The sequence below is a fragment of the Triturus cristatus genome, chromosome 4_1, assembly GCF_964204655.1.
Source record: "Triturus cristatus chromosome 4_1, aTriCri1.1, whole genome shotgun sequence".
Lineage (NCBI taxonomy): Eukaryota > Metazoa > Chordata > Amphibia > Caudata > Salamandridae > Triturus > Triturus cristatus.
The window spans coordinates 185,544,069-185,616,157 of NC_140585.1; positions in this window are offsets into that span (position 1 = coordinate 185,544,069).

Genomic DNA, 72,089 nt, shown 5'->3' on the forward strand with positions numbered 1-72,089 from the left:
AGTAGGTTGTAAATTTCGACTATCTGTGATTAGATGCCATCACAGGGATATTGGCTTAATGGGATCAGCAAAACACAATCTCTTTGGTCGTATTTTTAATACTGTTAAAAGATTTTTTGAATGCACCCTAACAAGAAACAGGGCTGCACTTAAAAACAGAAGTTTGTTTGCTCGCTTGAGAGTATGCGGTGGGCAGACGGATCACTGTCTACTCCCCAATATTTTATTTTAACAATCACAAAGGAGTATGGACTCCAAGGGTACTCTCTCACATTTGTGAATGGGTTAACACCTTCCTTTTAGGTGTCAGTAAAATATCAATGTTTTGCAACTGGTTTTCACTCACAAAACATTGATACATACCTTAATAAATCACAGTCTGGAAGGAACATTCTAAACAAGCCACTAAAAAGCAGTGAATCAATTTGGGTTTCTTCTAAACCGATTTTGCAAATCAGTAATGTGTTACAGAATCGGAAAATGGGTTTAGTGCATGAAAAGGTCTTTTAGATTTGTCCTACTTTTTAGCTTTCAATTGTTTGTCAATTTATTTTTGAATAGTTTCACAACTGAGGTCACATTAATATTTCCTTTATTACAAAGCTGTGTAGGGTTTAGTGTTAAAGACACACAGATTTACAAACAAAATGGAATACCAAATTCAGATAAATGGGGACATATAAAATAACAAAGATCATACTGTTAAGATGGGTGACCAATCATGAAGTAAGATAATGGTACACAATGTAACCTCAGAAAAGTGATAAGCTGAGTTGTCATAAGGTATTCAAACATCTGCAGGCCGTAGTAGATGCCACAAATAAATTTGTATATAACTGAGCCAGTACACCAGCTTGGACATCTCTAATATGTTTTTTCTACTTTAAGTGGCCCAGCAGCATAGATATTGTACCCACACACCAGCGGTAAAAAATTATTTATGATGTCTTGGTCAGTCATGAAGTGGTTTTGGAAGGAAGCACAGAATGTTTATAACATGTATTGTACCCATCATAACCTTTGACACACCACATTACTTCTCTTATAGTAGCTTTGGTGTGAGGATTCGGACCTGCCTCCCTTTGATCTCCTGACTTGTGTATGTTTAGCTACTCTTCAGTGCTCCACAGTCCATCAGGGCTATTCACACTCTATGCCTGCACTCCAAATTCATCGAATCCTTCAATGCATTGCACAGTGGGTGTGTGCAGAGTCCAGAGGGCCCCTCCTTCCTTGCACTTCATCAGTCTACTATCCAGTAGGGCTGGATGAAAGTAAGGAGACTGGTCCAAGCTAGCACGATTTTGAACCAGTGTTAGTTCTCAATGCCAATATTGGGGGTGGGTAAAGATTGCTGTCATTGCTGAGATAAAAGATAAATCTAAAAATGCCATATCATTCTTTTACCTACATATGTCAATTTAAAATAAAGAAAATTCACAAATAACAGTCACATTAACTGTGTTGCTTAAGATTTAGCTTACTAACTGCTCTACTGCAGTGGTGCATTTTGGGAAAAATACAAAATTGCAATTTCATCTACAATGAAAGTAAGTCACTTAGGCCTGTCCTTTTTCCTCAAAACTTCTTTGGACACTATTGATGGGCAGCGGATATCACCCCTTTACCTCTTGTTAAGATTCAGTGGTTCCTGTACCCTAATTAACAGGCAACTTGTTGTAAAGGCTTTGGAAGTTCCACCCTCCCTCTTTTCCACCAGGAGTAATAGGCCTGTGGTTTATTGGATCATGTGATCTGCAATGTGATGGGGTAAAACTTTAACGCCACTCAGGGAGGTGCCTTAAAGAGTGAATTTCATTAATGCTGCCTCAGAGAAATATGATCTTAAACAGAGAAATGAAAGATTTTTTCCAGAGTATATATGACCTTACATATGAATTTTGGGCCCAGCAAAATATGATCGAAAAAAAATATTGTGTGGACACAACAACAGGGCGATAATATCGAGGACCAACATATTGTCAAGGTAAGTTTATATGTGTAAGCAAAGATTTAGTATACTTAACTTCACATATAGGTACCTTGATGATATATGTATCTATCTTCGAGGGAACCCATTTTGAGTTAAGAATAGTAAATCTATACTTACCAATTTGCACTTACCAACTTGATATTTTGGTCCTTGATATTTTTGACAAGAGATTTTGTCCAAACAATATTAATGTTACCAATATTTTGTCAATGATGCCACCTAATGTATGCAAACAAAAACATTACAAAACCATTAAACAGGAGAGGAGTTGGCCTAACGGCCTGGGCGCTCAACCTCGTATCTTGGGGAACTGGGTACGAGCCTCTGTAATGACCCTAAAAATCCGGTGATTCTGGGCAAATCACTTAATCTCCCTGTGCCCAACAACAAATGAATGTGTTTCCTCATGTAACGTAACTGGTGCTATGTAAAGCGCTCTGATACCTGATTGGATTCGGGTCAAGTTCTCGCTATATAAAACTCTGCAAAAAAAAAAAAGTGTATACTTTACCCAGTAGGAATGGGCCTGTTCCTTTTTAAGGCCAATTTGTATTAAACCAATAGAGACAGTACTATTTTTATAGCTCATACGAGCAGAGGTGTAACCTTGATCTCTGTATACGACTACCTTTTTGTGTTAGGAGAGGTTAGTGGACTGCAACACTGGAGCCTGAATTACATCCTCCTGTGATTGCTGAAGAGCAAGGTAATCTTCATGCAACTGCTCTCTCACTCTGGTACTTTGATGGGTTTACAGGCTTTCCTGACTCAGTCTTCAGGCAGACACTTTCCAGAATTCAGACCAGCAGCAGCTTCCCAGCAGTCACAAACAATCACAGATTACTAGATTTAAGGTACAAAGGTTCACTCATGCCAACAACATGTGATTTTAGGAACTTAGGTTTACCCATTCCATGTCTCTTTCACACTGTTATGCTACACTGGGAGTAAACCAAGTAGTATGAGTCCAGCTTATATTGCCCAGGGCCTACTACTGTTTGATTCCAATAAAACAAATCTTACAGCAACATGCACATTTGCAAACTCACCAATACTAATTCATGATGATGTAATTGAGGTCCTTTCCTGATAAAAAGAGCTTGAACTATACACAAATCATTTCACTCTAATTCACAGTTTTGTTGTCTTATCAATCAAATTTCTAAAACACTGCCTTTAAGAAATCATACTCCTTAGACTAAAAGGCTTCTTGGGTGGTTCTATGCATTAAACTCTACCACAAAATAATAGAGTGAAATTCTGCATGAATGGTATGGCAATATAATATGTATTAAATAGCTTGACATTCTATCACCCATATTCATGCAATGTTACTAATCACATGTATTATCCCTTTTTTGTACACTACAATAATCCCACACATACCATTAGGCCTGGGCGGAGTTTGCAGCTCCGTGAAGTGCAAAAAACCCTCTGCTGCGCTATGCGGAGCTCTGTATGCGGCAGAGTGATTTAGAAAAATGCAGTTCACAGTAATGTTCAGTGCCCGGTGGTTGTCCACACTATGAAATTATCACGAATGGGACCGTGCACAACACAAGCGGGTGCTGCTTCCTTTCTGCCGCTCGAGTAGATTTTCGAATCGTACAGCAGCTTTCTCAACACTAACAGACAGTTTCTCAACGCGAGCATTCGCGATCATAAGCGGCCAACAGGAGTCAGGAAATCCGATCGTCTGTGTTGAGAAATCTCTCCAGGAGGATGATCTCCCCTCACTTGCGCTCGCCAACTTCAAGTTGTTGAGCACAAATGAGGAAAAATATCATCGAGATGTGGATTTTCCTCGCTCACCAAGTTGATGTTGACGAGCGCGAGTGACAAAAACACTCCTCTCCTCTAGGCAGAGCAGAGTTTTCCAGAACTCCGCAAGCCGCATAACGCAGAGTGAGGATAACTCTGTAAACTCCGTAAGCAGAATGTATTTCACCATCCAGACTTACATACCATACCATACCATACCATACATGATAGGTAACACCATACATTACCATGCCATGCATGCAATGACAAGCCACCCCATCCCGTCTTATCCCATTCCTTCTCATTCCATCTCATTCCATCCCATCTCATCCCATCCCATCCCATATGTTACTATACCATACCATACCACGCCATTACATGCAATGCCATGGCATACCATACCATGCCATGCCGTACCATGCCATACAATGACAAGTCATGCCATCCCATCTCATCCCATACCATTCGTCCACATACAATCCCATACCATGCCATAACACACCATACTATACAATGACAAGCCATACCATACTATTCCATACCCTACCATTCAATGACAAGCCATGTCCTGCTATACCATACCATTCCAAACCATGCCATGCCACACCATACCACACCATACTATGTATTAACTAGCCCTGACATACCATACCATACCAGTGTGAACAGATGGCGAAATTAACGTAGAGTGGCCGCAACTGGAAAACAACCAAGTTCTGTTCTCTTTTTCTCAGCTACAGAGCTATATGTGCACATATGCAGGGCTGGGTAGGACAGCAGGTTCCTACAAACCTGCACACATGTGTGGACATGTATAAAATACAATCTTCCCCTCACACAAACTGTCAACATAGTGTTACATTTGTAAAACAAATAAAATAAACGCAGATGCACAAAACTTTTTTTAGTAGACCAGTCGCCCACTTCCACCACTAATTTGGCATCCATCCACCTCGACCAGACCGTTAATGTATAGAGTCTCCATTTATAGAGACTAAAGCATTACTTGAGGTGTGGCTGACATCAGAGCATTCTGAATCGGTCGTAATACAATTTTGGTCACAATATAAGATATCTTCCATGCGCATATTTACATATTCTGTAATCCTGGATGATTGGCGCTCGTGGGACAAATATACACTCTCCCAGTCCCTCAAATGGCCTTGCCCACTGACAACCGTTGCCTCAAATAAGTGCTCTGTCCACAACAGATGACTTTATTTCCTGGTGAAAATATTTTTAGTGTGCGCCCTGAAGATTGATCATTCTTGTAAATCCAGACAATGTGCCAATCAGAGTCTCAGAACCTTTGGCGCTTGTTGATGGCTTGGGGCATTAGCAACTCCATTCAATTTGTCTTTGGTGTGGAAATCGTTTAGGTAGATTTCTATTTACAAGGGGACTGTAGACTTTCTATGGACAGGTTGTTGGAGCATAGTAAATCTTTAAAGATGTAACATTGTAATGGTAAATGGATCACAGGCAACAGAAAGTTGGTGAAAAAACCTAGAAACATATAGGCCCAGATTATTATCAATTGGCATCATGGTTGCATCACGTATGTAGTGCAATCCTGGCGCAAAATCTTTTTTGGCATCTACCAATTCACGCAAAACTGCTTTGCATGGTTTAATGAATACAAAGTAACGCATGGTGGGCCATAGGTTACTTAGTGTCTAGTAGGCGTTACATGGGTTGAACATGGGCATTACCGTGCATCCACCCATGCATTTTAATGACAATGCAGATATACAAAGACTTATGAACCCAGGTTTGCACTAAAATGGGTTGCCTACATGACAGGGCTTTAATGAGGAGAAATACCTTTATTTCTCCTCGTTACTTCCTTTTTCCATGTTCACTGCAAGCACATGAGGAAAGACGAATATGGTCTAAGGTTTTTTTTGTGCAGGAAGGTGGGTGACTATCTGAACAAAACAATCCTGCCCACAATGCATTGGCACTAGGCAGCATACAGAGCTTCAGGGCAAGGAAAGAGCAGAAATGTGCCATGTCTCAGTAGATATGTTGCAATTCTGCTGTCTCCCATTCATGCAACGCAGTGCAGCAATTTTGCTTGCTGCCCTGCTTTGAATCAAATGTAAGTAAATATACCCGATAGCTTATAATTCAGTTAGATAATTATGGTCAAGGGGTAGCTGTCCGACCTCTAAAAGTATCAAGAAAAAATGCAGGGGCATATTTACAAGCCCCATGCACCGCCGATGCCTCGTTTTTTGTGATGCACCGGCAGTGCAGGGTGGTGCTCCAATTTGCAAGGACACGTAAAGCAACCCTGCATGGCTTTTCGTGTCCTTGTAAATACAGGCCCTTTTGATGCAGCATGTATTCAGCCACATTCCCACATATACAACGTTTTGTAAACCTGGGAATGTGCCAGAGTCCTACACCTTCCCAGGGGAGCAGTGAGGAGGTGCAACAAGGAGAAATACTTTCATTTCTCCTTTTTTCCCCTCTTTCTATGCATGCTGCATTCCGCGGCACACATAGTAAGGGGAAAACACCTCTTGTGATTGTTTTTGTTCAGGAAGGTGTCCCTTCCAGCACAAAAACAATCATCCCCACAACGCAAGCACCCTTGGACCATAGTACAAGGGTGCCTGCGTTGGCCCATGGCCTCCAATTGTGTGCCAGTGCTGGGGGGAGCTCAGGCATATGTCATATTGTTCTAAATATGATGCATCCCTTTGATTCAGAAGTAACTCAGCACAGCAAGATGGCATGCAGCACAGCTCTGCATTACTTCCTTGTAATGTGGCCTGCAGTTTTAGAATCTCTTTTGAAATCCTGTAAAAGCACTCAAATATTCTTTTGTAGAAATTAATCATTTTATGTTATAATATGTTATGTTAGGTTAGGTTGGGTTATGTCAGGTTAAGTGAAGTTATTGTCTGAGACTTTCTAAACTGCAAAGGATTAGAAGTAGCTTCCATGGAGTGAGAGAAAACCTTCTAGAGCTTGCTTGCAATAGGTCAGAGGGTACAGCAGCCCATTTTCACTTTTATTAGGGAGTTTCGTACACAGTTTCCTCATGGGTTCAATGTACAGGCTATTACAGTATTCAAAGCTGGATATGACTAGAGCCTGAAACTCTCGTCCACGGTAAACACGTGAAAGAAACAAATCCTTTTTAGAAAAGAAAACAAGTAGAGGTGTTCTTCACTTGAGGTCTTCAGTCCAGATTTTTAACTCTAGCCCAGCGTTGGGTGGGGGGTGTAGGGGAGTGAGGTGTGATGGCCCCAGCCATCAGACCAGATAGAGTTGGATTCCCCTAGATCCATGACTTCTGTTTTGTCATTGAATAGCTTGATGGCATTATACTGCATCTATCTGACCAGTTCTAAAGTTGGCCTGGCCAATCAAGCTGGACAATGAGCTGGTAGCTGTCAGCATACATCATGATGAAGTAGCTAAAAGATCTAATCAGATGAATGGAAGCTGACACAAATATTGCAGAATGTGGTGCTAAGCAAGGAACCTTACAGGACCTGATTTTTTACTTATTTGGCTCTGACAAGACTTAACCAATTCTAACTGTTTTTGATATATTGCTTAGATTGGACGCTAGCCACGCTAGAGCTGAGCCTCTCACACCAACTTTGTATAGCCCATTTAGAAGCACCTCATGGGAGATGATGTTGAAGGGTGCAGACAGAACCAATAGGTGCGAAGATTTAATGCGGCTGTATCCAATTCAGTTTGTCAGTCCCTGCTGAAAGTGTTGACTTTGCAAAGTAGAATATTCTAAGGCCATTTTGAAAAGTAAAATTAAAATATTTGAATGTGCTATTTTGAATGTAAAAATTAGTGTAACAATAATTTCATTTAAATATAACTAAATTAACTGTAATTATTTCTATACCTGACTATTAATAAACATGAATGAATAATAAAATCCTATTACTACTACTACTTTTTCTTTAGGTGTGAGTTTGTTTTATTATAAACTTCAAAAATATATGTTTTAAATACATTTCCATTAATATATATTTCCAAGTATTTCCATTAATGAAATATTTATTTCAAAATTAAGTGAATTAGCATGTAACTGTACATTAGTATTGAATATAAAAATAATTGTTATATTTATTTTTGATTTAAGCAAACTTTACTGTTCTTTATACTTTACCTTGAAGAGATTTCCACCCAGACTGTGGAGTACCCTTAGGTATTGGTCCCAGGGGAAAAAGGCAGTACAGCCTAGGCCATGCATGTTCTGCACAAGAAAGTCCCATACATGCTTCAGCCTTTTTGGTCCACATCAGTGAGGTGTGTCTTGTGTTCAATGGCACAGTGAGCCACAGTACCCACATCTTTAGAGCGTCTCACTGAAAGTAAGAATAACACTAAACTAAAGAATATGGGCAAGACCTACCTATTCTGGCTTGACGGACCTTATTGGACAATGGTCACTTCTATTATGTCACAGAAATGTTGAAAATACTAATGTGAAATGCACCCTAATTATTTACCAGTGGCTCTGATTAATTCATACATTGCAGCCCACTTATGTTATTCTGTTCAAGAGAGTCACATTGTATGAGAGAGGCATTTTTTCTGTGAAACCATCTTCCCTGGTTCCTCTTGGGTATTCATTTATTTGATAATTGATTTACAATATTAGGGTGCTCATGATACATTTTTGGATGTATAATGTGTATATGTCTTAAACAGACCACAATGGGGATTATGGGTCATTGTACAGTAGACAATTATTATGGGAATTATGTGTACTGCTTTCTGAACCAGTTATGTTTTCTCACATTACGTTTGGGTTACTCTACATATATGTTACTCTGGACATTGGGACCAAAGTTCAACATTGTTTTCACTTCACAAATTGGTATGCTGGGAGAGGGAGGAGACAACAAACTCCAGTGTACAGGTCATTTCTGGGCCTTCAGACCATGGAAGAAATGCATGTTATCAAGAATTTTCGTTTAACTAGGCAAACAATACAGGATTTATGTCATCAGTTGGAGCCTGATCTCCTTCTACAAAACAGTAATTGCATTTTCCAGCCACAGGTTCCTTCCAGAACACTGGCTATATCAGGTGGTATGTCACAACCAATATTCAGAGGTGTACTACAAGTCGTGCTTTCAGCAATGCTGAAACACACTGACAGCTACATCCAGTTCCCTAACATGAGTATTTAGCCAATGTGAAGGCAGATTTCTAAGGATATGGTCGCATCCCACATGCTGTTGGAGCCATTGATGGCACCTATATTGCTTTGAGACCACCGCAAGCCAGGGAATATGCTTATTGGAACAGGACGCACTTCCAAGTTGTCTGATCAGCGGATTTATACATCTCAAACATCTGTGCCGGGTTCTTAGCATCATCTTAGGATTCCTTCATACTTCTGAACAGCACCATACCTCAGCTGATGTCACAACTTCTACTGGAGAGGGCCTGGCTTGTTGGTAAGTAACTTATTGTTACACCCATGTCTGTCTTACATCTACAAGACTCAGCATATCCCAACCATCCATGGTTGTTCGCACTGCTGAGGATACCAACTACAGCAAGGGAAGTCCACTTAAATGAGGTCCTTGGAAGAACACGGCGGCCAGGGGAGCTGGCTTCTGGCTTCCTGAAGGCGAGATTTAGACCTCTAGACAAGACTGCAGAAGCCCTCCTCTACTCACCTGGTATGGTGTGTCATATCACCGTGGCATGCCGTACGCTCCACAACATCGTCCTGAGACTGAACAGCCCTTATATTGCAGAGGATAAAGACCATAAAGTGCCACCAGGTGAGGAACATAACATCGAAAATGATAGTGGTGAGATGAAGGAGCTGACTAGCGTCAAGATCTTATCGTCAACTTCTTCTCATGAGTGTAAGTGTGTTGTGAGATGTCAAAACTTTGACTATTAAAGCAACTATTGTTGTGATGATGTGAGGAGTATGTCAGGGGAATTATTAGGGAGCAAAAGTTGTAGCAAAATTTGGTGAACAGAGTTTGTAGAGGTAGGTTTTCACACATTCTCACTCTGTTGGTGTTGCTTTGTTTATCTTACATTTTTGGCATTAGATTTGTACTCCGGATGTTTACTATGTGAATTATTTCATATGCATGGTTTACTATCTGATCTCTTTGTTTTAGTCTGTTTTATGTACCTTCACCATGTCATCTTCATTTGGACAATTCAAATTTGTAACTTTAGCAGGAATATGACGTTTTTTGCTCTACGAAATAGATATGGACTGTTCTTGGGAATGACTGTCACAAATGTTGGGTGTACAAATCCTGTACCAAGACCGATTGCACAGTGATAGGATGGAAGTTATGAGAAATCCATTGGGCTTGTTCCTTGTGGTGTGGTGGTTCTAATGCAATATGTGTGCATTGTGTGCTCCAACAAAATGTTGCTGTGGGGCCAAATCATACTAGTCTTCCTTCTCATTAGCCAAATCTTCTTTGTATAGAAGCTGTATATAGCTGTTGCTATGTCTCCTCATTGTAGGCCAAAGGGCTTGTGGCACATCACTGACATTTGTTTGTGAGATTCCATCAGATTATGCAGCACTGGATTGAAATTAGTCTGTGATCAGTAACTGTTGTGCTGCCATATGTCTGTTTATTGTTTTAAATGATGTGGTATTTCTCTAGTGTGTATAGGCGATATGCCTCCAACTGATGACATAGACCACTCTAATATTGCCTATTCAATAGGAAATTGTCTGGGTTATCCCCTTCTTTCATGTTGTTAAGGTCTGCACCTGCAAATGTGATCACTAAAACAGAATTTTTGAGTCCTGTATCATTTGCTATGTTTCTGATGTCATGGCAGTCTATGATTGGAACAGTGGAATAAAGATGTTATAAGACAAGGCACTTGTATGTATCAGTTGGTGTGACAAGGTGTACATGCAGCATATCCATGCTTACACAAGTAGCTTGTTTTGGTATTGTAAAGTTCAGGTGGGAGTACATATATACATTGGTACATATGAGATGTACTACAGCAGACAATGAGTTTGTGACTTGTGTAATTATTAAAGTAGTAAAAGTGAAGGGATACATTGAGTAAAATCAAACATAACAAAAACAGTGAAGTAGTCATCCATGGTGAATAAAACCGTAATTCTAGATGCCAAGTTTATTGAAGTCAAAAGTAATGCTCCCTTCAGTAAGGTAAAAGTGTCCAGAAATAGTCCTCTGAGTGAAAGTGTGACTCACACACTGGAGGAAAAGAAGGATGAGGTTTCTTCCCATGCACATCATTATTAAGTGATAATGAGTATGCCTTACTGTCCAATAGAAAGTCTGGTACTTGGTACATCCTTCTGGCATCGGTAGACTGGTGTTTGTTTGACTGAGTATAGTGCCAAAATGGTTTGGTCATTATATCTCAATGCTATTTCAGTTTTGGCCACTGCACGAATACAAAGGAGGTTTACTTGAATACTCCCATGTTAGTCTTTCACCCAGTCAGGCATATCCGGGTTCAGTGATCGGAGCAAGCAGGTGAATAGGGCCCAAATATCTTTAGGTCGTGATCTAATTGGCATTAGCTCACAGTAGCATGTCAGCTGTTCTTTGCAGCATGCAACATCTTGTAGCCAGATTTTGATGTCCGGGGCAGTCCCCCTGCCCGCCCCAGTGAATGCCAGTTGATGCTTAGCCAGCAAAAGCAACATTGTTGTGAGCCACTGGCTAGCTGTGGGAATGTCACGCACTTAGCCCAATATTGCCACCAGAGGGAATCCGTTTAGTTTGACTGGTTATGTTTTGTATACGTTTAAACCCCTCCATTTAGAACCAGGTGACCCGTTTGCAATCCCCGGCCATATGTAAAAAAGCTGCCTTAGGTGCCCCTCAGCACCATCAAGTGTCGTCTGGTTGTATACTCATGTGGTGCAGTTGCATTGAAGGGGGAATACACGGTGCAAGAATTTAAAGTGTATTAATCATAAACAATAGTTTGGGGAGAGCTGCCCATGTTGACCACAGCAGAAGGCTCACTGTGAATCTAGCATGGGGAAGATTAAGTCTGAGTCCCAGGATCTGCATGATTTTGGGATAATCATTGGAGATGAGCTTGAGTGATAGTGTAAATGCACGTGTTAGACCTGGCACCTTGGTGTGGGTCTCCCTTCCATTTTTGCTGTTGTTGTTCATGTGTTTTTGCTGGTGATAGATGCTTTGGGCACTGTGCCACTGCCATCCAGGGCCACAGTGCAAGTGTTTCCTATTGTAAATTGATGTATGGATTAGTGATTCCACGATTGGCAGATTTGGGTTACTTGTTAGACCATAGTACAGTGCACCAGGAGTGCCCAGGGCTGGTAATCCAAATGCTGCTAGTGGGTTTGCAGCACTGGTTGTGACACCCACATAAGGCTTGCCATTGCAGAGCCTGTGTGCAGTCTGGTACTGCCATGCTGACTCGGTGAGTGCGCCCACTTGACAGTCCCTAAACCTTCCCTTTTCTTCATATCAGACACCCCTATGGTAGGCCCAAGGGCAGGGTGCATTGTAAGTATAAGGTAGGACATGCCCTGATGTGTGTGGCATGTCCTAATAGTGAATTACAGCCATTTTCGTTTTTCACTATTGCAAGTTTACTTGTTTCCCATAGGCCAGAATGGGCAGTTTGATTATTACATCTTATAATACTAACTGGCTCAGGGAACTAGGTAGAAATTCGAGTTTAGTATGCCTGAACTCAGAATGATCAAATGCATCTTTTAGTAAAGTTGGTTTTAACATTCTGTGTTTGAAAATACCACTTTTAGAAAGTAGCTATTTTCTTGTATAACCATCCAAGCCTGCCTCTGCTAGGTTGTGTATTCCTTGTCTGGAGTTCAAGTGACCGGGGCTGGGGATTCCAAGAGACAGGGTGAGTCAGCACAGGGCTGAATAGAAAGGTTTGCATGTAGATGGATGGGTGGGAGGTGTTGCACCTGGAACCTGAATAGGGATGTGCCTTCCCTCCTCAATGCTGGCTCCACCTCCTGTGGTGTGTCTGATGTCTCTACCCTGCACTGTGCAAGGAAAGAAGGAGTCTTTTTAACAAAGTGCTCCAGGACTGACCAGAACTGGTTTGGACTAGGCAAAGGCCTCTCTGCCTTCAGGGAACAAAGAAAAAATGTGTATAAAAAGGGGCACCCAGACCCCAGAACTTTAGATCACTTTTGGGAAACAAGAAGAAACCTTGGCTGAGGAGAGGAACCAGAGAGACCGAGGAGCGACTATCCCTAGCTTGAGGGATTGGCCTGCAGTGGAAGTCTGACTGCCAAAGAGAGGAGAAAGGAACTTTGTGTGTACTTTATTCAACTTGTGAAGTATCTCCAAGGGCTTGAACAAGAGCTTACCTCCTGCTGAAGTCTCAGGGACAACAGACTTCAACCACCAGCTCCCCAAGAGTTCGTTAGAAGTGCCTGCAGTTGTGTTGGGCTTTCTGAGGGACTGCGTGTGGCAAGGAGCTGGAAGCGTGACTCACAAAGAAGCGTGTCACCGCCGAAGCTGCTGTTGTCGTATCACTCAACAAGGGTGTTGCCGCTGCAGCAGTTGCTTTGCAAAAGCGTCTAACATCACCGGAGAAGAGTGTCGTCGCCGCAGTCGCTGTTGTTGCATCACTGAACAAGGGTGTAGCCACTGCAGCTGTCGCATCGCCGAAGCATCTCGCATCACCGGAGAAGTGTGTCGACCGGAAACAAGCATTCTAAGGCCGGTTTCGGGGTTTCACCCCTCTTCAACCAGGATAGCTTGATTCCAGGGGGGGCATTGTGAGCAAAAGAATGATGGATGTAACCAAAATCTCTCGACTGGGGGTGAATGTTTTGATTTGTTCTGCATTCCGTCCATCAATTGTGTTTCTTTTGCTTTCTCGCCCTAAGTGCGCCAGGTATGCCCAGAAGTGGGTCCTGGGCTCACTGTGCCACTGAAATCAAGGTATTCTGGCTGAAGAGGGGTGAAACCCCAAAACCGGTCCTAGGATGCTTGTTTCCGGTCCAGGGAGGCGCTGGCTTGGCAGTTCAGGCTGGACTGTTCCCATAAGGCACAGGGTCAAGACTGATTTGAATATGGCCAGGTCTAAACTGGGGTGGCATGGTGAGCAAAAGAATGATGGATTAGACCCAGATCTCTTGACTGGGGGTGAATGTTTTGATTTGTTCTGCATTCCATCCATCAATTGCGTGTCTTATGTAAGGGATAAGGGCAGTCTCCTCCACATGCGGATTCTTTCCTCTATGAATGTCATTACTCTTTTATAATTGGCATTCCAGATCTCTTGCATGTCCCTGCTTATTGAAATGCCCAAATATTGTGTTGAGACATCTGTCCATGGTATTGGGAATTCAAAATCAAATTTGTAGGTGCCCTCGGTGAGCATGAGTAGTGTAGATTTGGACCAATTTATTTGAATTCCCGAGAGGCCCCCATATCATATCAGCTCACACAACACGGGTACCAGGTTCACCTCAGGGCTGCGAATATAAAGCTTGATATCATCAGCATACATAGACACTATTAATCCTCTGGTGGTGAATCCTATACACTTGTTGGCATGGTGTTGCTGCAAGCACTCCACCAGGGGCTCATGGCGACAGCGAAAAGCATAGGGAATAACGCATACCCTTGGCTGGTGCCCGTGAAATGCTAATTGTTTCATTTATTAGTCAATTGAACCTCACTTTGGCAGTAGGCGATGCATATAACTGTTGGATTTGATGTATAAATGTGTGACTCATCCCCTGTAGGATGGATTAAGCCACACCCTATTTACAAGACTAAGTTAGCATAACCGAGCTAATTGTTAACAAGCCAGCTTGTCGTTTCTGCTGCGCTGCACACAACACTGTTATGTGTTATTCATTTTAGAAATGCTGACTCGACTTTGCCTTACAGGATAACAAACTGTTGTTTCACATTCTTAACAGTGAAATGTGCCCTTGGTCTGTACATCATGTAAAGAACGAGTCTGGGTCACTAGAAGGTACAGAGTGTTGCGATTAGATTGATCGTACCACTTTTTAGACATATCATACATGCAGCTGCCAATATCTGAAGGACAAGCGTCTTTAATATTGCAGAACAGTTTGATTTTACATTCATTTGAACATCTTAGGACGCAAGGTTTATAAAATAAACTTTTTAAACTTTACCGTGTCTGTATTATTCTGTTGTGGACTAACAAATAGATACGAACAGGTATTTCGGATTCCCACCACTCCTGAGAAATATCTAAGTCGCTTGTTCTGGTTTGTCTATACATTGGGACTGCCTAGCTAGATCTAGGCTAACGAATGGGATACTAAGCTAGTCAGATAAGGGGTTCTAGGTTCTGAGCGGAGTTTCTGGTACACCACAATTCTCTGAGGTCCTGGTCTCCGCATAGTTCTGTGCATAAGCAGAATCCCTGCAACACCCCATCCAGGCTAGGAGCGTGAAGAGGAATTTCTGTTCTAAAGAGTGAAATGCTTTTGTGCCATCTAACAAGGCGGCTACCGCAGGGACGTGTGGGGCAAGGCGATGCACTAATACAAAGATAGTACGTAGGTTATGGGATGTGGTACGGCCTGGGACAAAATCTGACTGGTCTGGCCGTACAATTAATGGGAGTAATGGTTGCAGTCTGTTCACCAGTAGTTTAGCAAAAAATATATAATCTATATACAATAGTGACAGTGGGCAGTACGAATTACAAAATGTTGGGGCCATAGCAGGTTTTAGCAATATGATGATGGCCTCACTCATTGACAGTGGGAGTACCTCTTTTGGAGCGCTTCCTGGAACAATGCCAGGAGCCGTGGAGCCAGGAGTGTAACATATACTTTGTAGAAGGCAGAGGAGAGCCCATCTAGCCCCTGGGCTTCGTCTCCTGGTAAGCTTTGTATGACTAGCTGTATGTCCTCAGAAGTGAAAGTCTCATCTAAATAGTCTCAGTGCACACTATTTAGCCACAGCAGCTTAAGTGTGTACAGATATTCTAATAGCTGGGAGTTTTTGGGGAACGTCGGTGCAGTGTATAGTTGGGCATTGAAGCTTTTCATGGTCTCCAGTATGCCTGATGATGAGTGGACCAGAGTTGAGTTGGCAGTGTGTAATTCAGTGATGTATGTGAAAACTCTAGAGGGTCTGAGCAATTTCGCCAGTGTCTTGCAAGGGCAATCGCCTTTCCTGTTTCGCAAGCCTGCACATGTCGATGTAAGAATTTTGTCTCTCTTTTGTCTTCCTCTTGGCCGTTAGTTTCTCCCTGATCGTGATCGTGGCCAGCAACTCAGGTCTTTGAGTTTGAAAATTTTAGATTTTTGAAGCGTGAATGTTGCCCTCCAGCTTTGTAAGGGTGTTGCAAATGTCTTTAAGAACTCCGGACTGCATGGCTATACATACCCCAGGTATCACGACCTTGAAGGTCTCCCACAGGGTGCCCGCCAAATCTACAGAATTTTCATAAAATTAAAATAATTCTTTGATATTTTTCTGTATATCAGCCTTGAATACAGCGTCTAGCAGCACATTCGAGGGTAGGCGCCAGTTAAATGACAACACTGGGGACTGCAGGATTTGGAGCGTGATTAGTACCAGTGCGTGATCCAATAGCATGTGTGGTAAGTGTGAAGCCGCAGTGACAAAAGAGTGGCCATCTTTGGATGTCAGCCAGAAATCCAATGTGGGCCAGGCTCTGTGTTGTTGTCCCTGACATCTGGGTTTATTAGTCTCCAAGTATCAACTAGATGGTTGTCATCCATTAAGGGGCTGAGTGTAGCTGCAGCCTGCGGATGATGACTTTGGGATATGCGCACCCTGTCGATATGGTCTGCCAGAGTAACATTGAAGTCACCACCCCAAAGTATAGTGGAGTTCCCAAGTGATTGTATCCCCATCCAAATGTGGCTAAAAAATCCTGGATTGTCGTTGTTAGGACCATAGTTATTGGCTATAGTTATCTGCATGCCATATAACAATCCCTTCAACAGAATGTATCTTTCCATGGGAGTCCCTATGGATTAAGATTGTCACGCCTCTGGCGTCATTTGAGTAGGCAGATGCATATATAACGCCCCACCTACTGGCTTTTAACCTTGACATTGAAGTTTTTTAGGTGTGTCTCCTGCAGGAGACAGATATCCACTTTGTGTCTAGCCAGGAATGAGTGGACAAGCCATGTTTTTCTGTGGTCGTTTAGACCTCTAATATTCCAGGTAGTACAAGTTTGAGCTGCCATGTGACCTATCTGAAAGAATGCAGATTGTGCCACCTATGCGTCTGTAGTCTGCTAAGTGATGTCATATGTAATGAGCAGCTTGTGAAGATGTGTGTATCATGATAGTAAAGGCCAACGTGGGTTGTCTTTGCACTTTGTGTACTGTGGATGACATGTGTTATGTTTGCATCCATATCTAGACAGTTTGCGGTAATAGATATCAACACCTGTGCCCAATCCCTCCCTCACCCATACCAACCCTCCAATTAGGTTGTGCTAAGAACCCACCCATTTATCCACAAACTCGTTTCCCCAGGAATTATTCCGGGGGAACGAGGTTTCACTGTCGAACGACCCTGCCAGTTACGGTTTGTTTTGGTTTGTGATTACATCTTATCAATGTTATGTAAATAACACTTGAACATTAGTGTGGTGTTGTTGCATCAGGAGGCTACTGCGTTCCAGGTCTGACCCTAAAGGATAAATAACATGAAACCGATATTAGAAAAGATTCCCTGCATTAGTGGTTTAGTTTAACAATAAGAAGGGGTATAGAACAGTATATTCAATCAGTGTCACTGAGATGGGATTCTGTTGAGGCTCTGCCCCCCAAGTGATGGGGACTTTCTTGATCCTCCAACATGCTTGTCTAATTTTAATGCAGCTTTCACATCCGTAAAGAGTTTTACCTTCTAGAGTGACCCCCAGTTTCACCAGGTATAGGAGAGCGTATTTCATCCCCGACTGTTGAAGCAGTTTCATTGTTGGTATAATTTGTTTACCGGCTGCCTGAACCAGTGGGGTGAAGTCTGGATAGAAGTAGCCTGCATTTCCTTGGTATTGGATTGAGCCAAGTTTGCATACCTTCTTCAGAATTGTGTCACGGTAATTGAGAAGACGAGCAAGAATTGGATGCTCGGTGAGCCTGTTCCACTAGGAACACACTGGAGAGTTCATTGCCCAATATCTTACGCAGCAGGGTTTCCACAAATTCCTACATGTTTGTTATGTTAGTTGTTTCTGGTATTTCTGTGATCCTGATATTATTGCATCTGGATCTGGTGCCCAAATCTTCATTATTGGCTTTAATTAGTTGTAGTACTTTGTCCATTTGTAGCAGTTGCTGTTTGATTCTGTTTGGAGATTTTCTGTTCTCGAGGACATCAATCCGGGTTTCATGTTTTTCTACGCTCTGCTTGACATGGTCCAGGCAGACGGTGAGACCATCAAGCTTAGAGTCTATGGCTAGCAGGCTTGTCTTAACATCTTTCAATATTGTAAATATGTGTTCCTCCTGTGAAGGGTTTTCCTCTGTGTTCCCAGATCAGCCACAAACCCGCTGTCCATTTGCCGGGTGAGTCTTTTGTCGAATGACAGCTTAGCTTGATTTACGTCATTCTTCCCCATGCCGCCAATGTTCGGCAGCAGTATTGAAGGCCGCTTATGAACAATATTCACAATTTACAGTTCTCCAGCAGTTGCAGCGCAGTGAGCCGTGGAGCACTCTGTGATGAATTTGATTTTATGGATCTGAGAGCCGAATAACGGTGGAGCCTCTGGTTGCCCTGGGCAGGGTTTATATGACTGGAGATGAGCCCAAGCTTGTTATTTTTCGCTTTCTCAGGGTTCCGTTTGCCTCACTGCACAACGTATTGTTTCTCAGGGTTCCGTTTGCCTCACTGCACAACATAGAGGCACTGTATCAGGGTATTTGGTGTCACCACCCACATCCTCTTAATTCTGAAATTATTATGAATACCATGACATTTGTCTTTTGGCCCGCTATGTAAAAGGGGGAGCTGCGCTTTAATTTAAGTTTATATCCATCCGATTGTTAAGTTCAAGCACAGCCAGGTGCTGCTCCTTTTATTTTGGAAGTCCCCACTTCATTGTTAATAAACGTGTGTGGGTGGCAACAGCCCAGTTAGATGCTGGCAGCTCAGGGCCCGGAGCCCCCGCAAAGCCCCAGGATCTGCACACTGCTGCCGCTGGGCTTCAGGTCCCAGCTGACCCACAACCCAGTTCCACCCGGGCCTGCAACCGAAGCGTGCAAGTTCCTCATGGTGCTCCGGTGGCCCACCAATGCCTCGTCAGGTCGCAGAAATGATGCAGCCACCAGACTATGTGACACAGCAGAAGCCCTTCACCAAATCAAATGCCCGGTGGAGATAATGGAGGTTGCAAAGCAGAACTCGCAGCGCTGTGGCCTATCCAGCTGCAGCAGGGCCGCCCAGTGCCAGCAACATTAACCGGTTCTCCGGTCCTCCTGATAGTCCGGCATCTCGGGGTGCGTCCTAAGTGATCACTGTCGCCTCAGCTAATCATGTGCCGGCTCCGGCGCGGCGACAAACTGGCCCCAGCGTTTGCCATGCAGGACCGCTCAGCCCGTGGCACGCCTCCGGACCTGTACATTGTACCCCGCTGTAGACCTCACCTGGTGTGGCTCAGAAACAGCAGGTGCATTGTGTCTCGGGCCTCAGGAAGACTGACATTTGCCGTCATCTGCTAGTAGGTAGACGTGTAGCACATATGTTCATTCTGGCACAGATGAACAAGCAGTTTGAAGCAGGATTTTGGACCAGGCCCGCAGAGCCCTATTAATGAGCGGCCATCTTGCTGCTCAGCTAAGCCATGCCCCCCCGAACAGAGTTATTCCTTGAACAAAGAGCATGTTGTTTTTCTTGGAGAAGTTTGTATTGGAGTTTGACATCTGGATGCAAGAAAATGGTCTAAAACTGAATTCTGATTGAACTCTTTGGTTTAATCAAGTTCTTTTGGAATACGTCTTGGTGACCTTGCCGTGCTCACTCAAATATGTAGGGATGACCACCCGCAAAATTAAAATAAGAATAAGTGAGCACAAGAGCACAATCAGGCGTAAGAAACAGTCAACAAAAATGACTACACATTTCTTAACATCAAACCATAAACCAGAAGACATGCAATGGCTCATCCTGGAACAACCTTTCATTCCACCACATATCACAGATGTCACGAACTACCTATTCCAAAAGGAACAGAGATGGGTGTTTAGACTACATAGTGACCAGGATGGGCTCAATGATGATATTCCTTGGGCAACTATCTAGGTAGATACACACTTGTGTCCTATGGAATTGTGTGGCTCAGGTCGATATGATCCAGTTAGCATGCGCTTGTACACTACCATCTATTTCAGGCTTGTGTTTGGTTGGATTCACCCGAGCGGCTGCCTTCTTTATGTGTATACATACACATTTTTTCTGACATTCTTGTCACCTCTATGGACAAGACAGAATATTGCCTTAATATGCCATCGTTCAAATCGAGCAATGTGCACGTGTTTTGTTTCTCTAACGATCTATCTATGACGCCTTCTTATACAAACTACATTTCCCATACTTGCTTGGCGCGATGCGGGGACATGATTCCCCTGCATCTTACTCACAGGGTTGCCATGACACCATGACACCATCTATTCAGGCTTGTGTTTGGTTACATTCACCCGAGCGGCTGCCTTCTTTATGTGTATACATACACATTCTTTCTGAAACTCTCGTTACCTTAATGGACAAGGCAGAATATCGCTTTATTTTTGCTATCGGTCCAATCAAGCAATTTGTACGAGATTTGTTTCTCTAACGATCTATCTATGACGCCCTCTCATATGAACTACAATTCCCATACTCGTTTGGCGCGAAGCGGTGACGCAATTCCCCTGCGTCTCACCCACAGGGTTGCTATGACAACCAACACCGGCTTTCTTTACTTTAGCCGAGTGTTTCCACCCCGCTGGTTGCCTCCCCTACGAGCTCAGCTCCACTCCGAGGTACCGACGGAGAGGTGAGCAGTAATTCTCTTCATTTGATTTTGTAACAAAGAAGTATATCGCGTTCGGTAATATCGAGTTAGTCACCTTGGGTAGTGGAGCCTTTCACCTCAACTGTTACCATGGCGACCACTTCGCATTACCTGAAGGTACTATCCTTTTGACGCTTTGTAGCCCTCGAATGTCATCATGTGGGGTTGGTCTTTTCTGGCACATCGCGGAATGAGCGCCTGCGGTTTTTACAAAAGAGCTCACATTTCGAGCAAAAATACATTGTGAACCCTCTGATTCCCTTACAGAGCGGGGCCTCCCCTAACCTGAGCAGTAGCCAGGCGAGGTGAGGCGCACACCCACAACATTTTGGGTAAGTGCCATAACCTTTACTCACTTCATTCAATTAACATAGACTTAATATAGTCTTGATATATTTAAGAGTATTTGCATACTTGATCAATTACTGGATGCTAAAAGTTTTGACCTCATGAATTTTACTTTCTAAAAGGTTTGTGCCATGCTGTGTTTTCTCCCCCCCTTTTTCTGTTTGTATCTCTGTAGGTCAATGGAGGAAAATTACCTCCCACAGAGTTCCTTGGCCCTTCGTTTGGGTCCAGGTTGTATCATTCACTTTATCGCTCACTCGAGCACCGTTCAATTTCTGCAGTAGCTTATTTGGTCCTGAAGAATGCTTGGGTGAATTTCACCCGGTAGCAGAAACATGTAGACCTATTTGTCATCACAGTTATTTGTTTAAACTGTCATAGCACTGTTTTTAGTCATTGCTAACATGGCAGCGATTTAATAAAATGTGTTTAGTGCCTTGCTAGACAATTTTTATCGAGCACCCCCACAACATCACGTTTCACGAGCACTGCAATCCACACATCTATCCATCATCAAATAACAACTATATCATCCACTGGTCTGGGACACATAAGAGACCAAAATCTACTAATTGCTAAGTAGAATATGGTACTCTTGCCGTCCTCCATTCCCAGATGATGAAGCTAACCTCTTGAGGTTGATGATGGGAATTTTATTTCCAGTGCATACACACATATATGCATAAATGAATCCACAGCTTTACTAAACTCTAGCATTACCTTTATCCTTGTATCTAGGTCTTCTATTTTTTGAGACTCATAGTTGTTCTAGTATGTTATGACCTCCCTCTTTAACCACCCTGTCTGTCCAGTCTAAAAAGTATAAAATCTTGGGGTATAGTTTGTTGAACAGTTCTGTTTCTCAGCCCAAATAAATAAGGTTTCATCTTCCTGCTTTTCGGGATACTGAGTAAGGTCTTTCCTTTTATTCCTGTAGATAAGCGGAAGTCGTTGTATTAGTTCTTTCATGAATTGATTACAGCAATGTCGGTTATCGTTTGGTTCTTTTTAGAAATGAATACTGCAATGCCCTATATTTGGGCGTAAAGAAAAGGTTGTACAGGAATCTTTAGTCACTTCAAAATGCAGCTGCAATGTCTGCTTCTGAAGATTCCTAAGTTTGATCCAATTTCCACAGGCATTCATGGCCTTCATTTGTTGCTGGTGGCTGAAAGAGTCAGTTTTAAGGCCCTTTGTATTCTCCAAAAAGATTTGTACAGTGGAGGTCCTGTGTTTTTTTCAGAAATCTTTCTCTTAGCATGTTCTTAACCGGAATTTAAGATCTGACACGACACTAACTGGAATTCCTAACAGAAATGTAAGATCTGAAACTGTAAAAGTATGAGTTGTTCCCAAAATCAGGAAAGCGAGATTCTCTTTTCTGGCCTGAAAGCTGTGGAACTCCCTGCCTCATGTGCTAAGATCTCAATGTAATTTATTTTCCTTTAGAAAACTGTTGGAGCCAGGCCGTTTCCATTGGTTTTTCAGATTTCTTCTCTCTCCCTCTTCCTGCTTCCACACTCTCTGCCTCCTTCGTAAAACCTTTAAATGGATCCCCCTCGAACATAGAAAGGCCGTCACTCACCACTGGACATCAGACTCGACGATGGCAACGCACTCTACGCTGGAATTAACAGAAACCTCACCCGCAAGCTACAGAATAACTAGAACGCTGCCGAAAGAGTGGTCCTCAACCTGCCAAAACACTGCCACATCTCCCAGCACCTGCACACACTCCACTGGCTCCCCGTCAGGACAAGAATCACCTTCAAGATACTCACCCACACACGCAAGGTCCTTCACGGCACTGGACCAGCATACCTGAGCAGCCGACTTCAATTCCACGCACCCCAAAGGACCCTAGGATCAGCCCAGCTCTCTTACGCCATGGCCCCCCGCACCAGAAAGACCGGATCGGGAGGCCACTCCTTCTTCCTCGCGGCCAAAGCCTGGAACGCCCTTCCCCTCCACTTCAGATAGACTACATCGCTCCCCATCTTCACAAGAAACCTCAAAACCTGGCTTTCCGACAGACCCTCTCCTTGATGGAATGGATCCTGCACCCCCCCTACTCCCAGCACCTTGGGACCCTTACTGGCGAGTAGTCGCACTTAACAAACCTCTGATTGATTGATTGATTGGCAGGAATGATAGCGCTAAGACGCCTCAGCAATCGTGCGCTTTAGGAAAAACTTACTTACAAAAACATGCAGACGAGAGATTGTTGAACTCTATTTTGTAGCATTCCAAAACCTCTTGTTTTACTCACACATCTTTTATATAATTTCATTTGTAAATAAATTGTAGCTTGCTTCTCACCAGCAGATATTACATAGTAGCATCATTTTCAGGCCAGGTTTTGGATAGCAGAACTTCGATTATGGCCCCTCCCAGAATAGGTTTGTTTTGATTGTTTCAACTGATGTTGGATAGAAACATTGGAGGAGAGAAATAAGCATCAATGAAGAAAAGTGCAATGTTTTAGCATGTTTTTCTCTTCAGTTGAATTTAAAACATTTTTAAAAGTTCTAAAAAGAAAGTGAGAAATTATATATCTTTTAGAATTGCTTCCACCTTCCAAGACTTTACCAACAAATATGTTATATTGTTAAAGACGAACAATGTGGCTGACCAATGTTTAGCACCTCAATTTCATATAAGAGTCCTTAATCTGTGCAAACACGTCCGGAGCTCACCGCACTTTCACTCCACTGAGGATCAGATACCCAAATTTATGAAGAAAGAGGACGGTGCACCAGAGAATAGAATCTAAAAGAACTTCCAATTTATCCAAAGCAATCCTTTATTCTTTTAAAAATTCAACCACAGCCAACGCGTTTCGTTCCATTGGAACTTCTTCAGGGCTGAAAGAGCACAAGATATAAAAAAATATATATGAAAAACACAAAGGGGCCGATTCCGATCTCGGTCGGAAGGGCACCGAATCAGGTTCGGCCGTAGTGGATCCGATTCCCATGCTTCTTTTCCGACTGATCCATACACAGGTCCAGATGACGAAGTACGATGCGAAGATACGCAAATTCTCCGACCGACTCGTTCCCGGCTCCAACCCGATCCGTCCGACTCGGTCACATGCGCAATGGAGACGATTCTCGACCAAACGAGTACAATGCTCGAATTGGACAGCTCGACCGAGTCGGAGCGTCCGGCTACCAAAAGCTCCTGGAGTCAGAATTCGGGGGTTCGCGTCGGACCCCCCGACACCCACAGCCGTACGACTCGCACACAGGGGGAGACCCATGGGTCTACACAGAGAGGTGTAAAAAGGGGCACGGCTGCACAACCTCTCTGGAAGCACCTGGTGGGCTAGTTGGCCCCCAGGGTCCCTCAGGATTGAAAAGGAATTATTTCCCCAACTTAAAACGCGCCACAGGGCGTGTTTACACACGTCACCTCAGGCCCCGTCCCCTCCCTTCACCACTGAGTACACGCGCCCTGTGGCCGTTCTAAGTTGGGAGATTAAGTCCCCTTGAAACCTAAGGGTCCCTAGGGTCAAACCTCCAGTAAACGCCACAGAGCTGCGTTGCAGAGAGGTGTAAAAAGGGGCGTGGCCTCAGAACACCTTTCTGCAACGCAGCTCCCTGGTGCATACTGGAGATACCTGTTGGGCTAGTTGGCCCTTAGGGACCCTCAGTATTGAAGGGGAATTAATTCCCCAACTTACAACTGGCCAGGGGGCGCGTTTGCAGAGTGCTGCAAGGAGGGGGCGTGGCCTCCGGCGCAATGCCGGTCTTTTATTTATTTTATGTTTTTTAATAGGAGGGCTGTGTGGCCCCCCCTTCTTTTTCTAATTTATTGACCCTGGGGACCCCAACCCCCAGGGCCTGCCCCCTAATTTTTAAAAAAAAATGTAATTTGGAAGGGGGCCGCGTGGCCCTCCTCCTTAGGCCACTTATGGCCCTGGGGACCCCATCTCCCGGGGACGGCCTTTGTTTTTTATTTTTTAAATATATTTATAGAAACACCTAGGACATGCAGGACAAACCGTATGTACCTATCACCATGACGATTTGCGTGATATTCATTAAAAGGTGACTATGCATACAATTAATCCACGTGGAATGTATTTACACCACTAGTGAAGCTCTGACGTGTCTGACGCCCTATCGTGCCTAATCCCGGCGCCCCCGCCGGTGGGTACTCTCCAAGTAGATACCCTTGTAGTTTATTTATACAAACATGGGTAGCTATTGACGGGCACATTTCATACACACGCACACCAAGCCATTCAAAGGGGATTCAACAAAGATTCGACCAAACTATGCAAGAAACCCCCCTTACGGTTAATAAAGCACACATCCACCGCCGGATGTGTAATACTTTTTATTTTACTCTCTGGAAAGGAGACGAATCTCACTTGAAAGTCACAGCGTGCTCCTGGCTGAGCCCAATGCTGTGTTACACCCACAAGTGCCCGCCGAGTGCCACACACTTCTGTGTTGTATTCCACCAGCTAGTGCGTATGCTATGACACTCTCTAGCCCATGTGCACTGTAACACCACCCCGTGAATATGTCATGCCACACTTGCCTTCGCATGGGTTATATTGCCCCATCTCACATGCCTTCCTCGATGCCTATGTTATAACGCACAGCGCTATGCCATACATATTACAATCTGGTATCCATATCTTTGTCACAGTGCATATGAAACATTACACTCCCCAGCACATATTTTATATTACAACTTTAGAGACTAGTTAGGTTACACAACACTGCCCTGTGCATATTACACTCCAAGGCACATATCGCATAGCTAGTGCCTGTGCTATCTCGCGCTCTCCAATGAATCTGTCATTGCGCACAATGTATTGCATATAATATTTCACGCCCGGTTCATCTTATATCACACTTTTTGTTGCATAGTTTATACCATACACTATATCTACTTTTCATTTTCAATCGTGCTCTCAGGACTATGTTCTATATAGCACTGCGTTCACCTACCCTTTTCACGGGCATTACATTTTGCGATGGGGGGTGGAGGGTCAGGGGGTGTTTCTGCCAAGTGAGCCCGGAGTCACAGTCACAAACGTCCTCTTGTTCCTGAATAAAAGTGAGATTATGCTGCATACTTGTTCATATTTTAAGTAGTTCGCACAGACACACATTTTAAAAACAATAAAGTTCCTAATACCCACCTTCTCTGAACAGTTAGCGTGCTGCCCCATTCACCTCCTCCCTATCCTCCGTTGTCTGAATCCATGGACTAGCCTCCTCCCTCCTGCCATGCATGGTCTGATGTGCTGCCACTGCCCTCCATTTAGCATGATGTACCAGTCCACTCATCCTGCCCTCCATTGCCCAATTCTATGCCCCATCATTGACCTCCTGCTTAAACTCTGTGCTTAGCTTGCTGCCCCTATTCTCCTTCCCCCTGCCCTCCGATGTCTTTGTGCATGCCCCTGCTCCATCCTTTTAGCCCACCATGTTCCATGGACCTGACACTCCTATCTACTCTGAGTGTTCTGTGAGCTGCCACTCCCCTCCCATCTGCCTAGCATTGTCAGATGACTGTAACCTGTCCCTGCCACCTCCACCCTGCCTGTCCACATGCCATGCCCCTATCCCCTTCCTCCTGTCCTCCATGGTCCATTTTACTGCCACACCCTTCTGCCCTCTCTGGTCTGTTGTGCTGCAACTGCTCCTCCTGTCTGCCCCGCGCGGTCTGTTTTGAGGCCCCTTCCCCTGAACTCTCTTGTCTGTGCCCAGGTCCAGACCCTCCCTTCTATCATCCATGGTCCTTTGTGCATGCCACTGCTCCCTACTTCTTGCCCATCATAGCCATTGTGCTGCCACTAACACTCCCTCTTGCCATGCATGGTCTTCTGTGCTGCCACGGCCCCTCCCACCTTCCCTGTGTGGTCAGCAAGCTGCCCCTGACCCCCTCCCACCTTCCCTCCATGGTCTGTGTGTATGCCATCATAGTCTCACTGTTGCTCTCCATGGTGTGTCTTGTTTCTAGTGCCCATCCTGCCTGACCTCCATGGTCATCGTGCTGCTTCTGCCCTGCCCCCTTGCCCCCTGTTCCCTCCCTCCTGGCTTGTCTGTTCCATTGTAATGCCCCTGATGCGTCCCTCCTGCCCTTTATGGTCTGTTATGCTGCAGCTTTCTCTCCTGTCTGTCCATTATGGTCAGCTAGCTACCATTGACTCTTTCCCCTCTGTTCTCTGTTGTCCCCTCCCTATTGCTGTCTATGGATTGTTGTGCTGCACTCTCATCCTGCATGCCCTGTGTGGTGTATTGTGCTGCTGCAAACCCTGATGCCTGCCCTGTAGGGTCAGTTTGGTGCACCTCTCCATGTCCCTCCTGTCCTCTGTTATCCGAGTCCATGTCCCTACCTCAATTCCTCCTGCCTTCCATGATCCAATGTGCCATACTTGTGAACATTTTTAACTTGGTAAGAGGGAGATTTTGAAAAAAAACTGGGGTATTGATTTTCCCCTTTGAGTTACATTGAAAAAGAGGAGATTGTAGACAGGAGACAGATCAAATAAATGTGCATTTACAGAAAATATGCTCTCAGTTTAGCTTATAGATCACCTTCCAAACCTCTGTGGGAAAAGCATGAAAAAATAGTTCTCTCAAACATGATTCATGATATCACAGCAGAAGTCTTTTTCACATGGTAAAATCACCTTAGAACACACCACAATTCCTAAAATGAGTATGGTGCCATCAACAAATGATTTATAATGTAACTAAAGTCTTAAAACCTTCTATTAACTGCAATGCTTTTTAATGAGGTGCTATCATTTATATTGTTCCCAAGATGGCTGCCAACACTTCTTGGATGAAGTACTGACAGCCAATCAGATCTCTGCGTGGTATGAGTGTCGGGATCACTGGGCGGAGATCTTTGACATGTGTATATATTCCTCATTGAGAGGAATGGTATGGGGGTCATTGTAACTGGTGAGCCTGGATGGGATAACGGGGGATTTATTTCCAAATGGGTGATTAGGTTTCCCAGACGCATATGCGGTCCTGGCTGTGGCGTGAGCTGATGCATGGTGTGTGATATGAGTTTTGGGCTCATTATGCGGGGATCACTTGCATATATGTATATATATATTTTTTTTGAGATGCATGTTATGGAGGTTGTTGTAGCAGTCATACTGTGATCAATGATTACATATATCTTTTGAGAGGCATGCTATGGAGGTGGTTGTAGTAGGCAAACTGTGATTAATTATTGTCTGCTTAGTATTTTGATGATAGTATTGTATTTTGTGATGGGAGGGGAATGTCGATTTATGGTGACTCCCTCTTTTTTCCCGAAGGACAGACGGCCGCGACACTGGCCTGTCACCATATAGCTATATACTTTGTTTGGCTATATATTTTGTTGATCTAATATTACACGTTGAATATGGAGGTAAGACGATGTTGATATTATGAATCTCTGATGGATTTCATCTATATTGATAACACTTGACTTAGCAGAATCTGGGATCTTTATTACCCCCCCCCCCCCCTTTTTGTTCAAAACAGGATTGTTGGCCAGTAACTTATATAACTGGACGCCACGGTGCCATACGAACTAGCTCGTTGAATTTTAACTACATTTTTGATCTGAGTATTGTTCACTTTTTGTGGAGGTAAGATGATGCCTTCTAATTGTGAAGGGTTTTATTAAGCGGTGGGGTTTATTACCTGCATTGGCGACACTTTCTATAGAGTTGCATTCATTGAGATATTCTGACCCTTTGTTATTATACTGTTTTTTCTTTCTCTGTTCTTAAGTATTTACTTCTTTTTCTTTCTTCCTTTTATTTTTTTCCCTTTCTATTTTCCAATTTTTTGGGTTTTCCAACGGTATCCTGATGTGCTATGTATAAACACTTGGTATTGTATCATTTCTTTCTATGTTGCAGTCTACACATTTTTAGGTGTTTTATAAGCCAACTTTGGTTTTAAGTAATTTAGGTACAATCTTAGTGCCAATAGATTGTTTCTGTTGTTCTTATTGATTTCTATGCTGTCCCCCTCTTTTTTTTGTTTCTTTGTAGAAACTTTATTGTTAATATTTATGTGTCTGTTGTGTTTTTCTGATGCTGTTTTTTTACATGAATTTATCTAATCTCTATCTATATATTGACAGTATTTATGATACTGATATTAACACACCTACTGAGTTTTGTGTATTGAGTGTGTTTTTACATATGCTCTCTTTTTTAAATGTTGTCATTGCTTTTATATTTGTATTTTGTTTCTTGGGTCTTTTGTTTGTTAATGTTGTATTCATATATATGTAGAATGTTTAACAGTAGCAATGGTTTCTGTGTTGTGTTGTATATACTTTGTGTTTTCCATATATATTTTTTTACATCTTGTGCTCTTTCAGCCCTGACGAAGTTCCAATGGAACGAAACGCATCGGCTGTGGTTGAATTTTTAAAAGAATGAAAAAAGAATAAAGGATTCATTTGGATAAATTGGAAGTTCTTTTAGATACTATTCTCTGGTGTACCGTCCTTTTTCTTCACCAACAATATGTTATAGATTCATTAGACGCTCCTGCAGCTGTAGCTACCAATTATGATCCATCAAATCTGGCATAAGATATAGAATTTTGTTAGCTCCATTGAGGGTGACAAATCTTTGCAGTCGTATCCTTCCTGCATCATGTCATATAATTTATAAGTGTTTATGCTGAATAAGCAATGGAAAGTTAATTGCTGCAAAATGCATTCCAGTTCCCCTAGATCTGGAGACATAGCATCTTCAGAAACAATAGTATACCTTCCAGTCATACCTGCCTGGGTGTTTACATTTGAAACTGAAAGTCAATCCTTCAAACTTGTTTTTTGTCAAACAATGAGGGAAATCCTCGAGTGATATACATCTTTACATTCTTTGGGGCTTATTTAAAAGCCCCTTGCACCACTGGTGCCTCACTTTTAAAATGAGAAAAAGTGAAGTACTGGTGGTGTAAAGCGCTTGTAAATAAGCCCCTTTGTTTGTAATGGACTGTAAGGGACTCTATGGCTCATGAACAAACCTAGGCTCAATATCCTTTTGTCAAGCTTTTACACTTGTCCAGTTATCATACTGCAAAGGACTCATAAGTGATATTCACTTGAAATCAGTGACAGATGGGGACCCATGTAGGGATGGGCTTTAGAAAAATGTAGCTATCTTTTTTTGGGGATATTCAGTGATGTTTTCATAGTTAAGTGGCAAGAATGCACAAGATGACTTAGGCAGCATACACAAATGATAACAGCTGATGCTGGGCCTTTCCTGAGACCCTAGTCTTATCCTTGCACTTGTTTTATATTCCTCCTCACCTTGCTGGCTTTTGTTACTTGAGACAGACACAGTAACTTGCCTTTTTTACCTTCCCATCCAAATGCTGGGTGTTCAACCTCTTAAGTGTTTTGGACTGAACTCTGTCATTGTGATCGGTGACTCCTCTAGCTTGAGTGGGGTGTTAACTGTGCTCAAACAACAGCCACAGTCCCTGTCAAGGTGAACCACAAAAGTCAGTAGATTAACCTGTGCTTAACCCTCTGATAGGATGGTAGAAAACTAGTAAGGCTTAACTTAGAAGCAAAGTGTAGAGTATTTATGCAGCACAAAAACAGTAATAAAGTAGTAACATAACACAAGAAAAGGAGGCGTTGTTACTGGGGAGCTGCTGTGAAAATTCACAGTGATCATTTCCGCATTTGGAGTTAGGCCCTGATTTAGATGCTGTCGGGAACGTGAAGGAACGGGCTTTTTGGTGGTCTTTCCGTCCACCAACCTGGTGGTCCGACGGCCCGATTTAGATGTTGGCTGGCAAAGGGAGAAAAGACCGTCATGGTCCCTCCACTCTGCCAGGACTTTGCTCCCTGCCCCTATGGTGGGATGTTACATAAAGGGTAGACCCAATGGTAAAGGAACCTGGGTAATACGTAGTACAATAAAGAGTGGTCCAAGTAAACAAAATTTCAGCAAGGAAATATAATACAGATATTTGTAATACGTAAGAAAAATAAGGTAAACAATCAAAGGACTGGACAGTGTTGTTTAATCACACCATCACAATTACAAATGTATGTATAAGAAATCTAGAATATCTACACATTGTGCCCAGAGGAAAAGAAAGGGGTATTGGAAAGAATTGGGGATTGTTTGTGAGGATAAGGTGTTATGGACAGGCAAAGGAATTGGTGAACTAAACTGGTTCGCATTAGGCAACAAAATCAGGCATATTATTTTGCCACTGCTACACATAAGTCAACATAATCAAAGAAAGCCAAGCCTCAAGGTCAGACACAGTCAAAAATCTCCGTCGTTTACAAGCTGGCTTGAAAAGTAGTGTAGACTTTTCGACCCAAGGCACTTGTAGGTCATTGACCACCTTACAAAGGGGTCTTCCTCAGGACTGTGAAGGAGAAGGGCACCTAGGATGCAAGTGAAATGATATTAAAGTAAAGTGTCTTAAGGGGGACCATAAAACAGATTATCGAGGCCAATGGTCCTCAGAATTACTGTAAAAAGCCCTGCAGGTAGGGCTCTGGAGCATGAGAAGATCAGGCGGGCAGGTTCTGGAATATAGAGAGCGGAGAAACTGCACCTGCAAAATTAAGGTGTAGTTTACATAAGAGCCCGTCCTCATCGTGGCTCCGGGTAGGGGTACATAAGCGGTCTCAAAGTGTCTTCAAAAGTAAAACACTCACGCTTATCAGATCAAATCTGGCATGTCCCATCTAGTCTAATCTTAAGAGGCCAGCCATAGTCATCAGCTTGTAACAATGTGCACAAATCTACAAAGGGACAAAGGGATAATTTAAATGTTACAACCAAAAATTAAAGGACCTTGCAGAATCCATAGTATATACAATTAAAACTGGGATGGGCTGCAGCAGCCGGTGGCGGGACTCCAGCCAGGATTCCTGACTTCCAGATGTGTCCTGTTTCGAACAGAATTCTGGTGGAAATCCCTCCTACTTTGGATCAACAGAATTGTGAGAAAGAGGGTATAAACTCACCTTTTCTCTGGGCACAGGCTGGGGTTTCATCCTCCTCTTAGCCCAGCTTCCCCATTACCTGCTGGATCTTTGCCACTATGGACCAACACCTCGTCTAGATGAGCCAAAAGGTAGCTGTTCATGTTATGTGCATGTATACATTGCATGGTGTGTGTATGTTGGTGGAGTGCAATGCAGAATGTACACAACATGCTCTTTACTCTTAAGCTACTTACACATATGTACACATACACAACAGATATGTGTTTTTTCTGGATAAAAAGAAATCCCACTTTTTACCCAAAAAGTGTAATTTTGGCTACCTTGGCACCTTTAGCACCACTTCCAAGGGTTAAGGACTGATGCGCCATCTCTTAGAGGGTCAGGAATTACTCAGGCTGGGTCAGGATGCGAGTTCAAGATGGTTGGAGCCTTTTCTGTCCTTGGGGCTCTGATTAGTAGGCCAGCCAACTAGTCCCGGGTGTCACTCTGGTAGTCCTGGGTTTAGGAAGTGGAACAGGGCTGAAGCAGAAGAGCAGGTCTCTGAGTGATTAAGGTAGGCAACAGGCAGCGGAGCAGTCTGTCTAGGTGCAAGAAAGCAGTCCTCTGAAATACACAGCAGGCCACAACAGGGGTCAATCCTCTGAGATTCTTCCAGCAGGTCCAGAAAGTGTATTGAAGAGTAGGTCTGAGGGTCTTATTTCTATTCCTGGTGCCTTGAAGTAAGATAAGATTCTAGAGAGCTCTAGAGTATTCCTGCCTCCCCTGCCCTAACTCAAGGCTGGCTGCATGAACAAGTCCTTTGTGTAAAGGCAGAGTGCAGTCTATTCAGTTACATGTGGGATATGTCCATCTCCGCCCCAACTTTGTCAGAGGATACAAGCTATACGAAGCTCAGGAGTCCATAACAAGGATTAAACCGTTCCTGGGTTGCTTATGTTCCAGAACTTGGGAGGACCTAGTTTGGCAGTTCAGGCTGGATTTATTTAGCTGCATCCAAACTGTTATGGCATGGTGTGTGTTATATTGAAAATATTTTGTTTCCTCAGGGTCTGCAGTGACACTGACATCACAAGGACCCTCTTCCTGGCACCTCCAACTCAGAGATACTATAACAATGGGGAAGGAGATATGTAGAAGAAAGCTTACCACAACAAACAATAACAAACAATTGATTTTGATAAAAGTAAACTAAGAAGCTTTAGGCAAATATTCTCCTGAGATTCTAATGTCAAAAAATATATAAAAACAGCTAAAACAAATACTGTGTATGTGACTCACACTTCAAATTAGAGTTCATGAAGCTCTTAACCCCTTGAGTGCCCATGACGAGATGGTCTCGTCATGGGCCGCGGTTGCACTGTGCCCATGACGAGACTATCTCGTCATGAACCCCGCCCACTAATTCAACGCCCGGCACAGGGCGGGGAAAGGGCGGGGCACACAAGGGGTTAATGTTACCTCTGAAATATTTTTGTTTCTTTATGGTATCATGAAACGGAAATAAACAAACCATGGGTGGCTTCTAAAACATGAAGGTGTTCTAACTGGTTGTATCCCTGAAACAGAAAAAGGTTCTCTGCCAAACTAAATATAATTAGGCAAACGAAAATCGTTATGCGATAACAAAAGAAAAACAAGCATTTGCAATGCAAATTGGTCTCGCATTTTTTAGAGTTAGAGGGATTGGTGTTGTATCTGACAATGTATTTTATCCATGTGTTTTGGATTGGAGTGAAGTAGGTGTATGTGGTGTTGAGGGGAATTATGTGGGTTGGATTGGAATGGTTAGTTGTGGAATTGTGTGTGATGGAATTGTGTGATGTGGAGTGGATTTGTGTAGTGGAATTATGTGGCATGGTGTGCATTATGTGGAGTACGAGTGTGTGTCATTAATTATGAGGAATGGTATGTTGTGGAGTTTCATTATGTGGTGTGCTGTTGAAATTTGTGGCATGATGTGGAATTCTGTGGTGTGGTTCGGATATATGTGGTGGGTTGTTGATTTGAAATATGTGGTTTGTTTTCGAATTATGTGGTGTGGAATAGGCCTGGGCAAAAATGTTGTTCCGTTCGCGGAAATTGCGATAATTTGACATTTTCGCGTTCCGCGGAGAGCGCGAAAATGTCAAAATTTCCGCTTTCTGCAGCTTGGCGATAATTTGTTTCTTGCTTGCGCTGTAAAATAATACATTTTCGAGCGCGCGCAATCGCCTTACCTGAATCCCTGCGTTCGCCGACAAGTTTTCTTGATCCGGTCGCGTTCTCCATGAGATGTTGGATTGTATTTAGCCATTTGCGCTGTTTGCGACAGTTCGCGCCCGCAGTGATGTCATGCGTCGCGCGATCACGTCTTTCTTCTCGCGATCATGCACCGCGAGACAACTCAAAACAAGATGTCCGCGCCCGCGAGCAACCACATGGGTAAGTTGGCGACCCGCAACCATGCAGAAAATCTCGCAAACATGCGGGAAAAAAAATTCCGCATCTTCGTGATATTTCCGCTTGTTTGCGATAATTTTAAACATTTTCGCGATAATTTGCGAAAGTGGATTTTGCAAATTCCGCCCACCCCTAGTGTGGAATGGAAATGTGGAGAGTTGAATTGTAGCCGATTGCATTTACTTCCGGCATTGACAAGGGCATTGGTGAGGTCACCCGGAGGCTTGCCTGTTATCTGTGCCACTGCCCGATTGCCCTAGGGGCCAGTCCAACTCTGCTGGCGGGGGGGCATTTGTCTTGCTTGCATTAGGGCTGAAATGCTGAGAAGAATGTTCTCAGAATGCCCCCACAGTGAATACCAAGGAACAGCCACATGACACAGCAGCAATAGGAAGAACTTGCAAGCTAGACATAGCCAATCACCCATGAAAAATAGACGCTCAGAGTTGCCAACTGTCCCATTTTTGCAGGGACAGTCACAGCAAGTTGGAGGCTGTCCCAGGTAATATTGTTGCAGAAACTGTTCCTCTTTATTACATAAAGGTATGCAAACAAGAACTTTCTATTTGCAGCAGCGCTGTGTTGCAGTGTTCCAGGATTTTTTTTTCAAATATTGGCAACTATGAACGCAGGTTGGTATTCAAACAGTTACGTATGAAAACCAAATTGCGACAGTGTGTACATGGGCCAGAATGCGCCTTGAAGCTTCAACAAGTAGTAGTAAAGTGCTATCGAAAAAATGCAATATCTCCACTCTGCCCCTCAGTCAACCATATGAAGACACCTGGAAACCTAATTAAATGCAGTCTGCAATGGATACCCCAGAATAGTGCCCTGAACCTCACACAACCAACAGCGCTGGAAGCCCATACTACTGACATATAGCGCAGAACAATAATGCCACTTATATATCTTTATTTAATAAAAGAGGGATATGGCTGCATCTCACTTTAAAAAAAAGTAACACATAGCCATAATATTTTTGAAATATTCCGATTTTAAATCGCCTTCAAACTGATACATAAGTGAACAGTTAACAAGGGGTTTTCATGCCCATGAGGATATCATGAAAAACAATGTCTTGCAAAAAAAACAACACTACTACAGTAGAATGAAATTAACAGCTTCTCACAATGCTTGCTTACTGGTAAAAAATCATATCAACACAATATTTCGCGTTAACACCTTGCTACCAGGTGAAGCCCCAAATCATTACACGTATCTATTTATATTAGGGTTGTCCGCTACTTTTAATTTAGAATCACGGCCATATCTGGCAACAAAAGCCGTTTGTGTGGTCTCCACTGGCATTAGCAATAATACAGGTCATTCATGACAAATACAGGGTTGATTGACGTCTCCACCCTTAAATCCTTGCTATTGGATTACAACAGTCTAAATACTTCCTGTAACTGTTTGCCATGTAATGCAGCTGTGTCGATACTGTGGCAAAACATTTGAGCTGAACACCAAGTGCAAAGTCTCTTGAGTAGTAAGGGGCAATTTATCTACTCCAATACTCAAATGGGATCAAACTCCCCATGACAGCTGCTTACAAGGAAATCCTGGTGTCTCGTTACGACCTCAGGCAAACAACCACGCTTCTCCAAAATAACCCAAAACAATTGTGGTCAATTCATTCCCTTCCTCTAAGGAAATCTTGCAACAGCGCAAAAACCAAAAAGAAGCCATCATAAAATTGCATGATTTCCGTACAGAACGTTCCTTTTACAAATATCGGACACTTCGTTGTCCTTCAAATATTTAAACAGGACTGTCCCTCGTTATGTCACTCAGAAACAACAGAGACCATTACATTGAAACCTTCCACCATCCTCCCCCACTTAAATAATGGTGCATCGTCATTTTAAAGTAGCCTCCACATCTTTAAGAGAGTTTCATGTATATGAGTGGGCCAATCATGTTTACTAGGCTTTAATACCCATAGACATAACAAGCGCAGTTTTGTATAGTGGATTCAACTATTCACATGACACTCCTTCATAATTAAGAGCAGGCAGTGCAGTAGCTGCAGCCCCCGTCCAGCATGGCCCTTCTGCATGAGTCTTTTTTTTTGTTGCATATTTATATAGCGCGAACTCGACCCGAAGGTATTTGAGCGCTGTACATGAGCACCGTATTTACATTACACATGCAGGCCCGGGGAGAAAGTGATTTGCCCAGAATCAAAGGATGTGGACGCGACCCCGAGGCTCGAACTCTGGTTTCCAGCACCAAAGTCGGCAGCTCTGGCCGACGGACCACATCCTCTCCCTTAGTTCAGTCATTCAGGCTCACTACCGCTCCTCCCCCGGCCCAGCTTCTGCATGTGTGGCAAACTCCACGTGTAATCTCCATGGGCCGGCCTCAGACTTCTTGGTCTGCAGGCACGGAGGCCACTGAGAAGGACAACGTCTCACGCAGGTGACGTGCATGTAGCCACACAGGCCACTTTCATTGAAATGGTGCAGCAAGCGGGCGCAGCGCCCATCAATGTGTCACCGGCTTCCCGGCATAGGTTTCATCCCTACCTGGCTTGGACTTCCAGTGGTAAAGAGGTCCATGCTGCTGATACTTCGCTCCCCCACTGAGCCGCCATCTTGGACTCTTAATTTTCTGCGGGTTCGACCGGCAGCAGCGTACGGAGAAAAACACGTGGGGCAGCTGCAAGGGGAGGGGCGGAGATTATCAACGCAAACTTGCACATAGAGCGTAACCGGCAAACGCCGAGCCGCCATCACTGTTAGTGGTGTATTCATTCTGTCTAACGTTGATTAAACAGGTGCTGCACCATTCAAATCTGGCAGTTAACGCCATATTGGAGGTGGCGTTTCCCGTAAACAAACTTTTACTGAGCGATGACTGTTTCCGAAACAAAAATGTATTCGGGCATAAAGTTATTATAAACAAGGAAATCATGTGGACAGCTTTCAATGTTCAGCCGCGGTTGTAAGGAAAAACAAGCATGTGCGTAAAAAGACACAAGCAGGACCGGGAGTGCCTGAAGGGGGCAGGGGTGCCAAATAGTCACGGACAGCGGAAGGGAGGGGGAGGGATGGGAAGGGAAGAAAGTAGTCTGCAGTAAAGGGGCTGATAGCCATGGAAGGACACAAATGACGACATGGCCGTCATGGGGAGAGACTAACAAGCTGAAAACAAATCAAAATGCAGCATTTAAGATGTAAGCCAATCCAAAATATGGGCGGAGAGTGGGCGAAGCTTAAACGAAAGCTTCCCTGCTATAGTGTATACTGCATGTCTCAACGAGTCAGCGCAAGCGCTGCCTAGGCGAGACCTAATGAAAGGAACATAAATAATGCCACATAAACACGTGAGGCGCCTTCACTTCTTCAAGATAAATATCCTCAGTGAAAGAAAAACAAAATGCGCTTTCCCCTTACCGCACCGAGTACGACTAACTTGTATGTGCGATGATTTCTTTTGCTTAACAGGAATGCTGCAGAAGCCGGCTGCAAGATTACACAGAATCACAGTAAGAGCAGGCTACTTCTGCTCTACAGAGAACGCCGTGAGAGATGCGGACGACATCCGGACCTCTCGGGAACACAGAGAAGGACTCATCAAACAAAGCGGACCGAAACCCAGAACTGCTCCGCAGGACTCCGGAAGAAAGGTGACCGCAGCGCTTTGGGTGTGGCTCTCTTTATAAACTCTGCCACACCCAAGATGGCCCCCACCTGAGAATGCTGGGACATGAAGTCCTAGTATGAACTCTAAGACTACTCCATCTTCCATAAGAAAACAAAAGAAACAAGCACATAAAACATGGGACAAACAAGCAAATACAACAGGATATCTATTGTGTAAATACAGGACCATTGATGCCTTAATTAGTACTCTAGAGTTACATTAGTGTTGATGATACAAACAGTACGACCACTAACGGGCTGATAGGGCAGTGACAAGCACCTTACCACAAAGAGGCTTAACACAAGAGAGTATACACAAACGAGCACGAACTACTAGAGATATTGACCGCGCACTGCCCAAAAACTGACAGTGTGCAAAATAACGATGGATTGGGATGCATTCCGAGTTATTAACCCTCTGGTAGGTTGGTACCAGTGGCTGATTTTATTTCAAGTATTCCATCCAATACATTTTGCATGCTTTATAAAAGTGACGTTTTCAAAATGGTAACTTAAAATCCACCATTAATAATAAAGAGGATTAAAATCAATTTCTTAGACACCAAAATGAATTTCCTACCTTTCTTAATCAAAGGTTAACACCTATTAAATGTAAAATGCAACCGTATGTTTTCCTATGGGAAAGGCAGGGCTAACTGTAGTGAAAAACAAATTTAGAAGTTTTCCACTACCAGGTCATGTAAAACTTAAAGGTACATGGCCAACCTTTTAATTACAATGCACCCATCCCTAATGGCTGCCTAGGACTTATTTTAGGGGAGGCTTATATACAATAAAAGGGGAGTTCACTGCTTGGCAATGGGCTTTTATTGCCTAGTGGAATTGGCAGTATAAAACTGCATTGCGGCTGTCATGAGAGACCTTGGACCGGTGTTAAGGGGCTTCTTGAGTGGATGGCACAATTGGTACTTTAGGCCTGCTAATAACATTTATTGTACAGCCCTCGGGTATATGGTAAACCACTTTACTATAAATGTATACCAACACTAAATATGCTAATTGGGTGTAAGCCGATTTTATCATGTTTAAAGGAGAAAGCATAAGCACGTTAGTGGTAGTGGTAAGGTGCAAAGAGTCCTAACACCAACAAAAACACATTTATCAAAACATGTGAGGGGAGAAGGCAAAGTGTTTGGGGGAAGACCACCCTAAGGCTGACAGATCAAATGGCTTTTGTGTTGTCTAGAGCTTCAGAGTAGGTCCACTACATATGACTCATCACTTGATTGGCTTGGATCGTCAGAATGGATTATGGGTTCAAAGGGGATTGATCAGTAAATGTCTTGAATACCAGATTCATGAAAATGCACCTTTCAGACAAATGTCTTCCCTTTCTCCCATATATTGTGAATTTGTATTATCATCTGCTGCATTCTCATGTGCATTGCACACTTCTGCGTGAGACTGATGAGGACAAAGTAATACATTGCCTCTAAAACGGATGTACTTCAAGTTGTCGGTTCTCTATATGACCTTGATTATTCATGAATAAATACACAGCAAAAGGTCCGTGAATAAGAGCAAAGGAAGGTGACCAAGGACACTCTTGCCTTATGTATGTGGCATTGAAGATTGCTATTGACAGATAGTCAATTGATATGAATCTTCTCCATTGGTGATTTGTAGAGTAAAACAAAACATATTTAGCACCAGCTTTGCCTTTAATCATGACGATCCTTATGAAGTCCTAGTTTTCTAGATAGACAACGTTTGACTCAACAGGATTAAACATACCCAGTAAGACTTCTTAATGGACCACACACAAGCAAATACCTGAATCTTTGAACCATCACTGTTTGGTTTTCATTGCATTGGATCTAATTGTGAAACTCCCATTTAAAATTAAAATAAAACCTCAGCATCTCTTTGTTGCATGATTTAAATTTAGATTCCTGCTCTTCATCTAGCAAACATATACTGAGGCTTTATTTTAAATTTCAAAAATATATGTCTGAGGTTTGTGTACATTTCAAAAATGATTTGTACAACCTTGTCTTCAATCCCTTAAAAATGTAAAACCCTTAACATACTCTATATTTCTATGTTTTTAAAGGTTTTAGAGTGTAGGCTTTTTATTTGTATTTCTTACATAGCACTACAAGCTCTAAGTCTGTGCTTTTTTTACTCACTACATTACTCCTTTATTTGTGCTCACAATTATGTTGTTCAAGTTTGCACCCTCTGGATGCACATAGGAAAAATTCAAAGGAAAATTCATCTTATACATCTAGTGTAGACCATTGTTTTAACAAATATTGCATTCCTAGGCTCTCACTCATATTAACTATCCTATAGACACTTGACAATGTAAATGTATGGCTCTAACTCAACATCCTACAATGTTTGTGGGTCCTAAAAGTAATTTGCTTTGTAGTAGCCAGTAAGGATATGTTAAGTTCTATGAAATGTCATTTCTCAGTAGGACATTTGTCGGGGTTCTTTTGATGTTGCGTGAATATCTGACAGAAAAGTATATTCAGGCAGAAGCCATTCACAAAGTTCAGTTGGAACTTACCAGGTGTCTAAGTATGTGCCATAGTGCTGTGAAAGAGGTCTCAGTCAAGACATCTAAGATCTAATTCAGTGTTGGAATAGAGCTCTTTTTTCCAATCAAAGGTGCAGAGTAAATAAGGAAGATGTTTACACTACCAGCATCTTCATCTTTTTCAAAAATATGAAACACAAACGTGACAGCACAACATCTCACAATAAAGTATCCATGTAATGTTTATACAGTGATTATATTTCCATAAAAATTTAGGTTTTTGAAGTTGGACCTGATGATAAAGCGATTGTAGCCAGGAAGGAAACCAAAGGGCATATTTATTAGCAAATCATGCAGTGCTGCACTGCATGATAGGGAAAGGCAGGCATGTGCGGTACTTAACATTGGATGGCTCATTCCTGTCTTGAGCCCCAATGCAGGCATCCTTGTACTGTGGTGCAAGGGTCTCTACTTTGTAATTAGGGTTCTTTTTGTGCAGGAAGGGACACCTTCTTACACAAAAACAATCATAAGAGTCATTTTCCCTTTTCCATGTGTGCTGCAGAATGCAGCACACGTAGAAAGAGGAAACGGCAAGGAGACATAACAAAGTTTCTCCTTGTTGTGCCTCTGGTGGGGAGGCATACAGTTCTGATGCAGTCTCAGGTCTACCACTCTTGGTAAGTCTTGAAATCCATCAGAATACATGGTTGGATGCTGGGAACAAACACACTCCACCCACGTAAGGCCCTCACCACGTAGTGTAATGCAAGGCAGCGGCTTGCGATGCCTTGCGGTACACTAGATGTACCCAGCCATGATGGGCCAATCAAGGTGGTCTTGCATGGCTTGATAAATCTCATCGTAGGCTTTGTGTCACGCTGTGTAGGATTGAGTGGCGCAGGGCAACACAAAACCTATAATCAATATGCCTCTCAGAATTTAAAGGTAGGAAGGACCGCATAAACTGTCAAAATGCATTTACTAGATAGATATTTTAGAAATGTCCTTCCTCAGACATTATCTGTACTTGCTGCTCCACTCGGCTGACTTATATATACTCTATGGCCCACATTTACAAAGTTTTGCTGTAGGGCAGTGCCATAAGCCTTCATGCAGTGCTGCCCTACGGCAATAGAAAAGGTCAGGAATGCATCATATCTCTCAGATATTGCACATTCCTGTCCTTTTCCCAGGTCCTGGTGCCCAATGGGCTGCCATGCTCCAACACAGGTACCCTTGCACTATGGTGCAAAGGTGCCTGCATTACAGTGATGATTGTTTTTATGCAGGAAGGGGCACCTTCCTGCACAAAAATAATCACACAAGTCTTTTTGCTCTTGCTCTGTGTGCTGAATGCATAAAAAAGGGAAAAAGGAAAAGCAAGGAGAAATTAAGGTATTTCTCCTCATTGTGCCTCCCTTATACCTCCCCTGGTCAGGTGTAGGCTTTGGACGCATTTCCAGGTTTAAAAAATCTCATCAATCTGGGAATGTGTCAAATGCAATCGGTGTTATGTGGGAACACCCACCTTAACATCCATGGCACGCCTCTGTATTGCAGGGTGAGGCATTCAGGCAACTTGCGCTTTGCTGCCTCTGTCCAATGCTACAAGGCCATGTAAAGCCACGCAGTATCTTGGCCTTGTAGATATGACCCTGCAGTGGGTGCTGCCGGATTGTCACTAAAAGTGACATTCCTGCGGCGCACAGGACCTTGTAAATGGGGCCCTATGTGGTACAGTGTCAGTTTCACAATCTCAGAAGCTCTGAGTAAGAAGTTTCATCCTCTGGTATTATGTGATTGATTATTGGACTTGTTTTCCTTCTCCCTTGGGCGCGCCCTTTTTATCACTGTATACATAAAAATCCAGTGATGATTGGACGTGTCAGGGGGATTGCGGGATAATGCTACCTCTGCAATGAAAGCACACGGGACGCTTTTGACAGCATGCTTCTTTCTGGTAGAGTATAGAAAGAAGTTAGCCAAGTAAACAGTAGTCAAAAGGGAACATGGACCAGTACCCACGTGGTGATTAGAAGTGTTATTTTATATTTAGATTTCAAGGGAGGATGCTATTGATCTCCAAACAATGCTCATCCAGATTATTTATGCAAATAATGATGGTTGCTGCCTTATATTTTCCAAGGGGTTGAGCCTGTATTACACAGGTTCACGATGCCCGTTGGGTTAACATTGCTTTAACACCCCCTGTTGTGCTTCAGGGTGGAGCTGCAGGCCAGATTGCTGGAGAAGACATCTAGATTGCACTTCACTATCACCAAGGATGGTTATAGTTATATGGGCCCTTGTTCACTTATAGCAAATGTTTTCAAACTGGGGTTCTTGTGCCCCTGGGGACTCTGGATTGTTGCTTGGAGTCCTCAGGCAGTGGCCATGAGGAGCATTATGCTGAATTCAGTGCTGTGTTCTTAGTGAAGAGTGGCAGTGAGGCACTTTATAATGTCTATTTTTACATCATTTGTGACTTATGTCTTGACTGGGAGTACTCATGTTTTAGATGGGAGTAGATATCAAAGGAGCAGCCTTACCTAATATTTACTTTTCCAGTTTCTGCTCCCTTCCTAATCATTCCCTCTTTCTTAAAGTGGAGAGCTGCATTGCGTGACAAGGAGCGGGCATGAATGCTCCATATTTAACATTATATGATGCATTGATGCCCTCTTCTTGCTCTGGTGCATTATGTGCTGCCTAACCCCAATGCAGGCATGCTTGCACCATGGTACAAGGGTGCCTGCATTGCAGGCAGGATTGTTTTTCTGCAGGAAGGGACTCCTTCTTGCACAATAACAATCCTCTGAAGATGTTTCCTCCTTCTGTGTGCTGTGGAATGCAACACATGTAGAAAGACTGAAAATAAACGACAAAAAAGCATATTTCTCTTCGTTATGCCTCCCCTGGGAAGGCGTGGTATTTTGGCGCATTCCCAGGTCTACCACTCATGGTAAATCTAGGAATGTGCCAAAATGCATGGCTGTAATATAGGAACATCTACGCTCCACCCATGGAATGCCTCCCTGGGACAGAGTAAAGAAAGGGAGTAACTTGTGCTGCCTTGTGCTACTCCAGATACAAGATGGCCTTGCGTGGCCTGCTAAATCACATTCTAGCTTTTGCGTCGCGCTGCGTCCCCTTGCATGGAGGGAGCAAGGTCGATGCAAAACCTTTGGTAAATATGCCCATAAGTCCTTACACTTTCGCACAGCCAAGTAAATGCATCACATCCCACATCAACAAGATTAAAACTTCGGCCCTCTCAGATTCTAAGGCACAACAACAACTAAGGATAACCACGGCAATCACCACTGAGCAGCGAATGGGGCCGGAACACTCTGAGCTGACTGGGTTGCAAGCCTTGGACTGTATGAACAGTGCACTGACCTCTACGGTGTAATTTGCCACACTGCCCGCTGATAAACTAGATGCACAATCTACAGTCTTGCAAACAATAGCCTGTTTAATACTGGCAGTGAATGGAAAACTGGATTGCCTAAATCAGTCAATACCCAGAGCCCAAGACTCGAGTCAGCGATGATGAGGGAAGATGGGATACTAGCATTCCTCCCTGTCATTATGGAAACACTGATAAGCTACCTGAAAGAAGAACCAGCAATAGTAAGGGATGTACAGGAACATTTTCAATGTAGTGAAAGTCAAAAGGAACAGCAACCGGTGGAAGAGCCTAATTTAGTGAACCTTCCATCAGTCATGTCAGCAGATGGATGGGGTGTGATGCTTGACCACTGTCCCCTTCAGCCTGACACAGTTCACCATCAGTCTGTTCTCGACTCCAGGGTTCAGGGCCAAGACAACGTATGTTGCCTGAACTTGAAGTGAATACCTTAACCTGTATAGGGAACCAACCACTGAACAGGAACCATTTCTGTCAAGGAAAAACAAGAAACAACTTAAGGAGCAAAGTCATAATTCCAAATGAGAAAAAAATAAAAATGCATGCAAATGTCAACTGTAGGCCTGTGGCTAAAGTTAAAGAAAATACCAACTCAATACAAAACAGCCCACCAAGGAATGTTAGTCCTGGACAGAAGTGTAGGTAGGTTTACCATACCGAAGGCACACATGAAGACTTCAAAGATATGATGAGAAATTACAGTCAGCCCTTCGTAAAGGGGTCCCTGTCTCCCAGTGTCAAGTGAGTAGGAGCAACTTTAGTCAACACTTCCCCCAATAAACAATTAGCAAGGCCTCAAACAGTTCCACTTGACCATTCTGATGAACCTCCTCTGGTACTGTAAAGAAACCAAACAATGCTTCTGATCTGGTTTATAGAAATGAATATAGGGTAAATACATTGGACCTAAGATGGCCCCACTAGAGCCATGGAACTGTTGTGCCTGAGGCATTACTCAGTGATGACATGACATGTGAAAGAAAGAGCCCGGGATACACAGCCAGTTGGTGTCAAAGTAGTGAGAGAGCTTGGGCCCACTTTAACATTCCTATTCAAACAGATGGTCGTTTTAGCTGCCTGAGAGCTAAGAGGGAGGAAAAAATTATAATTTAAATTTCAATACAGTGTAACCAATTTAGCCACTCAATAATTCAATCGACAACTAAATCTGAGATTAGTAAGGTTTAATTATAAGTTCAAAAATAGATCGATACAAATCAATCTCAGCATCACAGTATAGAAATACAGGACAAACAGAATGAGCCCAAATCTCTTAAAGAGATTTACCCTGTATAACAAAAAGCATACATACAACAAATTCAGTTACAACGATGCAATTAATAGGGAAAAAGAATTGTACATTAAACTGCATCAAATGATTATCAAAAGTAAGAATGAGGATGCTATCTCTCCAGTGCCTAATTTGAGCAAGTGAATTGAATTGAATTGAACTTTATTTCGACATAAAAACATATCATAAAAGTAATACAAACATAAAAAAAAAGAAGAAAAAGGAACAGTTTGGCGAACACAGTATAAAAACCTACAGAAACAAAAATAAGATAATAACCAAGTTTTTAAAAACCAAAACAAGCAGAAACACATTACTGTAACAACTGTTTCCTTGCGGTTCTTTTCCTCCAAGCCCAACCCAGAAATTTAGCCATACAGCAGGCAAAGAAGGGACGGGCATCTGAGCGCAATATGCGTAAAGCTTCCAAGTATGATCTTGTGCCCAGACTCCTACATAAAGGCTTCAACCATCTCGACCTAGGCACAACATAGGCATGGCACTCAAACAACAGATGAGGTATGGACTCAACCCTTGAGTCACAAAAGGAGCAATAAGGAATAGTTTGGAATGGAGGTTTCCAAGTAGACGTTAGGAATCCTAAGGGAAGAACACCCACCCTGAATTTAAAGTATAATGCTCTGTCACCCGGGTTATGGATTGAGTCCAGGTAAGGTTCTCTGAAAGGGATCTCCTTAACTAGCAGAAACTGGGCAACAGATTTGCAATGATTAGGGTTACACAACCTCTCATTATCCACCCAAAGCCAGTAGGCCTTCTTTAACATTTGTTTTGAAGGTGCTGTACTATTGACCCAAGCATCTCCTAAACCCAGCTCATAAAGAAGTCGCTTAACCTCCCTGAGCCAGATTACCTTATGCCAGCCAGATAAGGATAAGATTTCGCTTAGGGCAACTGCATAACTACTCAATTCAGGGACATTCCATATCCTGGCCCATAATAAAAGGGGACGTAGCCTAGCTTGCTCGCAAATTGGGCGTGTGCCTGCATCTAGCAAGAGGGGAATTGTAGGGGTGCTATGGGGTAACTTCATAAGATCTTTGTGGAAATTATTTTCGAGGTGGGTCAAGATGTCAACTCTCTGTGTGCCCCACAATTCCGCACAATACAATGCTGCACTCACCACCCTTGCCCTATAAATATCTAGTAGTGCCCCAATAGGTTTTAAAAATGAGGCACGTTGTTCCTTGAGCAGGGCCCCTGTAATCCTCTTATGGGTCAGAAACACCTTTTGGTGGTGCGCCTTCCAACTCATATTGGCACAGAGTCGAATGCCTAGGTAGTCAAATTCATTGACTCTATCAAGAGGAACAGAGTCCAAGGTGGAAGGAACAACAGTTTTCCTGGGAGGGTTAAGAACAAGGAATTTGGTCTTGCTAATGTTTATGGACAGGCCCTTGGTGTCACAAAAGGCCTTAAAGCTAGAAAGCAACTTTTGGATACCTACTGGTGACTTTGAGATTAGGAGGGTATCATCCGCAAAAAGGAGCGTAGGAACTTTCCTACCAGCCAAGGATGGTGCATCTGACGGCTGTTGAAGCAGATGCTCCACCACTCTGTTAACATAAAGAGAAAACAGAGTGGGGGCAAGCACACACCCCTGGCGGACGCCCCTATCTACGGGAATACGAGATGTTTTTTCCCCCTGGGTACCCCATCTAATCTGGGCAAAGATGCTTTCATGAAACTTTATGAGCAAGGCCAACAAATAGGGAGGTATGCCCAACCTACCGAGGACATTCCACAATTGGACTCGTGGGACCAGGTCGAAGGCAGTTCGCAAGTCTATAAAGACTAAATACAAGCTGCCCCCACCCAGCACAACCACTTTCCAATATATCATTAAGAGGCGAAACGTCTGCTCGATGGTACCCATCCCTGATCTGAAACCTGCCTGGAAATCTGACAAAACCTGGTTTTCTTCGACCCACTGCAAGATCCTGCCTAGTACTACTTTGCCCGCGACCTTTTGTGTTGAGTCAAGCAGGCTAATAGGGCGATAGTTAGCTGGGTCGTCCCGACAGCCTTTTTTAAAAATAGGGACGACCTCAGCACCCCTCCAAGAGTCAGGGAGAGAACCACCCAACACAGCCTCATTCAAAAGGGAGGCAATTAATCTACCCCACAGTGATGGATATTTCTTCAGCAAGTCGCCCGGAATTCCATCAGGTCCAGCAGCCTTATTGTATACAATACAGCTGATTGCCCTTTCAACTTCCTCAGTGCTGAAGGGGCAGGCATTAATGGAAATCTCGGCTGATAAGCTGGTGAGAAGACCCGTATTAAGATGGGGTACCCCGCATTGGACAGAGTACAGTTTGGAAAAGTGGCCAAACCAGACATCGCCAGGAATATTACAAGTAAACAGGAAATCAAGAGGTTTGTCCCTAGCTCTCAGCAGATCCCAAAACCCCTTGGAGTCTTTCCTGGTGCTTGCCTCCACTAGATCCCACCAAAAACTGTATTCATGGGCCTCCTTCGCCTCTGCCACAACTTTTTTGTAGAGTTTCCTCGCCAATCTAATATTGCCTGGATCCTTGCTTTTCACTGCGGAAATGAGTTCCCCCTTAGCAACCCGACATTTAGAGGAATACCACTTATTTCTTGCCCTAGGAGCACCTTTTGCAGAAACCCTCACGCTGGTTTGGGGTATAATAAACAAATCACTTAACACCGCAATGGTTTCTGTGAATATTGGTAAAACAATTTGACTGGTAGCACCCAGGGCATCAAGGCGCGGCCCCACCGCTAGCATAGTGGTCCCTGCCTGTGCCATCCTTTCCTCGTCCGCTGCTACTTTAGCCCACTTTAGGCGCCTGCCACAGCACGAAGGAACAAGCTCATGAGAGGTTTTCCACTTGTGGGGAAACTTAATTGAGTTCCCAACCTGCCAGGGCGGAATCAATGTTAAGGAGAGAGGATTGTGGTCACTATCACAAGATGCTATAACCTCCATATCATAATGGAATGACCACAAATTATAATTCAACACAACATAATCTATTCTGGAGGAATGACCCATCCTGTTGTAGGTGTGCGCACCCAAAGGATCCGATTTAGATCGTCCGTTAGTTGGTCTTAGGTCATGTTCCATACAGAGTGCATTGATGTCTACCGCACTCTGAGACCATTTAGGAATCGGATCTAGGGTCAGGGTGGGAATACCTCTCTTTGTGTCCTCATCCCAAGTGTCCAGGATATCCTCCCTAGCCAATGGTTCAAAACAGCAATTGAAGTCGCCTGCGAGGAGAACGTAAGAATCAATACTGCAGGCGGCTAGATCGCTGTTTAATCCTGTAGAGGATAGAGTAGATGACCCGCCCCTGGCCCCCCTTAAATAGAGGTTAAAAACTTCTAGCTTCCTACCCCCTGGGCATAATATGGTTATCCTCTGGAGATCAGGAGAATGCATGGACTTTTGGCTTACACTTAAACCTAGTGCGATATTAACCCATATAAGAAGGCCACCCGACGGGCGACCTTTACATCCATGTTGTTGGGAAGCTGGGACGAAGTAGGTCGTAAAGCCCACTCTATGCCTAGGTTCAAGGCACCAGGTTTCCTGCAAAAGACAGATGTTATAAGGGGCCAAAAAGGCATTCCATTCAGGAATTTCAAAGTTGCGGGCGAGCCCTGCCACATTCCAGCTTATAATCTTTAGCAAGGGGTCGTCCGAGGTCAACTGCCTTAGAGGGTTGGCCAGTGTAACCAAATTGGACACAGGTCCTACCACCCCCGCAGCAGATCTAATTAACCTAGGCAGTGGCTCAGTCTGGTGGTGGTAGGGAGCCATTTCTACATCAGGCAACTTCCTAATTGGTGAAACATTCTGAATTGGAGGCAAGGGAATCATACAAGGTGGGTCCAGTCGTTCCGTTACGGCTTGGGAGTCAAAAATACATGACGTATTCAAACCCGCCTCTATAGGTAAAACACAATGCATTCCCTCTAGGCTTGGAGAGCTAGCAACAGAAGGTTCAATCAACACAGGAAAAGATTCATTGTGCCCTAAAACCTGTGGTAGAGGAACTTGGGGAGCAGGTTGGCATGCGAGTCAATCTTCCTCCTCAAGACCAGCAAACCTATTCGAGGTTGGGAAGCCATTCCAGTTTATGGGGGAATCTTGGAATTTTTTGGGATGACTCCTCCAATTGTGGTGATGTACTAGAGACCAGTCCTCTTCCCGTGTATTTCTAGGACGCGGTGGATAAAAAAAGGACAATGGCCTAGGTATAACAAGAGAACCTTCGCTAATAGGCCAGGAGCAGATGTGGTGTGCCGTATGATGGTCCTCAAAGGTCACCACTATACAATCCCCGGGACTAGATTTCCTTGTAGGGCCCACCCAGGGGATTCTACGTACCATCAAGATTCTGCTTCTCTGTCCATTGGGAATTGGTCTATTCACATTGAGCCAATGCATTATCTCATTCTTCAGAGACCAGTGGTTCTCGTGTTGGCCGTTTCCCATCTGAGGGACACCCGTCAACACAACCACATAATCATTGGCCTCTGGAGGGAGATCAATGTAACCCCCTCTAAAATTATTCTTGACAGGAGGGCTCTGGGTTGGATGGAACGCCACCTCACTGGGAGGGGGTCTATGCGGTGCACCTGCATTGGGTTTGAATAATAGTTGAGGGGTGGGGCGCTTGGGAGCCTTAAGTATGGGGGCAGTGGAACTATGATCCACACCCACAGTCCCCAATGTAGGAACCGATCGTGCATTAGCTGGTACTGGAGGGGAGGATTGCGGGACTTGAGGAATTGAAACAAGGGGTGATGGCTCAGCAGCAGGAAGGCCCTGATTTTCTAGACTTCTCAGGCCGAGAGTGGCCAGAGCAATAATGCTCTTTTCCATCTCAAGCAAATTATTCTCAATGCGTGAGAGTCTAAGATCAAGGGGGGAAAGAAGTTTCTTAAGAGTTTCCCAAACTAAACCTATAAATTCCCCTTCATTCCTTTCCTCACTCTCTGCATGTAAGCCCTCATCCTCTGCCAAAGTGGCCGTAGGGGCAGTCGAAAAAGCAGAAACTGTCCCCTCTTTAACTCCCTCATAATGTGGTTGTTCCCTGAACACACACCCTCCTATGGGATTAGAAACCGGAACACTAGTCAAATTCAGATGTTGTGCAACCGCAATTTTAGCCTTCTTACGACAGTAAGCTGACCGAGAGGTGCATTTTCTTTTAGATTGATTATCTTTGCTAGTGGTGCACCTAGGTGAAAACATTGCTGGGATGGAAAAATTAGAACTAGCATCCTGCTTGAGAGGAATAGTACGTAGATTCACTGCACTATCCTGAATCGATGGCTCTAAAGTAGAGGGTAGTGAAGGAAAAGACGGGGTATGGTGGACATCAACCTGTGTGACTACACAATGGGGGATAGCTGGACGCGCCGGAGTAACCGCAGTGGCTATATGGCCCAGGGAGGATTTTTTTGACAGATCGATTACCTGGGACAGTCTCCTAGCGGATGCCAATTCCAGGGAGACACGAGTCTGAAGTTTGGAAATTTCATGGTCTATAGCTGTGTTGGTGCGGGTGATAAAATCGTCCATAGGGCCATTGATTGGGAGATCGACATTTGGGGCCTTACTACGTGTTAACCTGGTGGACATAGCTTAACAACCACAACAAAGGCAACCCCCTGACTTAACTGTGGGAATACAGTGATAAATGGTTTAACAATTAGGCTCAAACACAGAAATGTTGAAAAAAGAACCGAAGAGGGTGGCCCCGACCAGACCTCGCAGACCTCGAACGGCCTCAAACGGCCCGCTCTTAGCCCGGTCTTCGCTCCGGGTGCGTTCCGCTGGCGTGGATAGGCGGGACTCTTAAATTACAAAGGCGTTGGGAAAGGGGGAGGGGCCAGGATCGAACAACAGCGAGCACCCTGCAAAGTCGGTAAGTTCAGCAGACCCAGGCAGGGACAAGCAGCAGCCACGAAGTATCCAAGAAATTAGTCCGGCGAGCGGCTCCCGCGAAGCGGGGGCCGCGAGAGGTAATGTACTGGCTGGGGGAGGGGCCGGGAAGAGGACACAGGTGTGCTGGATCGAACAACAGCGAGCACCCTGGTCCTCGCAGTCCCGGATCAGCGATGTTGTGCCTCCCAAGTGCCTCCCAAGTGCAAAGTCGGTAAGTTCAGCAGACCCAGGCAGGGACAAGCAGCAGCCACGAAGTATCCAAGAAATTAGTCTGGCGAGCGGCTCCCGCGAAGCGGGGGCCACGAGAGGTAATGTACTGGCTGAGGGAGGGGCCGGGAAGAGGACACAGGTGTGCTGGATCGAACAACAGCGAGCACCCTGGTCCTCGCAGTCCCGGATCAGCGATGTTGTGCCTCTCAAGTGCCTCCCAAGTGCAAAGTCGGTAAGTTCAGCAGACCCAGGCAGGGACAAGCAGCAGCCACGAAGTATCCAAGAAATTAGTCCGGCGAGCGGCTCCCGCGAAGCGGGGGCCGCGAGAGGTAATGTACTGGCTGGGGGAGGGGCCGGGAAGAGGACACAGGTGTGCTGGATCGAACAACAGCGAGCACCCTGGTCCTCGCAGTCCCGGATCAGCGATGTTGTGCCTCCCAAGTGCCTCCCAAGTGCAAAGTCGGTAAGTCGGTAAGTTCAGCAGACCCAGGCAGGGACAAGCAGCAGCCACGAAGTATCCAAGAAATTAGTCCGGCGAGCAAGTGGTTTCCAGTGCTCAGCCCCAGCATTTAATCACGAAAACCGGCACATATCACAAACTCAACACAAAGTCAATAGAGCGCAGACACATGTATTTTTTGTATGCACTGGGGTTCTGTTTTAGGAGGCCATTACAGGAGAAATGGGATGGTGCAAGCTGCCTCCTGACAAGAGCCCCAGCAGTTTTCTTTTTTACAAATTAACCACTGGACAACCCTAAACTAAAAGGCATTGAGTAAGAAAGAACAATAGAAATGTGTCAGCTGTCAGAGTCTTCAGTAGAAGAAACTCTAACCAAGGGTCCTGTAGCATGAAGCCACCCTAAAGCAGAAGAGGTCTGTAGCTCATTAAATCCTAAGATGTCTTTCTGACCCTCACTACATTACAGCATTAGTTGCATTCAAGGTTAATTAGTTGGTTAGCTCTTGTAGCTTTCCACGATTCCAGCACAAATTGGTTACTGCCACCACCTTTCCCACATCAATAAGTTGCTACTTCATTCATCCTTGGCCAATATCATCCTCCTCCATGATAACTTGCCATCTTGCACATTACCACATTTCTCCTTGCCAAGATCCATTTTCTTATACCTTGCTATCTCACTAAAACAAAACCCTTCTTTACCAAATAATGAGCCTATGTCTGAGGCTGCAAAATCATGTCAACTTAATTGAGCACAGGGTTACAAATATGTGCACATTTCTAAGCATATAGTAAGTGCAGTTTCTTAAGAAATTAATAAAATGCAAGTATTATGGAAAAATGTGATATCAAAATAAAGTTATATGCTTAATTTGTATATATGAGTATTGCAGAATCTCTTATTAGCCACATTTCTAAGCACTACATTTATAAGTCCCATTAGTTTTCACATGGAGTACTTCAAATATACAATACCCCCATATTTCATTTATAACAGTAATCACACAGAATATATTCAAGTGCTGACTACACATGATAATAATGCACTCCTTCAATATCTTAGGAAGGAATCAACATTATGCTGCTCCAGTGGCAAAGGTTATCATACATTGAGATCCAGTAATAACATTATCCTCTGTCCTGAATACATCTCATGAGGAAATGGAACCTGCCTTACAGGCGGAACATTATAAGACTGTGCTCAAGCTTCCTGTGTTAAATATCACTTAATTCAAAGGATATTACAAGTGTTGCTTTTTTACCTGCGGCGAGGGGGGTGGTCAGTATACCCCCAGAAATTATTTTTACTAGCTCTAAAACAGACCATGCCCTGTAAGAAACCATGCACAACGGTTACCATTGGGGATTAGCAATTGAGAAGCCAATTGAGCCAGAAGAGCCCAGAAATGTCATGCAGGACAATTCTGCAGTCACCAGGACACCCTGGTGGGAGACCGGAGATACCAACAAAAGGCCAAAGATTTATGACTCAATCTTTGTTGGTACCGAAAGTGCTCCTAGACTAACAACCATATAATCCAGTGAACTGAAAATTAGGGCCAGCAAGCCAGCAGATTGGACATGGAAATCCCACTCCTGGGGGCTCTAACTCGGCGGCCCTAGTCACCAGCCATGCAAGCATCTGTGCCTGTATAAAAGTGTGCTCATGGAACATAAGAGGGCTACTAAAAAAGGAAGGCAAACACCAGGCAATATGCCACTTAAGATCATTTGAAATCTTATCATCAGTGTCATTGTAACTTGATTCAGTCTCCTTGCCAGATTTCATGGCGTCTGAATCCCCAGCCATTAGATTCACACCAATGGCTACTCTTTAGGGGGAGTTATTATATATGTGAAAAATAAACTGGCTCTAGCAACAGCTAATACTTAATACTATTAACTGTAATATGTGAGATCATAAGCAGTGCATTGCAGAGGCGTAATTTAGTTAGCTCAGGTAACTATAACTGCTGAATGTCACTGTTTTTGTATGAGTGAAATGTGAGCCTAAATATAGTGTACCTGTAACCTTTGGTTTTCTTAGTGAATTTCTAAGGTTTTTTTAATTCTATTTCCTAACTATAATGTCCCTTTAACCTTAGTTTTTTTCGGTGATTTTCTATGGTTTTCCAAATTCTATTTCCTAACTATTACATCCCTGTAACCTTTCGTTTTTTCAGTGAATTTCTGTGTTTTTAAAATGTTATTTCTTACCTGTAATATGTAACCTTTGAGAGTGGGTGTGTGAGTGGCTGTATAGGTAAGTGTGTAGGTGTGTGAGTCTCTGAGAGGGTGAGTTAATATATGAGTTGATCTGTCAGTGGGTGTGCAGTAAAAAAGTGGGAGGGTATAAACAAGCAGGTCCTTATACCAGCACCCACTGTGATGGTCCTCCTGTCCAGCTTGCCCGAAGGTCACTACCCTGTACTGCTTTCGGATTTGTGCCTCCACTGCATGTATTCTGATTGTTTTTCTGCCTCTTCTCTGCTTGCTCCTGCCCTCTATGTTTCCTCTTTATGCTAGTTCTGCCCATTATTTTCCCTTTCTACTTGCTCCTGACCTTTATTCTGCCTCTTCCTGCTTGTTTATAACCTCTCTTTTGCCTCTTGCTGCTTGTTTTAGCTCTATTTTGCTTCTTTCTCCTCATTCTGCCCATTATTTTGCCTCTTTCTGCTTGCTCCTGACCTGTATTTTGCCTCTTCCTGCTCATTTCTGACCTTTATCTGCCTCTTCCTGCTAGTTTTTGACCTGTATTCGGCCTTTGTTGCTCATTTCTAATCTCTAGTCTGCCTTTACTGCTCGTTTCTGACCTTTGTTCTGCCCCTTTCTGCCTATTTCTGAGGTTTATTCTGCCTCTTTCTGCTAGTTGTTTACCTTTATGCTCCCTTCTAGCCCTTATTCTGCCTCTTTCTGTTTTTTTCCCCCCTTATTTTCAATTTTCTGCTCAATCCTGTGCTTTTTTTGCCTCTTACTGCTCATTTCATTCCTTTATTTTGCTTCTTTCTGATGGTTTCTGACTCTTATTTTGCATCTCTCTGCTTGTTTCTATCCTTTATTCTGCATCTTTCTGCTCCCTTCCGACCTTTACTCTGCCACTATCTGCTCGTTTATGACCTTATCTTGCTTCTTTCTCCTCATTTTTAACCTTTATTCTGCCTCTTTGTGCTAGGTTCAGACCTTCATTGTACCACTTTCTGCTCTATTCTGCTTGCTTCTGCCCTCTATGTCGAATCTTGCTGCTAATTTTGTACCTTTATTCTGCTTCTTACAGCTAGTTTCGAATTTTTATTTTACCTCTTTTTGCTCATTTCTGATATCTATTCTGCATCTTTCTGCTTGTTTCTGACCTCTATATATTGCCGCTTTCTGCTTGTTGCTCACCTTTATTCTGACTCTTACTGCTAATTTATGATTTCTATTCTGTCTCTTGATGCTCGCTTCTGGCCGCTAATTGAACTTTTCTGCTTATTTCTGATCTTTATTCTGCCTTTCTTCTAGTTTCTGCTTGTTTCTCATCTTTATTTTGCCTCTTTCTGCTCATTTCAGACCTCTATTCTGTCTCTTTCTGCCAGTTTCTGACCATTATTGTGCCTCTTCTGCTCATTTCTGACCTTTGTTTTGCCTCTTTCTGCATGTTGCTCACCTTTATTCTGCCTCTTTCTGCTCATTTCTGATCTCTATTCTGCTGCTTGCTGCTCGCCTCTGACATCTGTCAATTTTGAATATCTGTGTGGTATCATGACTGAGATATGTGTCTTGAGGTCTTGAGAAACATAGTGAGATTTAGAACAGTGACATGAGAAGAGTTGCCCTTTCATATTTGCCTAGGCCTAGGTTTGTAAGCTAACAGTGAATAATTAAGCTGCAAGAGAAAAGTGAGGTTTAAAACATGATGGCAGATGGATTTGTGTTCATGCTAGTTCATATGAGTGTCAGTCCTTCTAGAGCATTCAGTTGCAGAAGCAGACATCTGTTACCTATGTAGACATCAGAGAAGTATGTGTACAAAACAGCCATGTTTTGTACACATATTTGGTCTTTGAAAGAAGATATAATAAAGAAACATGGAAGGAAAATTTTGAAGCGACTTATGGACTCCAATTTGATATATTCAAACAAACTGTGGAAACCAGCTTTTCTGGTTCAGTACAGTTTAAGTGTGCCACGGCAAGTGCGTGAAAGGTATTCTGGTATTTGTAGGCTTTTTTTCATGTATCATATTACCACAAATAGGTACAGACACACACATTGACGGCTTGAGAAACATGGTGAGTATTGCAACAGTGTCATGAGAAGAGTGGGCCTTTGATATTTGCCTAGGCTTATGTTTGTGAGCTGACAGTAATTAATGAAGTTGCAAGGGAAAAGTGAGCTTTAAAACATGATGGCAGATGGATTTGTGTTTATGCTAGTTCATATGAGTGTCTAGAAAGGTACACTTCAAGTAGGCCGCATTAATTTAGGTGTCTGCATTAAATGGAAAGTGCACTCTGTCTAGTCCAAATAACCTGCATGCTATCATGACTGAGGTATGTGTCTACTTCTTCATGTATTCTGACACATGTTGTGCATCTGCTGACCCTAACTGAAAAACTATGTAGATTATCATACAGTTGCACAAATCTTATCAGTCCTACTAGAGCATTCAGTCGCAGAGCAGACATCTGTTACATATGTAGGCATCAGATAAGTCCTTGAGTAGAGAGTTCAATACCCACCTGCCTTGTATAATGAGGATATTGTAAGACATACACTTTCTTGTACACAAATTTAGAGAGCAATTGGTGTGACACAGAGGTAGTCTGGTATTTTTAGTCTTCTTTTGATGTAAAATGTCACCACAAAGAGGCACAGCACAAACCTTGACGACTTGAGAGACATGGTGAGACTTACAACAGTGACATGAGAAGAGTTGGCCTTTCATATTTGCCTAGGCCTAGGTTTGTGAGAAGACAGTGAATAATGAAGCTGCAGGAGAAGAGTGAGGTTTAAAACATGATGGCAGATGGATTTCTGTTTATGGTAGTTCATATGAGTTTCTGGAATGGTGCATTTCAAGTAGGCAGCATTAATGTAGGTATCTGCTTTGAATGGAAAGCGCACTCTGTTAAGTTTGAATATCTGCTTGCTATTATGACTGAGTTATGTGTCTACTTCTACGTTTATTCTGACACGTGTTAGCATATGATGATTCAGTTGCAGAAGCAGACCTCTGTCACCTATGTAGGCGTCATAGAAGTCATTGAGTAGAGAGTTCAAAACCCGCCCACCCTGTATAAGGAGAAGAAATTAGTACATAGACTTCCAAGTAAACAAATTTAGAAAGCATATCATGTGAAACAGGGGTATTCTGGCATGTGTAGGCTACATTTGGAGTATCATGTAAACACAAAGAGGCACACACACACAATAACAGCTTGAGGAACATGGTGAGACTTACAAAAGTGACATGAGAAGAGTGGGCCTTTCATATTTGCCTAGGCCTACGTCTGTGAGCTGTCAGTGAATAATGAAGCTGCAAGAGAAAAGTGGGGTTTAAAACATGTTTGCAGATGAATTAATGTTTACGCCAGTTCATATAAGTGTCTGGAAAGGTACACTTCAAGTAGGCTGTATTAATTTTGTTGTTTGCTATAAATGGAAGTTTGAATATCTGTGTGCTATCATGATTTAAGTATGTCTCTACTTCTACATGTATTCTGACACATGTTGTGCATCTGATGACCCTAACTTAAAACTATGTAGCTTATTATACAGGTGTACAAATCTTATCAGTCCTACTATTGCATTCTGTTGTAGAAGCAGACATCTGTTACCTATGTAGGGAGTCAGAGAAGTCCTCGAATACAGAGTTCAATTCTCACAGTCCTGCATAAGGAGGAGAAAGTAATACATACACTTTCTTGTACACAAATGTAGAGAGCATGTTGGGCAAAACAGACTTATTCTGGTATTTGTAGGCTTCTTTTGATGTTTCACGTCACCACAAAAAGGCAGAGATACACACATTGACGACTTGAGAAACATGGTGAGACTTAAAACTGTGATATGGGAAGAGTTGGCATTCATATTTGACTAGGCAATTTTGTGAGCTGACAGTGAATAATGAAGCTGCAAGAGAAAAGTGAGGTTTATAACATGATGGCAGATGGATTTATGTTTATACTTGTTCATATGACTGTCTGGAAAGGTATACTTCAAGTAGGCAGCATTAATTTAGGTATTTGCTTTCAATGCACTATGTCAAGTTTGAATATCTGCGTGCTATCATGACTGAGGCATGTGTCTACTTTTACATGTATTTTGTCACGTCTTGTGCATCAGGGTGACCGTAACTTAAAAAATATGTAGCTTATCATACAGGTGCACAAACCTTATCAGTTCTACTAGAACATTCAGTCGCAGAAGCAGATATCTGTTGCATCTGTAGGGGTCAGAGAAGTCCTCAAATAAAGAGTTCAATACCCACCTGTCCTACATAAGGAGGAGAAAGTAATACATACACTTTCTTCTACACACATTTAGAGGGCATGTGGTGTGAAACAGAGGTATTGTGTTATTTGTAGGATTCTTTTGATGTATCATGTCACCACAAAGAGACACATACCGGCACACATTGATGACTTGAGAAACATGGTGAGTCTTACAACAGTGTCAAGAGAAGAGTTGGCCTTTGATATTTGTCTAGGCTTAAGTTTATGAGCTGACAGTGAATAAGAAAGTTGCAATGGAAAAGTGAGCTTTAAAACATGATGGCAGATGGATTTGTGTTAATGCTAGTTCATATGAGTGTCTGGAAAGGCACATTTCAACTAGGCTGCATTAATTTAGGTGTCTGCTTTAAATGGAAAGTGCACTCTGTCAAGTTTGAATATCTCTGTGCTGTCCTGACTGAGGTATGTTTCCACTTCAAGTATTCTGGCACGTGTTGTGCATCTGATGACCCTAACTTAAAAACTATGTAGCTTATCATACAGGTGCACAAATCTTATCAGTCCTACTATTGCATTCTGTCGCAGAAGCAGACATCTGTTACCTATGTAGGGAGTCAGAGAAGTCCTCGAATACAGAGTTCAATTCCCACAGTCCTGCATAAGGAGGAGAAAGTAATACATACACTTTCTTGTACACAGACATCTGTTACCTATGTGGATGTCAGAGAAGTCTTCAAAACGAGAGTTCAATGCCCACCTGCCCTATAAAACAACATTTTGTATAAAGTTTTCCTTTACATTTATATTTCTGTCTGCAGTATTTCCCACAACTATGACTTAGAAAGCGTAAAACTTGTTGTCTCAAGCTCTGTTATACTCCTTCTCTTGGAATGGCAAATGTAACATATTGTATGATGAAAGACAAAACAGTTTCATCACAATCTGTTTCAAACTTTGGTGTATTCTTTATCCATAAAAGCATATGTATATGAGGAGCACCGCTGGCTTGGTACTCTTTTCGACAAAATAAAACAGTTACCTCTCCAAGTGGTGGCACACTTTTAATACAGATGAATGACATCATAGCTTGAAACCTATGGTTTACAGACGTTTACAGGATCCAAACAACATAGTTCTTTAGCTGTCTTCAGTTAAATGTTTTTCACATTTGAATTTGCTTCTCGAAGGAATTCAAGTAAATCATACACGTATATTTAACACAGCTTAGTGTTAGGAACCATGCACGTGCACCTAGGTTTCTTAACATGCATTTAAGATCACCATGATGTCAGCACCAATATTCATTGATGCCACTTTGGCATGCCATCAAATTCTAAATTTTAATCTCTTTCTTGAACTTTGTCCATGAACTCTTGCAGGAACATTTTGAACATGAATTCCTTTTTTAAAAATAGGTTTGCTGCATATGAAAGTGCTGACAAACTACTTTCAAACAGAAGATGAAACATATATGGATGCACTGCCAAAATCTTGGATCTTCGCAATACAATCTTGTTGCTCGGTATTCAGATGTTGGAATCCGTACAGCTTTCTCAACAAATCATCCACCTTCTCCAGTGTGAAATAGCTATGGAACAATGAGCTTCTAAACTTTATTCCCATACACTTATGTCAAGCTCCCTTTGCTTCTTTCATTTGAAATAATTCAATATTGTTTCCTATGATTTCTTTCGAATGCAGAGGATGTATAGTGTAATGTTCATAAATCTCTTCACTCCTGGACTTCTCTACTTTTTCAATTTGGCCACTTGAGGTTAGTGGCTCATCTTGAAAGCATACTACTTGTTAATCAATATTTACATTCTTAGAAGAAATATTATTCTGTACAAGATATAATGTTGCCTTTTTAAGTTTATTAACATCTATAAACTCTTGCCAGATTTTTTTACTCTTTGTTGGTACACGATTACTAGAATAACTAGCTCATTTTCCTCTCTTTCTATGCTAAAAGTTTCAATGTTTTTCTTAAAATCTAAAGGTAAATACATAAGTCTTACTTTAAGACCTATTTAAACCCGTTGCTGGCAGCTTACCTGTTTTAGGCTTCAGATGAACTAAGGCCTGAAATGGGTTTACAGATTGAATTAGAAAAGACTCACACAATTAATTCTTCCAATTCCTGAGGAATAGGTACCAACTCTAAGGGCTCAATTCCCGATGGGATCCGGAATGAGCAAATCCGATTTGGAGCCACTGTTTCTGTCCGAATCGTCCCCCATTCCAAACAACCAAGTAAGATGTGAAGATCTCGTCCACGCAGACCAAATAGTTTCTGAACCCGAATCTGTCTGTCTGATTCGTGTGGAGCTGATCCGTGCAGCGCAATGGACCCGGCTTCTGAATGAGCGAGTACGATGCACGATTCTGTCAGCCTTTCTCAATTAGACAAAATGGCTGTCAGAATCAGACTTTGGGGGCCCAGAGGAGGCCCCTTTTCACCCGGAGCCTTACGAATCAGTCACAGGGGGGTGCGCATGGGTCCCCCCCGATCCAAGCATACACAGTGTGGGTGGTAACTTGGGGTGCCTGCCACAGAGTAAACGCTTTTCCTCACCCACCCTCTTTTTGCTATAGGAGCTTGTGTATGCGTCAGTATACAGGCTCTCATAGATTTCATTCAGAGTCTGAGCGAACCGAGTCCGTCAGCTTACGGCTGCATCTTACTCATTCCGTCGTACTCGCACAGCACGATTCGCTTGAAAAGACCTCCAGATCTCAGTCGTATGGAGGGCTTTCCTAGCAAGATCGGAATTGGGCCCTAAGTTGTTATGTACTGCTCTAGCTGGCATTTTGTTTTCTTTTAATTTGTTGTAACAGTACTTACAAATGACTTGATCACTAGCCAACTCAAACTGACCTTCTACAAACAAATAAAGACCAAATTGCTACCACTTATCATTGTTTTCTTTTTCACTTTTTCAATATAAATCAACATTCCTAGTTTGACTTCTATAGTGAGTACGTCAACAACAAATACAAATATAGTTTGTTTTTTTCAGACAAAAAATTGTTAAACTTTGTTATTTCTTCTGTAAAATCATCAATACTAATTTCTTTCTCCTGTTCTTCAACACTTATCAAACGCTCAGTTTCTCTACACTCCTCTTCAGAACCAAAAATCAAAACTGTATATCATCGCAAACTTTCTGTACATTTGATATCGAACCAGGCAAAAGAGCTGTATTCATTTTACTTAAATGTAATGCAGGACTTTTTACATAGTAAAGTCTCCTTACTAACATTCATATTTCAGAGTGGTGTACAGCTAACATTGTTAAATGATGAAAATTACTTTGGCACGCTTTTCTTGAAAGCTAAGCAAGAGAATGACCATGCAACTTATTATATTTTCTTATTTTACATGGATATAGTCCTTGTAACATCTTAATTGTTTGTATAACACTTTTTTTGGCAAATTCTCGTAAAAACATTTGTTATATGTGAATAGATTCCTGTTGGATACTGTAAATACTGCTACAATCCCAGTTATATACAGGAGCTTGGGCAAGTTTTCCTTGAACTTCTTCAGTTATTACTTACTTCTACATTCAAAGGAATGGGAGAGCAATCTTTCACCTCATAACATCGACCACTAGTATCAACTGCATGTACTTATGTGTTCTCTTGAAAATAACTTTCTTCATCAAAGACAGGCTCAGTACTGGAAGTGCGCTTCCATTCACCAGTAAAGGTTTTACAAAAGTTACTTCTATTAAGAAGTCTTTTTCTTTTTCTTTTCTCCTTCATAAACATGATTGTTTTGTCCAATGTTCTCATTTTCTTCAATATTAATTTACATGCTCTATCTACTACGCTATCAAGCTGTTGTTTTTCCTTATAAGCTGCCGATCATTTTTATCTTTAAAAAAGAAATAATACATCTTGAATCACTTTACTTTTAAACATTCTTCTTCTTATATCCTTATATGCTTTATATGCATTGTTTTCCATATTCTGATGTTGTTACCATGACAAATTTTGTTTTGCTTTTGATTTGGTGTAAAATCTTTCTTTTTTATTTCAACGTTTTGCACATTTTTCAATCTCTATAAATCTGTTTTAATAAACTGTTTAGCTTTTTCTGTGTATCCTTCTGCGCATCATCTAATTTCTTCTTTTCACTATCTTTAAGAAGTACTGTTTCATTTTTTCTCTTCTCTTTTTATGTTTTCTTGCCATCTTCAATTTGTGCTCTAAATAAATTAAAAATCCCAAAAACTAAAGAACAGTTTCAATAGTTTGTTACAACAATAATCATTTAAAATTAATTATAATTAATATTCATAATAATCAATAAGCAGTTGCTTACAATTACATTGACATTCTCTCCATAACAAATACGTATGTAGGATAACTAACTATACACATTAGCAAAGCTATAAATGGTTGAAAGTCTGGGAGAAAACATTTATAAATTACTGCACACTTTTATTTTCTAAATGTGTGTACAAGAAGATAAATGCATTACTTTTTCCTCATTATATAGATTAGTCAGATTTTTAACTCTATATTCTAGTGCTTCAATGATCGCTACCAAGGTAAATGATCTAAACTTTAGTAACTAATTGCTTTAGTAGGACTGAGAACAATGGACCAGCTGTATGTTAGCCTACATAGTATTAAGTTTGGGTCATCAACTGCACAACACATATCAGAATACATGTAAAAGTAGACACATACCTCTCTCGTGATAACACTTACATATTCAAACTTGACAGAGTGCACTTTCCATTTAAAGCAGACAGCTACATGTATGCGGACAAATTCAAGTGTACTCTTCCAGAGACTCAGATGAACTAGCATAAACACTAATCCATCTGCAAACATCTTTTACACCTCACTTTTCTCTTGCAGCTTCATTATTCACTGACAGCTCACAAACTTAGGCCTAGACAAATATGAAAGACCAACTCTTTTCATATCACTGTTGTAAGTCTTACCATGTTTCTCAAGCCGTTAATGTGCTTGACTGTGCCTCTTTGTGGTGACATGTTACATCAAAAGAAACCTAAAAATATCAGAATACCTCTGTTTCACACCACATGCTCTCTAAATGTGCATAGAGGAAGGTGTATGTAGTATGTTCTCCTCCTTATACAGGGCAGGTGGGTATTGAACTTTGTATTGGATGGCTTCTGTGACACCTAAGTAGGTAACAGATGTCTGCTTTTGAGGCCGAATGGACTGATAAGATTTGTGCACCTATATGAAAAGCTACATAGTTTTTTACTTAAGGTCATCAGATGCACAACACGTGTCAAAATGCATGTAAAAGTAGACACGTACCTCTGTCATGATAGCACGCAGATATTCAAACTTGAGAGAGCGCACTTTCCATTTAAAGCAGACACCTAAATGAATGCGACCTACTTTAAGTGTACCTTTCTAGACACTCATACCAACTAGCATGAACACAAATCCATCTGCCATCATATTTTAATCCTCACTTTTCGCTTGCAGCTTCATTATTCACTAACAGCTCACATACTTAGGCCTAGGCAAATATGAAAGGCCAACTCTTCCCATGTCACTGTTGTAAGTCACACCAGGTTTCATAAGACCTCAACGTGTGTGTCTGTGCCTCTTTGTGGTACATGATACATCAAAAGAAGCCTGCACATAACAGAATACCTCTGTTTCACATCACATGCTCTCTAACTTTGTGTACAATAAAGTGTATGTATTACTTTCACAAACTTAGGGCTAGACAAATATGAAAGACCAACTCTTTTCATATCAATGTTGTAAGTCTTACCATGTTTCTCAAGCCGTTAATGTGCTTGACTGTGCCTCTTTGTGGTGATATGTTACATCAAAAGAAACCTACAAATACCAGAATACCTCTGTTTCACATCACATGCTCTCTAAATGTGCATAGAGGAAGGTGTATGTAGTATGTTCTCCTCCTTATTCAGGACACGTGGGTATTGAACTATCTATTTGAGGACTTCTGTGACACCTACATAGGTAACAGATGTCTGATTCCATGGCTGAATGCTCTAGTAGTGCTGATACAATGTGTGCACCTATATTCATAAGCTACATAGTTTTTAAGTTAGGGTCAGCAGATGCACAACACGTGTCAGAATACATGTAGAAGTATAAACATTCCTCTGTCATGATAGCCAACAGATATTCAAACTTGACAGAGTGCCCTTTACATTTAAAGCAGACACCTACATGTATGCATCCTACTTTAAGTGTACCTTTGCAAACACTCATATTATTATTATTATTATTATTATTATTATTATTATTAATAATTTGAATCTGTAGGGCCCACAGCTACCCCGAGGGATTTCCTGCCGCTGGCCTGGTAGGAAAGCTGAGATCAAGCATGAAAGAATATAAGAGTTGAAGAACCAAATCTTCAAGCTTCTGTGGAATACACCATATATGGTTTCCTCACGAAGTGAGATAGGTAAAGAGTTCCACATGGTTGGTCCTAAATAAGAAAAGTAACGGCCACGCATACAAGAGAGCTTGAATTTCGGGACAGGGAACCTCATCTGATGGGCAGAGCGCAGAAGGCGAGAGGGTTGGTAGCATTGAACTAGCTTTAGCAAATATTTTGGGGCCACTCCAATTTTAATTTTTAACATGTAGCATAGGGCTTTAAATTTTATTCGGTGCTCCACCTTCAGCCAATGAAGACTACGAAGGAAGCCGGTGACTGAAGATGATTTAGGCACTGGACATAGTAGTCTAGCAGCCGCATTCTGCAACACTTGAAGTCTTTGGATTATAGCTTTATTGGAGCCCAGATAAAGAACATTGCCGTAGTCCAGCCTATAGGTAACTAGGGCATGGACTACAATTTTCTGAGCAGAGAGGGGAATCACCCATAAAAAAAATTCTGCCATTTTTAAATAGTAAAACAGATGGCAGATATTTTGGTGACATGTTTCATAGATGGATGCTCATGAATGATGAAACACAACTTACAAACGTGGTGAACTGGCGAGGACAGAGCACCCATTTCAGGGGGCCAATGTTGAGCACCTGAAAGATCATGTTTTTTCCCTTTAATTTATAACTTCAGTCTTAACACCTTTCAGTATGAGCAGATTGTTTTACATCCAAAACACGACTTTACTCAAACCTGACTGAAGAGCAGAGGGGTCCCACCCCTTTACAGAGGAAAGAGAAAAGATGATCTGAGTGTCATCAGCATAGGAGAAGAGGGAGAGACCAGCCTCTTCCACAACATCCGCCAGAGGACGTACCTACACATTAAACAGCAGTGGGCTCAGCACAGAACTCTGAGGAAATCCATAAGGGGTACGGATAAGAGTTGGCATTAGCTGATGCAGAGATAACCTGGAAGGTTTGGTCAGTTAGAAAAGATCCGATCCATTGCAAGTCTAAACCGACAAAGCCCACAGCCTGCAAGGCTCTCACCAAGACAGAGTGAGACACTGTGTCAAATGCGGCACTAAGGTCCAGCAAGATAAGGGCCACTGTTTCACCCTTATCTAAACTGTGCCTAATAATTTCCATACCTCCAAGAAGAGTTGATTTGGTAGAGAAACCAGCTTTAAAACCTGATTGAGAGTTGTGGAGAAAATTCTGAAGCCGGAAGCAGCGAGATGGGACAACATTTAGATGGCTTGGTAGGGTCAGCATTGGCTTTCTTCAGGAGAGGGAGCACCATAGCATGTTTCCAGTCCCTCGGCACTATGCCCTCCAATAAGGAAGCATTAAAGAAAACCATAATTATCCAGAGTATGGACACGTCCGGCTGTTTAATCACATGAAAGGGGAGTAAGTCACATGGGGAGCCAGATTTCATTTTCGCCAAAAGATGGCCAAAGGAGCCAGGTTCCAAAAGGGTCCAAGTTTCCAATTTGTCGGAGGGAATGTTATTAACTTGGGACCCTGGTCCCATCTGGTGGAATATTTTCAGAGTATTTACTAAACAGTGCAGAGTGTATTTGTTCAACTTTATCAGTAAAGAAGAGGGCGAGTTTATCACATTGGGCGCCAGTAAGATGAAGGGGGGTAGTCTGGGTTTGGGCGCTTGATAGTTCTTTTACCACCTTAAAAACGTTTTGGAGCAATTTAGTGCTTGAGAGATTTTATGAGTAAAGAACTCAGCTCAAGCTACTTTGCAGAAATTATAGTATCCTAAGGGCCTTTTTTATGCCACTTTCTCTTCTGAATGATAATGTTTCCTCCAAAATCTTTCTAGGGTTTTACACTTATATTTTTCACTCTTAAGCTTCTTTCAAAACCAGGGAGCTGGCGGCTGTTGTCTTTTAGTGCACTTGTTAGACAGAGGGAGGCAAGTAGCTACTGCTTGCTTGTGCAATCCAATTATGGATGGAACCAAGATCAGTAATAGAAATCTTTTCAGCAGCTGGTTTACTGTCAACTAAGAGTTTGTTTAGAGCCGGGACATCAAGCCTTGCCCAATTTCTCTTCTTTTGCTCAGGCAGGTTGCTGGAGGAGATTTGCAAAGCTATAGCAAATGGATTGGACCAATATCGGGGAAGAGCAGGGACACAGCTAAGGTCAGGTAGATTGGAAAAAATGGGATCTAGCCAATTTCCTGCTATGTGGGTAGGACCTGAGTGATGTTATATGTGACATAATATGTGACGTCATCAGCGGTGCATCAGCAGTGCATTGCGGTGGCGCAAGTTATAGTTAGCTCAACTAACTATAACGTCCAGATTTCTCTGGTGTTGTACGAGTGAAATGTCCAACTAACTATAATGCCCCTGAAACCTGTGTTTTTTTCAAAGAATTTCTAAGGTTTTTTAAATGCTCATTTCTAACTATAACGTTCCTGAAGCCACTGTTTTTTTCAGTAAAATTTCCAAGGTTTTTTTTAGCTGCTAATTTCTAAATATGCCAATATAGGTAGGACATGTGCTGAAAGATGAAGAAAGGCGCAGAAAGAAGCAAGAGAAGTGCAGAAAGAGGCAACAGAAGTCTCGAAAGAGGAAGAAAGGTGCAGAAAGAAGCCAGAAAAGTGCAAAAAGAACCAACAGAGGTGCAGAAAGAGGCCTACTTGGACTGTACCTTACAACAGACTCATCCAACGTAGCTTAATCACTAATCCTTCTCCCAAAATGTCTTAAAACTCACTTTTCTCTTGAAGGTTCACATTTAATCGACTGCTCAGAATGTTAGGCCCACCTACCAAATATAAAACAGCAATCCTAAGTAAATCACTGTTGTAAGTCTGACCAAGTTTGTGAAGGTATGCATGCGTGTCTCTGCTTTTACCGAGTGACATGTTACATAAAACCAAACGTAGAAATACTTGAATACCAAACAGCATACTCTGTAAACATGTGTACGGAAAGTTGTATGTATTTCTTTCTGTTCTTAATACAGGGCACATGGGTATTCAATAGTATATCTGAGGGGCTCTATAACACCTATATACATAATACATTTCTGCCTGCGTAACTGAATGACAGAGCAGAACTGAGAACGTTTAACCACCTATAGAAGCAGCTACCCACTTTTTAAGCTACCATCTTCAGAGGCTTACACATGTGAGAATACATATACAAGTAGACATATACCTAAGTCACAAGTGCACGCAGACCTTAAAACTTGACAGCTTGCACTTCCCATTTGAGTACAGAAAGAGACGAGAGAAGTACAGAAAGAACCAAGAGATGTGCAGAAAGAAACACAAGAAGTGGATAAAGAAGGAACAGAGGTACAGAAAGAGGCAACAGGGGTGCAGAAAGAGGGAAGATGAGTGGAGAAAGAGGCAAGGGGCTGCAGAAAGAAGCAAGAGAGCCGCAGAAAGAAACAAAAGATGTGCAGAAAGAAAGAACAGTGGTAAAGAAAGAGGCAAGAGGGGAGCAGAAAGAGGGGTGCAGAAAGAAGCAAAAGGGGTGCAGAAAGATTTGGGAGGTGGAGATAGAAACAAAAGAAGTGCAGAAAGAAGGAACAGATGTGCAGAAAGAGGCAGGACGGGTGCAGAAAGAGGGAAGAGGGGTGCAGAAAGAGGCACAAGGGGTACAGGAAGAGGCAAAAGGGGTGCAGAAAGAAGCGAGAGGTGCAGGAAGAAACAAAAGAAGTACAGAAAGATGGAACAGAGGTGCAGAAAGAGGCAAGAGGGATTCAGAAGGAAACAAAAGTGCAGAATGAAGCAACAGAGGTGCAGAAAGAGGCAAGCCAAGTGCATACAGAGGGATGGGGGCTCAGAAAGAGGCACAAGGGGTACAGAAAGAGGCAAGAGAGATGCAGAAGGAAGCAAGAGAAGTGCATAAAAAAGCAACAGAGATACATAAATGGGGAAGTGGGGTGGAGAAAGAGGCAAGAGAGATACAGAAAAAACAAGAGAGGTGTAGAAAGAAACAAAAGAAGTGCAGAAAGAAGGAACAGTGGTGTAGAAAGAGGCAAGAGGGGTGTGGAAAGAGGGAAGATGGGTGTGAAAGAGACACGAGGGTGCAGAAAGAAGCAAGAGGCATGTAGAAAGAAGCAAGAGAGTTGTGGACAGAAACTAAAGAAATACAGAAAGAAGGAACAGAGGTGCAGAAAGAGGCACCAGGGTTGCAGAATGAAGGGACAAAAGTGCAAAAAAGAAGCATCAGAAGTGCAGAAAGTTTGATGAGGAGTATAGAAATAGGCAGGATGGATGCAGAAAGAGGCAAGAGGGATGCAGAAAGAGGCAAAAGGGGTGCAGAAAGAAGCAAGAGGTGCAGAAAGAAACAAAAGAAGTGCACAAAGAAGGAACACAGGTGCACAAAGAGGGAATAGGAGTGTCAAAGTGGCTCGAGGAGTGCAGAAAGAAGCAAGAAGAGTGCAGAAAGAAGCAACCGAGGTGCAGAAAGAGGCATGTGGGGTGCAAAAAGAGGGAAGCGGTGTGTAGAAAGAGGCACGTAGGGTGCAGGAAGAAGCAAGAGAGCTGCAGAAAGAAACAGATGAAGTGCAGAAAGAAGAAACGGAGGTGCAGAAAGAGGTAAGAGAAGTGCAAAAAGAGGGAAAAGGGGTGCAGAAAGAGGCAAGAGGGGTACAGAAAGAAGTTAGAGGTGTAGAAACAACAAAAGATGTACAGAAAGAAGGAACAGAGGTGCAGAAAGAGGCAAGAGGGGCACGGAAAAGAGGTTTGAAAGAGGCACGAGGGATGCAGAAAGAAGCATTCGATCAATCAATCAATCAGTAAATTTGTAAAGCGCGCTACTTACCAATAAGGATTTCAAGGCGCTGGTGGGGGGTGCTGTTGCTACTGGCCAAAAAGCCAGGTCTTGAGTTGTCTCCTGAAGGTCAGTAGGTCTTCAGTTTGTCGTAAGTAGAGGGGGAGGGTGTGCCAGGTCTTGGCGGCGCCGTGGGAGAAGGATCTGCCGCCGCAAGTGGTTCTACGGATGCACGGGACCATGGCCAGGGCGTGGTCAGCAGAGCGGAATGTCCTGTTGGGTACGTAGAAGGCGAGTCGGCTGTTGAGGTAGGGTGGGCCGGTTTTGTGAAGTGCCTTGTGTGCGTGAATCAGGAGCTTGAAGGAGATCCTTCTGTCGACGGGGAGCCAGTGCAGGTTTCTCAGGTGGGGGGTGATGTGGTCGCGGCGTGGGGCGTCGATGATCAGGCATACAGAGGCGTTCTGTATTCTTTGTAGTCTGTTGATGAGCTTGGACGAGGCTCCGGCGTAGAGGGCATTTCCGTAGTCGAATCTGCTGCTGACTACGGCCTGGGTGACTGTTCTCCGCTTATTTGTTGGGATCCATCTGTAGATCTTGCGGAGCATGCATAGGGTGTTGAAGCAGGTGGAGGAGACTGCGTTGACTTGTTTGGTCATGGTGAGTTTCGAGTCGAGGATGACTCCCAGGTTGCGTGCATGGCCGGTAGGGGCCGTAGGGTCCTCAGTGATGTGGGCCACCAGGAGTCGTTCCATGCTGAGGGGTTAGACCAGAGGATGAGGATCTCCGTCTTGTCTCAGTTCAGCTTAAGTCGGCTTTCCTTCATCCAGTCGGTGACGGCCTTCATTCCCTGGTGCAGGTTGGATTTGGCGGTGAGAGGGTCCTTGGTGAGTGAGAGGATCGTCGGCATAGGAGATTATGTTGAGGTTGTGCTGTCGGGCGGTGCGTGATAGTGGTGCCATGTAGACGTTGAATAGCGTCAGGCTGAGGGAGGATCCCTGTGGGACGCTGCAGATGATCTTGGAGGCCTCGGATCGGAACGGGGGAGGCGGACTCTCTGAGTTCTGCTGGAGAGGAAGGAGGTGGTCCAGTCCAGGGCCTTCCCCCGGATCCCTGCGTCTTGGAGGTGCGTGCGTAGTGTGTGGTGGCAGACGCTGTCGAAGGCAGCGGAGAGATCCAGGAGAAAGAAGGCTGCCATCTCACCGTTGTCGAGAAGGGTCCTGATGTCATCTGTGGTGGCGATGAGGGCGGTTTCGGTGCTGTGGTTGCTACGGAATCCTGATTGGGAGGGGTCCAGGATGTTGTTGTCTTCGAGGTGACGGGTGAGCTTGATGTTAACTATCTTCTCGATGACCTTTGCTGGGAACGGAAGCAGGGAGATGGGCCGGAAGTTCTTGAGGTTGCTCGGATCCGCCTTGGGTTTCTTCAGTAGGGCGTTGATCTCTGCGTGCTTCCAGATCTCAGGGAAGGTAGCGGTTTCAAAGGAGAGGTTGATGATGTTGCGCAGGTGGGGTGCAATGGAATTGCCGGCTTTGTTGAAGATGTGGTGTGGGAGAGGGTTGGACGGGGATCCGGAGTGGATTGTGCCTATGGTCTTGATTGTGTCCTTGATGCTCATGTTGGCCCAGGTTGTCAGGGAGTCATGGACGGTGGGGTGCGGTGGGTCCAGTGCAACGAGGCCCACAGGGGTTGTCCGGGGTTTGAAATTGTCATGGATGTCGGTGATTTTTCGGTGAAACAAGGTGGCAAGGGAGTTGCATAGGGCTTGCGATGGCGGGATGTAGTTGGTGCTGGAGCTGTGGTTGGAGAGTTCCTTCACGATGTTGAAGAGCTCCTTGCTGTTGTGAGCGTTGTTGTCAAGGTGGTCTATGAAGGAGGTCCTTTAGGAGGTCCTGATGAGGTGGTGGTTGTGGATGGCGTCTTTGTGTGCAGCGCGGCTGTCCGGCGTCTTGTCGCTATGCCATATGTTCTCCAATTTCCTGCAGGTGCACTTTGAGGCGAGGAGTTCCAGGGTGAACCAGTTGGCTCTTTTGCTGGTGTCTCTGTTGGTGGTTTTTTCAGCGGGGCTACGGCGTTGGCGCAGTCGTTCATCCAGCATTCGATGGTGAGGGCACCATCATCGGGGTTGGTGCGGTTGGTAGGAGGGTTGAGTGCGAGGCTAGTCTGTAGTTGTTCTTCAGTAACTTTGCCCCAGCAGCGGTGGGGGATCTGTAGGGTGCGGTGGTGTGTGGGGGGTTGTCGGAAGGAGAAGTGGATGCAGTGGTGGTCTGTCCAGGTGAGTTCGGAGGCATGGCTGAAGGTGACGTGTAGGCCTGAGGAGAAGATGGCATCAAGTGTGTGACCGGCGATGTGGGCCGGCATCGTGACGAGCTGTTTTAGTCCGAGGTTGGTGATGTTGTTGATCAGGGTGGAGGATTTGTTGTCGTTGTTGTTCTCCAGATGATAGTTCAGGTCTCCGAGGAGGATGTAGTCGGT